This window comes from Aulonocara stuartgranti (genome assembly GCF_965226115.1).
Source record: "Aulonocara stuartgranti genome assembly, chromosome: 7".
NCBI lineage: Eukaryota > Metazoa > Chordata > Actinopteri > Cichliformes > Cichlidae > Aulonocara > Aulonocara stuartgranti.
Genome location: NC_138945.1, coordinates 36,833,713 through 36,905,801, shown reverse-complemented (window position 1 = coordinate 36,905,801; position 72,089 = coordinate 36,833,713). Strand labels below are relative to the sequence as shown.

The 72,089-nt window shown below is 39.2% G+C and overlaps 2 protein-coding genes across 2 annotated transcripts; both read right to left on the bottom strand.

Moving 5' to 3' along the window:
* Window positions 1–45,577: 45,577 nt before the first annotated feature.
* On the bottom strand, window positions 45,578–49,327 carry LOC309709622 (uncharacterized protein). The gene is made up of 4 exons (XM_082538363.1): window positions 48,912–49,327; window positions 48,547–48,692; window positions 48,056–48,195; window positions 45,578–47,711 (listed from the first exon to the last, which is right to left on the bottom strand). The coding sequence occupies exons 1-4, from the start codon at window positions 49,053–49,055 to the stop codon at window positions 47,563–47,565; spliced, it is 579 nt and encodes a 192-aa protein (XP_082394489.1). The 5' UTR covers window positions 49,056–49,327; the 3' UTR covers window positions 45,578–47,562.
* An 11,439-nt stretch (window positions 49,328–60,766) lies between these two features.
* Window positions 60,767–61,697, bottom strand: LOC309709616 (E3 ubiquitin/ISG15 ligase TRIM25-like). The gene has a single exon (XM_082538352.1). The coding sequence runs from the start codon at window positions 61,562–61,564 to the stop codon at window positions 60,782–60,784; it is 783 nt and encodes a 260-aa protein (XP_082394478.1). The 5' UTR covers window positions 61,565–61,697; the 3' UTR covers window positions 60,767–60,781.
* Window positions 61,698–72,089: the final 10,392 nt, after the last annotated feature.

The window sequence follows — 72,089 nt, the reverse complement described above, 5'->3', positions numbered from 1 at the left end:
TTGAGCAAGTAGCAGGAAGTTGTTCGGACATGAAGAGAAGACTGCAAAAGCTTCAGTGACACACTGGAAGCCAAGAGCATAGCAACCATAACAACGCATGTATTTTGTGAAAAATCACAATTTTGCAACTCAAAACTTTAAGAGGCATAAAAGTAAAACAGTAAAAGATTTGAAAAAGCTGAATCATACCTGAATAGCCCAATAATTTGTGAACATTTTAAAGTTTGAATGGTTGTTCTAGGTGAAAGTATGAGGAAGTAGTTAAGTTTCAAAAACAAGCAAAATTTAGCAGAATTTTGGAAGATTTCCATTCATTTCAATGGGACAAATTAAAGGAAAAAAGTGGAATATTTTAAAAAGTATAATAGTTAAAAATAGCAAAAATCATAGCAGAAATTAGCAAAAATAGTTGAATAGTTTAAAATTTGAACGGTGAAAATCGGCTGAAAATTGTGGAAGTAGTTTAACGGCGAAAAGTGTACGGAAACACCCAGAATAATAATAATAATAATAATAATAAAGAATAAAGAGAAACAGGAACTCTATAGTGTGGATGCTTAAAGCATCCACACAATAAAGAGAAACAGGAACTCAATAGTGTGGATGCTTAAAGCATCCACACAATAAAGAATAAAGAGAAACAGGAACTCAATAGTGTGGATGCTTAAAGCATCCACACAATAAAGAATAAAGAGAAACAGGAACTCAATAGTGTGGATGCTTAAAGCATCCACACAACTAGAAAAATTTGCATTTCCTGCGAAAATGCAGTGTGGATGCTTTAAAGCTGAAGCTGTATGCAAAAAGTAGCTGAAAAAGCTGAAAAGTTGCAGAAATTGTAAAAACTTTGCAGAAGCAAAAGAAGTTTGCTAAAATGGAATAACTTAGCAGAACTGCAATATCTTAGAGGAAACATAATACTTGGCAGAGATACAATAGCATAGCAGAATTTAGCAGAAATATTGTAACTTACCAGAAACATGATAACTTCTCAAAAATACAAGAATTTAGGAGAAATAGTATAAGATAACAGAAAGAATATATTTAGCCAAAAATACTTAAACATTACAGAAACACTATGATTTAGAAAAATAGTACAACAGAGCAGAAATATTGTGATTTACCAGAGACACTGTGATGAACTATGAATATTGTAATTTTAAATTAAGACTATGTTTTAGCACAAATATTATAATTTGGCAGAAATACTATAATTTAGCAGAAATACTATATTAAGCACAAATCCTATAAAAAGCAGAAATGGTATGATTAAGCATAAATACTACATTTAGTAGAAATACTTTGTTTTAGCACAAATCCCATAAAAAGCAGAAATACTGTACTATGATTTAGTAGAAAAACTATAATTAATCAGAAATACTAAATTTAGCAGAAATACTATATTAAGCACAAATCCTATGAAAAGCAGAAATAATATGATTAAGCATAAATACTACATTTAGCAGAAATACTATATTAAGCACAAATCCTATAAAAGCAGAAATAGTATATTAAGCACAAATCTTATAAAATAGCAGAAATAGTATGATTTAGCACAATAGTAATAAGTTAAACAGAAAAATTGGAAAAGCAAAATGGACAGCTGAAAAAATGCTGAACATGCTGAGGGTCCCTCAAATATACTTGTTAAATGACAAAAATCTGAAAAAAATTTTATGACAGCCACACAATTACAAATATGTACACATGAGGAAACACACATGCACAGAGAGACACACACACAAGATCCAATTCAGTCAACCAGTCTAACTATATTCAATTTAAATCCTACAATGACATGCTGCCAAATAAGGGCAGGGTCCCCTCTCTCCCACTAGACACACACACACACACACACACACACACACACACACACACACACACACACACACACACAGGGAGAGAGAAGTAAGTTTCTAGGTCAGCCTGGGAGCTGGTGAATTTGAATCCACCAATCAGAGAGGCTGTGCACTTTTCCCCACCAAAACAGGTGCCTCTGTTTACACACGCAGCAGCACAGAGAGACACAGGATTTTTGCAGTCTATTTCTCATAGTGACGACTCCCCTCAAACAAATGACCGTAATTTCCTAACCGTAGGGGCTAGAACGGTCATTCTTACACCGTTTTGTTCAGAAGAGATGGGGGAATCTTCAAGTGTTGACAATTTAATATTAAAATATGAATTTTTAGAGATATATGACATGGATGACTTGTTGACTTAGAAGCCACGAATTCCCCAATATGCAAATTTGAATGCCTGAGACCACATATGTGATTGGCTGGCTGGGAAGCCGTGCAGGCCCTGATTTGTGGATTTGAATTCCTCAGCCCTCAGATATGATTGGCTGGCTTAGAAGCCACGAAGGCCCCAATATGCAAATTTGAATGCCTCAGGACACTTATTTGATTGGCTGGGAAACTGTGCAGGCCCTGATTTGAAAATTTGAATGTCTCAGTCCTCACAGAGGATTGGCTGCCTGGGGACCTGGCAGAAATATATAGAAATACTATTATTAAGCATAAATACTACATTTAGTAGAAATACTATGTTTTAGCACAAATACTATAAAAAGAAGAAAAACTATAATTTAGCAGAAATACTATATTAAGCACAAATCCTATAAAAAGCAGAAATACTATAATTTAGAACAAATAGTATAAAAAGCAGAAATACTATAATTTAGCAGAAATACTATATTAAGCACAAATCCTATAAAAAGCAGAAATACTATAATTTAGCAGAAATACTATGTTAGGCACAAATCCTATAAAAAGCAGAAATACTATAATTTAGCAGAAATACTATATTAGGCATAAATCCTATGAAAAGCAGAAATAGTATGATTTAGCAGAAATACTGTATTTAGCACAAGTACCGAAAAGTACCAGAAATACTATGATTTAGCAGAATAGTAATAACTTATTGAAACACAAATGCACAGAGGGACACACAAACACAGGCTCTAATCCAGTCAACCAGTCTAACTATGTTCAATTTAAATCCTACAATGACATGCTGTCAAATAAGGGCAGGGTCCTCTCTCTCCCACTAAACACACACACACACACACACACACACACACACACACACACAGGGAGAGAGGACTAAGTTTCTAGGTCAGCCTGGGAGCTGCTGAATTTGAATCCACCAATCAGAGAGGCTGTTTACGTTTTCCCGCCAAAACAGGTGCATCTTTTTACACACGCAGCACAGAGACATAGACCTGCTTCTTTCAGTTTATTTCACATAGTGAGGATTCCCCTCAAACAAATGACCATAATTTCCTAACCATAGGGGCTAGAGCGGTCATTCTTACACCGTTTTGTTCAGAAGAGATGGGGGAATCTTCAAGTGTTGACAATTTATCATTAAAATATGAATTTTTAGAGATATATGACATGGATGACTTGTTGACTTAGAAGCCACGAATTCCCCAATATGCAAATTTGAATACCTGGAGCCCACATACATGATTGGCTGGCTGGGAAGCTGTGCAGGCCCTGATTTGTGGATTTGAATTCCTCAGCCCTCAGATATGATTGGCTGGCTTAGAAGCCATGAAGGCCCCAATATGCAAATTTGAATGCCTCAGGACACATATATGATTGGCTGGGAAGCCGTGCAGGCCCTGATTTGAAAATTTGAATTTCTCAGTCCTCACAGAGGATTGGCTGCCTGGGGACCTGGCAGAAATATATAGAAATACTATGATTAAGCATAAATACTACATTTAGTAGAAATACTATGTTTTAGCACAAATACTATAAAAAGCAGAAATACTATAATTTAGCAGAAATACTATATTAAGCACAAATCCTATAAAAAGCAGAAATAGGATGATTAAGCATAAACACTACATTTAGTAGAAATACTATGTTTGAGCAAAAATCCTATAAAAAGCAGAAATACTATATTAGGCAAAAATCCCATAAAAAGCAGAAATAGCATGATTAAGCATAAATACTACATTTAGTAGAAATACTATGTTTTAGCACAAATAGTATAAAAAGCAGAAATACTATAATTTAGCAGAAATACTATATTAAGCACAAATCCTATAAAAAGCAGAAATAGGATGATTAAGCATAAACACTACATTTAGTAGAAATACTATGTTTGAGCAAAAATCCTATAAAAAGCAGAAATACTATATTAGGCACAAATCCTATAAAAAGCAGAAATAGCATGATTAAGCATAAATACTACATTTAGTAGAAATACTATGTTTTAGCACAAATAGTATAAAAAGCAGAAATATTGTAATATAGCAGAAATACTATATTAGGCACAAATCTTATAAAATAGCAGAAATAGTATTATTTAGCACAATAGTAATAAGTTAAACAGAAAAATTGGAAAAGCAAAATGGACAGCTGAAAAAATGCTGAACATGCTGAGGGTCCCTCAAATATACTTGTTAAATGAAAAAATCAGCAAAAAAATGCACAGGGAGAGAGAAGTAAGTTTCTAGGTCAGCCTGGGAGCTGCTGAATTTGAATCCACCAATCAGAGAGCCTGTGTACTTTTTCCCGCCAAAACAGGTGCATCTTTTTACACACGCAGCAGAGAGAGGCACAGGATTATTGCAGCCTATTTCTCATAGTGAGGACTCCCCTCAAACAAATGACCATAATTTCTAAACCGTAGGGGCTAGAGCGGTCATTCTTACACCGTTTTGTTCAGAAGAGATGGGGGAATCTTCCAGTGTTAACAATTTATCATTAAAATGTGAATTTTTAGAGATATACGACATGGATGACTTGTTGACTTAGAAGCCACGAATTCCCCCAATATGCAAATTTGAATGCCTGAGGCCACATATATGATTGGCTGGCTTGGAAGCCGTGCAGGCCCCAATATGCAAATTTGAATGCCTCAGGACACATATATGATTGGCTGGGAAACCGTGCAGGCCCTGATTTGAAAATTTGAATGTCTAAGTCCTCACAGAGGATTGGCTGCCTGGGGACCTGGCAGAAATATATAGAAATACTATGATTAAGCATAAATACTACATTTAGTAGAAATACTATGTTTTAGCACAAATACTATAAAAAGCAGAAATACTATAATTTAGCAGAAATACTATATTAAGCACAAATCCTATAAAAAGCAGAAATACTATATTAAGCACAAATTCTATAAAAAGCAGAAATACTATATTAAGCACAAATTCTATTAAAAGCAGAAATACTATATTAAGCACAAATCTGTTAAAAAACAGAAACAGTATGATTTACCACAATAGTAATAAGTTAAACAGAAAAATTGGAAAAGCAAAATGGACAGCTGAAAAAATGCTGAACATGCTGAGGGTCCCTCAAATATACTTGTTAAATGAAAAAATCAGCAAAAAAATGCACAGGGAGAGAGAAGTAAGTTTCTAGGTCAGCCTGGGAGCTGCTGAATTTGAATCCACCAATCAGAGAGCCTGTGTACTTTTTCCCGCCAAAACAGGTGCATCTTTTTACACACGCAGCAGAGAGAGGCACAGGATTATTGCAGCCTATTTCTCATAGTGAGGACTCGCCTCAAACAAATGACCATAATTTCTAAACCGTAGGGGCTAGAGCGGTCATTCTTACACCGTTTTGTTCAGAAGAGATGGGGGAATCTTCCAGTGTTTACAATTTATCATTAAAATATGAATTATTAAAGATATTTGACTTCTAATGCACCATAACTGAGTAGAGCGAAGCAAAAACTGCCTTGACTTGCCCTCAAACAACGCTTTGTAACTCGAAATCTATTTGGAGTATCGATATCATTCTTTCACCGTAAGAGACAGCAGGCTTTGGTGAACAGTCATGGAAATTTTCAGGTCTCTGTGGAAATCCAAAAAAAAGTTATGACGAGAGAAAAAAGTGGTTCATTTCCAGAGTTTTAAATCTGAAGAAATCTGAGCGAAGGACGAATTTCCTACCCTCAAACAAGTCCAACTCATTTCAGAACGGTAATAGGTGAGAAAGAAATTCTTGAATTGTGAGCGTCAGGGGTGTCTGAAGATATTCGGGGACAAGCCTCATGTCTTAAAGTCGCTTCGTTAAGGAGATATGACGATTCGAATATGCCTCTCATTACAGAAATCCAGCGATGATTTTGAACAAGCTCTCCATTGACTTTATATGGAGAGTTTTGAGACCTTGTGTTGGTCTGAGGAGATTTGCAAAAATTCTATAAATCCCACAACAATGATAGTGACATTTTCTGAAAGCCAGCAAAAATACCTACGTTTTGATGTATAATTTGTGGAAGTTGAGTGAAAATTGAGCAAGTAGCAGGAAGTTGTTCGGACATGAAGTGAAAATTGCAAAACCTTCAGTGGCACACTGGAAGCCAAGAGCATAGCAACCATAACAACACATGTATTTTGTGAAAAATCACAATTTTGCAACTCAAAACTTTAAGAGGCATAAAAGTAAAACAGTAAAAGATTTGAAAAAGCTGAATCATACCTGAATAGCCCAATAATTTGTGAACATTTTAAAGTTTGAATGGTTGTTCTAGGTGAAAATATGAGGAAGTAGTTAAGTTTCAAAAACAAGCAAATTTTAGCAGAATTGCTGAAGTTTCCCATTCATTTCAATGGGACAAATTAAAGGAAAAAAGCTTAATATTTTAAAAAGTATAATAGTTAAAAATAGCAAAAATCGTAGCAGGAATTAGCAAAAATAGCTGAATAGTTTAAAATTTGAACGGTGAAAATCGGCTGAAAATTGTGGAAGTAGTTTAACGGCGAAAAGTGTACGGAAGCAACTAGAATAATAATAATAATAAAGAATAAAGAGAAACAGGAACTCAATAGTGTGGATGCTTAAAGCATCCACACAATAAAGAATAAAGAGAAACAGGAACTCAATAGTGTGGATGCTTAAAGCATCCACACAATAATAAAGAATAAAGAGAAACAGGAACTCAATAGTGTGGATGCTTAAAGCATCCACACAATAATAAAGAATAAAGAGAAACAGGAACTCAATAGTGTGGATGCTTAAAGCATCCACACAATAATAATAACTAGAAAAATTTGCATTTCCTGCGAAAATGCAGTGTGGATGCTTAAAGCTGAAGCTGTATGCAAAAAGTAGCTGAAAAAGCTGAAAAGTTGCAGAAATTGTAAAAACTTTGCAGAAGCAAAAGAAGTTTGCTAAAATGGAATAACTTAGCAGAACTGCAATATCTTAGAAGAAACATAATACTTGGCAGAAATACAATAGCATAGCAGAATTTAGCAGAAATATTGTAACTTACCAGAAACATGATAACTTCTCAAAAATACAAGAATTTAGGAGAAATAGTATAAGATAACAGAAAGAATATATTTAGCCAAAAATACTTAAACATTACAGAAACACTATGATTTAGAAAAATAGTACAACAGAGCAGAAATATTGTGATTTACCAGAGACACTGTGATGAACTATGAATATTGTAATTTTAAATTAAGACTATGTTTTAGCACAAATATTATAATTTGGCAGAAATACTATAATTTAGCACAAATACTATAAAAAGCAGAAATACTATAATTTAGCAGAAATACTATATTAAGCACAAACCCTATAAAAAGCAGAAATACTGTACTATGATTTGGTAGAAAAAACTATAATTAATCAGAAATACTATATTTGGCAGAAATACGGTATTTGGCACAAATCTTACAAAATAGCAGAAATAGTATGATTTAGCACAATAGTAATAACTTAAACAGAAAAATTGGAAAAGCAAAAATGGACAGCTGAAAAAATGATGAACATGCTGAAGGTCCCTCAACTATACTTGTTAAATGAAAAAAATCAGCAAAAAAATCTATAACAGCCACACAATCACAAATATGTACACATAAGAAAACACACACGCACAGAGAGACACACACACAAGATCCAATTCAGTCAACCAGTCTAAATATATTGAATTTGAATCTTAGAATGAGATCATCCCATTAAAAGCCTTTCTCTCTCTCTCTCTCTCTCTCTCTGTCACACACACACACACACACACACACACATTCCTGTCTTGCATAACGACTGAGGACCGGGTAAGTGTACTATCAAAGTGAGGACCACCATTTCTGCTACACTTGCAGACAAACCTTTGCCATTTTTGAACACTGGGTGGCTCTCTAACACCAAAAATCACCTCAAAATCTTAAAACACTCAAGTAAAAAAAAAACTCATTCTACTATCAGAATGAGGACCTTGTCATTGAGTGCTATTCAGGTGATTTTCCACCAGGGGGTGCTTTTGTGTTCGTTTCTGTCTATATGTTTTTTTCTGTTTGCATTTACTCCTTGACATTTTCTATTTTAGTGCAACCAAATAATGTTAAAGTTAAACAGTCTCAACTTTATACATAAATAGAATAACTAAAAAGTTCTGATAATCTATCAAGACAACCCTACATAACAAAAGGTAGTATTACATTTCAAATACCGCTGTAGATTTTATTAATAATTACCAAGGAAATTCCCACAATGCTGCAACAAGAGCAAATTCAGTTTATTTCACAATGTAACATCCTTCCAGAGGAATAATAATTGCTATTATAACAATGAAGACAACTATTAAGTCTAATGACTTACAACTAAAATAGTGATCAATAACTTTGATCAGTTTGTTTTGACTTCTGCCAAAAAGAAAAATCAGTAAAGCTTAGGATGGCTACAACTGTACCAGTATGACCTTCCTGCTTCCTACATAATTCCCAGCCGTCTTTGCACTGCCGTCTTCTCTGCTTCACTCCATGGCCTCTTGACCTTCGCACGGGGGATCTCTACAAATAACACAAAAGACAACATGGACTGTTAACTTTACAACATGTATGTAACCGTAGTTTTTTTGTTTTTGTTTTGATTTTGAAATGGGGTTCTGCTTGTGTATATTTACAGAAAATGCCAAACCAAACTGTAGGTTCAACAATTTACTACATTTTGTACCCAAGATATGTAGTAAGCACTTTTAAATTAAGTATTTTGAGTTCACAGAAACATGAGATCAGTTATTGAGTAATATACCTACGGAGTGAAACAGCAGCCAATTTACTTTTATACATTTTGTTTTCAAAGGTACATGTTGCATCTAGCCTTTTAAAATAAGATGCTAACTAGTTATTAGTCCTGTTAAAATCATTCATCATAACAATATTCTTGTAAAAAAACAAAAAAACTGTCAGACTTTAATAATTTGCTATTGTTTTAAATAAGGCAAATATTTCTGATGTACTAGTAATAAAAAAAACCTGTGCTGTTGGTAGTAGTTCTAATCTAGTTAACTGACATCACATATTTTTTTTTTTATTATGAAATACAATTGTTAATATCCTTGACAATGTAACAAATTACCTAGATCATGATTCAGAACCAAACATAACTGATTGACATGATCTTTTCATTTTATCTGAATTTATGCGTTTTATTTGACAAACTGTCACAGTTTTGCGACTGGCGCACAGATACAATACCAAAGAGCAGAATTAAGTTTTGTCTATCATTAGTCATAAGGCCTGTACTACAAAGCACATTCAACACATCAAGGCTATCTTTCCATAATCTGGATTCACTTAACCTGAAAGTGGCGATCTGGATAAGTGGTCACAAAAAGCTTAACCTGCATGGTCGCATGAAAGGGGTGGCATTGTGAGCATCTGTTCACTAATGATTATTGAAAAGCGTACTGGAAACAGAAGCTGATTTTTCAAAAGATAAAAGTATAGTATTAGGCAAATATGAAGATATTAAAACAGACTGCAGCATAACTAAGGGAGGATTCAGGGTCACCTGGTCCAGCCTGAAATATATGCTTTAGCAAAAAGGAAAGTTTGAAGCCTAATGTAGTCTACTCGATGAGCTTTGTTGCTTGTACTTGCCGTTTCTTGCTGTCTTTTCACAAACCTCTCACTGAAACTGATGGTCCATACTGTCAATCTAGTTCACTTTACAAATTTTGATTTTAAAACACAACATCTGTGTGTGTAATTGGTGGAAACTAAAATACGCATTGTAAAAAAAAATAACATTGAGATAAAGTAGTTGTCTTTAATTGGTAAATCATAGGACCTTAAACAGGTATTTTCTATGATAATATAACAAGACATTTTCAGCCTGCATTTTTTTTTTTAATTCCAGACTTGTGAAATGACCTGCAGAACCCTGCCATGTGTTTTGTAGTGCTGTTCTTGCAAAGTGTGAACTCACGCAACACAGCAGGTTAAACTAGTCACTCACCAGAATAGGTAGCCTAACAAATCATAAATGTAACAATAAAAGTGAAGCAATCATTCTTTCAGCTGAACTCTTTAGGGGTCATCACAGCGGATCATCTCCTCAACCTCCTCCTATACCAGCATCCTCCTCTGTCACACCAACCTTCTGCCTGTCCTCCTTCACATCCATGAACCTCCTCTGAGGTCTTCCTCTTCTCGTCCTGCCTGGCAGCTCCATCATCAACATCCCTTGGCAGCCTCCTCTGCACATGTCCAAACCATCTCAGCCTTGTCTCTCTTTGTCTCCAAACCTCTGACCTGAGCTGTCCCTATGATGTAGTCATTTCTAATCCTGTCCATCCTGGTCATTCCCAATGAAAATCGTCATAGCTTTCCTCACTACCATTTTGTAAACCTTTCTTTTCCCTCTTGCTGCTTTCCTTTTATAACACATCACCCCTGACACCCATCTCCACCCCCTCTGAATTCTCCTCTTCAACTTACTGTAAAGCAATACTTAAACATTTTCAATAATTTTTCTAATTACCAACAAAATAATTCTGGATCAATATTATCAAGAATTTTGTGTTTGTGTAGGCATATATTCTGCCACAGAGGACAAAACTATAAGGAAATAAAGTCATGTCTACAACCTGATTCATATACTGCAAACAGAAAATTTTAAATACATTTAAAGCTTAAAACATCTCACCCTTTGCTTTGGCCACTTTGGTTTTTCCCCTTTTCCTCAAAGCCAGTCTTGCTTCCTTGCTCTCTTCTAAAACAGAAACACACAAACAATGGTAGCTGTTATTGTACAAAGCAGATTGTACTGGAATAGAATTTGAGTAGAATACATACAACAGTGTCACTACATTTCAGACAAAAGCTTAAACTCACCATCTACATCTGAACTCTCTTCACTGGTGGGCTCCGGTCTCTTTTGAGAGGAGAAATGCTCAGAACTTCCACCTGAAAAACAGAAACATTCATGTGCCACATCTTCCTAATTCACTGTGTTTTTGTACTGAATGACTCTGTAAAAAACCTGACCTTCATCCATCTCACTGCCTCCTCCTTTTTCATTTCTCTGGGGGACACGGAGTAGCTGCTATGTCAAATATTAGCCATCTGGAGTCACAAAAAACTTCAAACACAAACAGTATTGTTGACAAATATGACAAAAAACAAAGATGCAACAACAACGTGCAAAGGAGCAATCTTAACTTCTCCAAGTGTCACTATGTCATCCTAGAAATGAAATTACTCTTCTTTTAGTTAAGATAATTAAAACAATGCAGCACAACCATTCAAAGGTGCCATTTGTGTAAACATGCACTGGACAAATGTAACAGTTTTTAATTTAGAATCTGGGTCGTGGTGATAAAACCACAAATCTCTGAGATGTCCTTTTTTCATGTGTTGTGAGTCTAGTTCTTGCTGTAATAAAAGAGCTCACTATAGAGTGAGTGTACATGATCAAGTGTTATCTGTTGTATAGACTACTGAGCACTGAACTAGGCCAACAGTGTGTTTCTTTGGCTGTAACATGCCACCCAGTTCATTTTACCATTAGGAACCCAAGCTAACAGGTTAACGTCACTCTCTAATATTAGTCAATGTCACATACATAACTTGCAGTTGCATAGCAGTTTATCAAAAATGCAGCTTATTCATGAGGCAGTATACCAACAGCTGTACTAGTGAGCAGGTAACACTTACCACCACTATCAGAACAGCCATTATCACTGCATGCGAGCGCCACGTTATCGTCTGCAATGTAAGAAATAAATATTGAAAGGATACAATTATATTTGGACATTTTTTATGAAGAGAGAAGTCTATAACATGACATTACTGTAAAATGTATAACCTAAGCTAATTTCTATTGTCATGAGCTTTAACCTCCTATGACCTGAACTCTTTCATGCCATTTTTAATTTCTCTTTGCTATTTGGGCTGATTGGGACCTGATGTAAAAACAAAGAATTATCTGAATTTTTTTTACTTCTCTTGTTTCTGAGAGGAGTGAGATCCACATACGAGGGCATTTGTTTTAAATTTCGATAGAACAGTGGCAGTATAATGTCCTTGTAGAGCAAAATTTAGTATTTTGGTCGAGACAACCCAAAATGTGATGTCCACATATGTGGACACCAGGTCCAAGGAGGTTAAAGTACACAACACTAACAATGCACCATAAAACAACAAGCAGGAGATCATGAATAGAAGACTAATCTTATTTTAAAACCAGTGCCCATTTAAATTTAAGATTATGCCAGTCAGGATTCAGTTTGAGGTCCTCTAGCAAGGAATTCTACATGTTCTCTCCTGAACAGGAAAAGCTGTTTCTCCAAACAGGGATTTATGTGACATCAGTTTCCAGCTGGAAGCTAACAAAGCCAAAAACTAAATACGACCATAAGATCACTGAGCATGTGGGAAACCTGGTTAATAAGCATTTTTTTTAATTTGTTTCAGAAAAATACATTTATTAAAATCATCAACCAAAAATTTCTTTAAAACATACCACTGCTGTGATGCTGACTTTGTCCTATTGCTTGATTATATACCATGAGACGGTGTTTGTAAACACGTTATACATGAAATTAAATGTAAAATAAATTCTCAGTGGATCAAACTATCTGTTGCATAAATAAATTGAATATATCCAAATAAATTTGTCATTTGAAAATCTGCTCATCATTTCAACCTGCTTAATAACAAAAATTTTCACATGTGAAAAGATATGTTTTTAAAGTTATAAGACTTCACTGAGCTCGTGTATTCCTGGCTGTAAGTAAAATAAGATGTTGTGGTATGACCGTGGTATCAGACTGCAGAGGACTGCACAGGTCTGCAATGAGGACACAGGCTGCAAACAAAAGTTACGTTCAACAACTTTTTGTCTTTGTCTCCTGTTTCTGTTGTCTGTTTGGGATTGTTTCTCATATCTGGCTTACATCATTTATATTATAAAATGCTGAGTTTCAACCATGTGTTGTCCTTGTGCCATTTTCAGGTAAAGAGGCTTCAAATGATTTTCTGATCAATGCCTATTTTATTTACATTTTATGCAGAACGTGGGGCCGATGTGATGCACATGAGTATTGTTCTAGCAGCAGTTGTTCATATTATAAGCAACAAAGAATCACATTTAGAAAACAATCACGTCTGATCTAAGAATCACCTATTCCCACCTTAACTGATAATGATTCTTAATGCATATTATAGTTTGTAGTATCTGTTGTTTGGTCTGTTGTTTGACACTCCTACGTACGATTCAGTAACGATTAAAGACTACATGTTCAAATATTCGATAAGAAGGCACATACCTGTATTTGGCTTGCTGCCGTGGCTTCCTTCACCTAATACCAAAGACAAAAGTCAAAGTTACTTCTCAGTTACAGTTAAATAATCCAGTTACAGTCAATAATGACTTGGAGGTGATACAGTAAAAGTGCACCAACAGTTTTGATGCAGCCCATTACCCATTCATTTACAGTAGCTCACCTCAATAAATATACAGGTGTCTTAGCAGTGAGCGCTCATGCAGGTGAACCTGCTGTAAAAATTGTGACCTACAACTCTATCAAATTTAAAGTAAAACAAAAAAAAAAAAACATGGAGCATCACAACGTTTCACCCGTTTTAGATATAGTAGTATTAGGCATTTAAAAAAACAGAGTGTCATATAGGAAAGCTTATATGCCTTCTGATGGCTACACTGTTAGAGTGACATCATTTCCTTTTTTAACATACTTTTATTAATTACTCTCTGTACATAAAGCAATATTAGGACAGCATGTTATTGTTTCCTCCAAGGTGAGTCTTATTATAACACTAAAACATAGCAGCCAAAGAGACAACACATAAACACACTTTCAATTGTTGGAAGGCACAATTATAACACACTATACAAAAGGCTTATATTTTGTATAAGCATGTACATTATTTGCTTTGAATAGCCAAATTAATACTACATGACAGCCTTGATGTTCCACAGAAAAACACTATCTGAAGCCCACTTCAGCAACAGAACACCAGGCCTTCTGTCCAGTTATGTTTGACGGTGAAAAACAAATGAGAGGAATAAGACAAACGAGGCTAAACGGAGCACGCTGCTCAGCTGGGTCATGCTGATGTGCGGCTACGTCAGTAAATATACTGGACGGACAGACGCTGCTCAGTCACTGAAACATCGACACCAACATAAAACTCCATGTTGGCGTAAACACGTGGGAACGTTTATATTTGATGGATAAAGGAGGACAATGATTTCAAGCATTTTGGATTGTAAACACTTTAAGACAACAAAAGTTAAAGCATTGCTACGCGCATGCGTCACACTTCAGTCGTTTCCTTTACATATTTTGAAATGCTAACTTGATAGATGTTATAGCTGGGCAACTGAGGTTGGGTTTTAACAAAAGATTAAAGCGCTCGGAATAAAAGTGCCTTTCGACTAAATCTAGGCTAAAATTGTGACTTAAAAAGAAGGGGACAAAACCCAGTCAAGCTATAAAATGCCTTAAAGAGATACCCTAAATAAAACGGTACAAACCACAGTTTGGCCGCTTGTTATCTTTAATAAAGTTTGTGAAGAATTAAAAAGCATTCCACTAAGCTGTGTTGTGGCGAATCCACTTAGCCAAAAAAATGGATCGGACATCAATTGGAGAAACGATAGTCTTTATATAAGGCTTCAAAAGGGGGAATGTACAACAAATAAACTGCTCGACATCAGAGCAACATATAATGGCTTCCCAAAACTTTCTTTGCTAGCTAAAAACCCAGAGTAACTTTTGTCTACCACAAAGGATTCTGGGAAACGCAGTTTTCTAATGAAAATACCTGTTAAATAAATTAAATCTATAATTAACAGCTCTCACTAAACATGTGACTAACACTTAAATCACTTACAAAATAATCCAAATGCTGTCATCAAACAAACTGCACTAAAGTTACAACAAGCTGTCTTGTTAAAAGGCTGGAACTCACACAGGTCTGCAACCAAAACACTGCATAGGATTTTTCATTTTAGACTTTTACTCACTGAAACCGTGAAAAATCTCTAACTTCATGTTTTCTTGCAAAAATCATGTTTTTACTGTAATTAAGCGTACATTTTTCCCCTTTAAACTGAAAACCAGATCCGATAATTATTTCTTACGTTAATTTTATATTTCTAAGAGCGAGACTGAAGAGAAATACAGATAGAAATTGCCAGAAATTGAGGGGGAGGGGACGGTAGGTTTGGCATAAAATTTAGTGTTAAATATATCACGAAGGAATCGGTTTTTGTTCCTATGTTCAATTATAAGAAAAATTATGCATAGTTAATTGTAATAAAATATAGATTGAGACGAACTTTATGCATTGTTCAATTAAAAAAAAGTATATTTACTGCCGTGTCATTAAGTTAAAAAAAAATTAAACTTAATGTAAGATACCTTTTTCTTTCGTTTCTTAGAAAGACAACATTTGCACAGTTTTCATATAGCAAAAATGTGAAATCTTACCTGCAGAAAGCGTGATTTGCAGTCTTCAGAGCTCCACTTAAACGGCTACTCCGACTGTGGACTGAATGACGTCACATGCCCTGCAAAAGTTTGAGAGCTGCAGTGCAGGTGCGCGGGGGGAGGGTCACTGATGGAGGAGCAGAGAGAGCCAAAGTTTTCTCCTCAGCTCTGACTCTCAAACCTGATTTACAGGCTACAATATGTGAAATAAAGGAATCCTGACATTTATTTTAACTACAGTTTAGTACACATTATGAAATCACAAAATAAAATTTATCTAAAGTAAGATTTAGTTTTACAGTCTAATTAAACTTTATATATATCAGTAGTGGAAAGAGCCATTACCATATTATTTATTTATTTTACACACACACTAAACAGCTATATTAGGTACACTTTGCTAGTCCTGGTTTGGACTCTCTTTTGCCTTCAGACCTGCCAAAGTGCTGGAAACATTTACCTGCCCCTCCCCCACTGCAGCAGCTATGGGGGAGGTGCAGGGCATCAGTTAAGTTGGGAGCAGAGTGAGCTACAATTCTCTGCTCAGCTCTCACTCAGGCTCAGGCTTAGTGTACTGGCCAGAACACATGAAACAAAGGAACCCTGACATGTTTTACTACAATTTAGTACACATTATAAAAGCACATACCAAGATTTATCTAAAGTAAGATTTAACTTTACAGCCTAATTTTACTTTATATACATCAGTAGTGGAAAAGTACTTAGTATTTATCTAAAAGTATTATTACCATAGGGAAAAGAAATACATATATATACACACAGTGGACTCATTGCGAGCCCTTCAGGAGGCGAAATGATGCAATTTAATGCAAAATACGTATTTCATCTGCTATGATGGGAAAGCCAGATATTTCATAGATGAAACTTTGAAATATCTGGCTTTTGATGATGATCAAACATTATTTTTTCTGCATATAGGGGAGAAGCATGTTAGGAGTCGAAGAGAAGGACAGGCAGGAGCGTGGAAGTACTATGACTGGCAAAGGGAGAGAGCTGGCTGATATGACTGGAGAGAAGGAAGGTAGATTTACTGTGTGTGCAGGAGACCAGGTTGAAGGTTGGATGTCAGTTAGAAGAGAAAGAGGAATTCTGCAGTTAGTTTGATAAAGTGGTAGAGAGTGTTGATTGGAGCAGACTTCAGTAGCCATGTAGGTGAAGGAAAGAGAGATAATGAGGTGTTAGATAGGTATAGTGTTAAGCAGAGAAATGCACAAGGTCAAAATTAGGAAGATGGAAATGGCTGGGGTGAACTCATACTTCAAGAAGAAGGAGGAACAGAAGGTGACGTAGAAGAGTGGAAGAAAGTGTACACAGGTGGCTTACATCCTAAACAGAAGGGTCAGTCTGAAAGAGATAGGAGACTGCAAGGTGGTGTCAGGAGAGAATGTAGCCATGCAGCATTGGACACTAGTCTATAGGATGACTTTGGACGTCAAGAAGAGGAAGAGAATGAAGGCAGAGACAAGAACTAAATGGTGGAAGCTGAAGAAGGAAGAATGTTGTGCAGTTGTTAGTTCAGGGAGGAGTAGACATTCTCTGGGTGGAAGGGAAGTGTTACCAGATGACTGGAAAAATACAACTGAAATGGTGAGAGAAAGGCAAAGAAGGTGTTTGGTGTATCTTTTGGAGAGAGAAAAGAGGACAAGGAGACTTGGTGGTGGATTGGACACTTTCCTGTAGTTCCTCAAAGGAATAGCTAAGAGAAAGTGCGATAGTCAGGGGAGATGGATAAAAGTAGACAGGAATACTGGGAGGCCAGGCCAACTGCAAAGATAGAGGTGGCAAAGGAAAAAGCTTATACTGAGTTGTACGTGAGGCTGGGTACTAAGGAAGGAGAACAGTACTTGCATGAATTAGCTATACAGAGATTGAGCTGAAAAGGATGTGCAGCAGGTTAGAGTGATTAAGGATAAAGATGGTGAAGAGAGTGTGTTGAGAAGATGGAAGATAGAAGTATTCTCTCACTGTCTTCATTAATGAAGACATTAATAAAGACAGAAACTGAGGACAGATGGAGGAAAGTTAGTGAATCAGGAAGCGCAGGGGATAAGTAAGGAGGAAGTGAAGGCAGCTATGAAGAGAGGAAAGGCAGTTGGTCCACATGACATATCTGTGGTGGTATAGAGATGTTGAGGAGAGAGGACTTTTTTTTTTTTTTTTGCCTGTCCCGTTTGGCTCTTTTGCCATCAGAATTATTGTCTAAAGGCAAAGAAAGATGCCCAACGGATTTACTTTACCAAATTGACCATCCCAGCCTTGCCGTAATGGTCCATTTGATTCACCTTTTATTGTTTATTTTATTTTCACTTGTTGAATACGGGACAGACTTGACTGGGGGAAAGAAGGGGAGAAAGAAAGAGAAAGAGCTGAGAAGAGGGATAGGGGAGAAGGGCAAAAAAACAAAAACCAACAGAATGGGCAGAAAAAGAAAAAAAAATGCATCTATCGATCACCTGGATCACCTGTTGAGAAAGAAAAAAGAAAGCAAGCAGAAGAGAACAAGAGTAATAGAATAAACAACATCACAATGATATATGGGAATATGACAGTAAATACGAAATATTAAACATTATTGTGCAGCACATAGGATCAACAGAACACAGTGTGCTTTGAGGTAGGAGCCAAAAAGGGTGTAGTTTGTGGGTGTGATCACCCGTGTGTACACCTGTGAGCATGGACGCGCTTCCATCCATCCATCTTCATCCGCTTTATCCGGAGCCGGGTCGCGGGGGCAGCAGCCTAAGCAAAGAGGCCCAGACCTCCCTCTCCCCAGCCACCTCCTCCAGCTTATCCGGGGGAACACCAAGGCGTTCCCAGGCCAGCCGAGAGATATAATCTCTCCAGCGTGTCCTGGGTCTGCCCCGGGGCCTCCTCCCGGTGGGACATGCCTGGAACACCTCACCCAGGAGGCGCCCAGGGGGCATCCTTGTCAGATGCCCGAACCACCTCAGCTGGCTCCTTTCGATGTGGAGCAGCAGCTGCTCTACTCTGAGCCCCTCCCGGATGGCCGAACTTCTCACCCTATCTCTAAGGGAGAGGCCAGCCACCCTTCGGAGGAAGCTCATTTCTGCCGCTTGTATCCGCGATCTCGTTCTTTCGGTCACTACCCACAGCTCGTGGCCATAGGTGAGGGTAGGGACGTAGATCGACCGGTAAATGGACGCGCTTGTTTTTTTAAAAGGTTCCTTCATGTAATGATCTGCTAGAGGGTGTGGGGGGGCCACAGCCCCGTCCTCCAGGGCATGAAGCAGGTATGGAGGAGATCAAAACTCCAGACATCCAGAGGCCCCCAGAACACAAGAGACCAAGGAAGACCAACAGAGGGGCAGCCGCGCCACTGTCCCAGTAAGAGCTGAGGAGAGTCCCAGATGAGGACTCACTCAGCAGCCGCGGAGCAGAAGCCAGGGGGAGTTGCAGTGACGCGCCCGTGAGCTCCGCCGGCAGCCAGCTGTGCCTAAGTGACCGAGCCCCAGGCTGAGAGGCCGGGGGCACCCCACCTCCGAAGTGGCCCGAGCGAGCCCCAGGATCCAGGCCCCGATAAGCGGCCGCCAAGGAGTGAGCCGGTGTGTACCTGGACGCCCATCCCCTCATCCTCTCATATGCACTTCACACTCAACCAACGTGGAGACAGACATAAAGAGACGCTGTACACACGATCACACTCCCCAAGCGTACTCAACGAACCGGGTCTAGGTACCCTTGCCCCTGGAGGGGGGAACTGCACCCAGACCCAGGTGGTGTTACCCTTTTCCCTGCGGTGGGGAGAGGTAGACCGCCCCGACTCCGCAGCAGCAGGGAGGCCCCACACTCCAGATGGCCAACTCCTCCTCCTAGCCCCCCCGCTCCAGCAGGCCGCAGATAACGGGGGTGAGAGAAGACTCCAAACCTCCTTCCACCCGCTTATTGTAGTGTTGATGAATGTGTGTTCTAAGGTGCATTTAAAACCCAGGAGGGCATGGAGCTACCTGCCAGAGAGCAGCAGGTAAGCGCATAGTCCCTCCTGCTAGCCCTCAATGTCTACGTGTATTTAAAATTGAGAGGTGGGCAACCACGCGAGGGGTGAGGTGTACACCCTGATGGTAATTTGGATTCCGTTTATCGTGCCCACTCCCAGAGAGGACTTTTTAACCAGATTGTTTAACACAAGTTTGGAGAGTGAGGAATGAATAAGTGTACTGATACCAGTTTTCAAGACCAAGGGTGATATGCAGAGCTGTAGTAACTACAGAGCGATAAAGCTGAGACACACCAAGAAAGAGTTGTTGAAGCTAGGTTAAGAAGAGAGGTGATGATCCATGAGCAGCAGCATGGCTTCTCACTGAAAAAGAGCAGTGCAGATGTGATGTTTGCTTTGAGTGTGTTGATGCAGAAGTATAGTGAAGGTCAGAAAGAGTTGCACTGTGTCTTTGTGGATCTGGCAAAAGAATATGATGGGATGCTAAGAGAGGAACTGTGGTACTGCATGAGGTAAGTCTGGATGTGAGGGTGGTGCAGGATGTGTTCAAGGTGAGGGTGGGATTACATCAGGGATCTGGAGTCAGGAGGAGGGACAGGAAACAGAAATGAGTATACAAGAAGGACAGCTCATGCTGAATGGTATGGAGAGAAAGTTAGAGACAAGGCTGAGATGATTCAGACATATGCAGAAGAGGGATAGAGGAAATACTGGACAAAGGAGGGAGAAAACAGCATGACCTCAGAGGTCAACACCAGAGCCTCTGGTGTTGTGACCCCTAAAGAGAGCATTTCTCTCTCATATATATATATATATATATATATATGTATGTGTGTGTGTGTGTGTGTAAATGAATGATGGATCAGGTGATCACATAACATGTAATGTGATCACCTGATCCACCATAGAGATCATAGAGGTCCTCTTTTGGATTGAGATCTGGTGACTGTAGAGGCCATTTGAGTACAGTGAACTGAACTGTTATGTTTAAGAGTGCAATTTGACATCATTTGAGCTTCTTGACACTGGTTATTATCCTCCTGGAAGCAGCCATAATGAGATGGGCACTTCTGATGGATGGGACATATTTAATTTTTATAAAGTATTACAGAACACATGAGTCAATATTATATTGCATTACAGATTATATATTAATGGTAGATTTTCACTAATAGAAGCTTACAGTAGAGGAACCAGGTTTTAATATAAAAGGGAACACAGCAATATATGTATCCTTTGTACGGAAGCCCATGCTTTAATATAATCTATCAAAATTCACCAGTATGATTTATAATAGTTTGAAAAATACTTGAAACAAAACTACAGTTTCTTGCACATTGTCTATATTTATGTTATGTAGACACAATTTGTAGCTCACTACTAAAGCAGGGTCAAGGTGGTTTTTCAGATTCAGTCTCCTATTTGTGGAGATATTTTGGTAAAATATGCTGGTAACACTAAATCGAAAGCAGCCCCTCAAGACGTTAAATGATTTTTTTTTTTAACTGAATGGTCTAAAAAAGTTACTTATATGCCATTTCTATAGCAGAGATAAAAGTATGGTTTAAAAAGAGACGCCTAAAATGAGAACCAGAAGGCAGAAATGATGAGCTGCATTAATAATTTCTAAACCTGTCTCACATTAACTGATCAAACCCATGTTAACTAGCACACTGTTTAGTTTAAATTGAAAATCCAGTATTAATTTTTCAGGAACTGAAGCACTGTCTCATAGCCCAGTTTAGGCCAGTCCATATTCAATATTTCTATTTCAGCATTTAATTTCAAAAACTGTATTGGTGTGCTTTCCAATTTGGGTAGACCAAGACCAGATATTAAAAGTAAGACATAATAATATGTTTAACTTACCTTGTAGGGTCTTTACCCTAAAGTATAAAGTGCCCTCAGGTGACCTTTGTTGTGCTTTGGTGCTATATAAATAAAATTGAATTGAACTTCAAGGCGATAGAGCACTATTTATTTCTCCTTCATTAGATAAACTGTCATTATCTTCATTTGTAGTGAATGGGCAAAGACAGTAGTTGGCAGTAGAGTGCAAAAAAGTTCTTGGGTGCAGTGACTGTCCAAAAGCAGTAGGGGCAGTAGAGAGCAAAAAGTACTTGGGTGCAGTGACTATCCACAACCATAAGGGGCAGAAGGGCAGTAGAGAGCAAAAAGGCTCAGGAGCAGTGATTTTTCATAACCACTAGTAGCCAGTAGAGAGCAAAAGTGTGTGTATGAAAAGAATAGCAGTGTGTATAGAAGTGTGCATTTTTTCTCGTATTTCTATCTTTCTGAGGACCTCGCTCAAACTTTGAGAGAAGCATAAAAATGGCCTCTAGAAGCCATTACAGTGAAAAACAAGTGAGGACCATATTAAATGTCCTCACTTTCCCAAAAGGTCCTCACTCGTAAGGTCTAAAACCCGCGATGGTCCTCGCAAGTATAGCAGAACAAGCACACACACACACACACAGGGAGAGAAAAGTGAGTTTCTAGGTCAGCCTGGGAGCTGCTGAATTTGAATCCACCAATCAGAGAGCCTGTGCACTCTTTCCCTCCAAAACAGGTGCATCCTTTTTACACACGCAGCACAGAGAGACACAGGATCATTGCAGTCTATTTCTCATAATGACGACTCCCCTCAAACAAATGACCATAATTTCCTAACCGTAGGAGCTAGAACGGTCATTCTTACACCGTTTTGTTCAGAAGAGATGGGGGAATCTTCAAGTGTTGACAATTTATCATTAAAATATGAATTTTTAGAGATATATGACATGGATGACTTGTTGACTTAGAAGCCACGAATTCCCCAATATGCAAATTTGAATACCTGGAGCCCACATACATGATTGGCTGGCTGGGAAGCTGTGCAGGCCCTGATTTGTGGATTTGAATTCCTCAGCCCTCAGATATGATTGGCTGGCTTAGAAGCCATGAAGTCCCCAATATGCAAATTTGAATGCCTCAGGACACATATATGATTGGCTGGGAAACCGTGCAGGACCTGATTTGAAAATTTGAATGTATAAGTCCTCACAGAGGATTGGCTGCCTGGGGACCAGGCAGAAATATATAGAAATACTATGATTAAGCATAAATACTACATTTAGTAGAAATACTATGTTTTAGCACAAATCCTATAAAAAGCAGAAATAGTATGATTAAGCATAAATACTACATTTAGTAGAAATACTATGTTTTAGCACAAATCCTATAAAAAGCAGAAATACTATAATTTAGCAGAAATACCATATTAAGCACAAATCATATAAAAAGCAGAAATACTATATTAAGCACAAATTCTATAAAAAGCAGAAATACTATATTAAGCACAAATCCTATTAAAAGCAGAAATACTATATTAAGCACAAATCTTATGAAATAGCAGAAACAGTATGATTTAGCACAATAGTAATAAGTTAAACAGAAAAATTGGAAAAGCAAAATAGATAGCTGAAAAAATGCTGAACATGCTGAGGGTCCCTCAAATATACTTGTTAAATGAAAAAATCAGCAAAAAAATGCACAGGGAGAGAGAAGTAAGTTTCTAGGTCAGCCTGGGAGCTGCTGAATTTGAATCCACCAATCAGAGAGGCTGTTTACGTTTTCCCGCCAAAACAGGTGCATCTTTTTACACACGCAGCACAGAGACATAGACCTGCTTCTTTCAGTTTATTTCACATAGTGAGGATTCCCCTCAAACAAATGACCATAATTTCCTAACCATAGGGGCTAGAGCGGTCATTCTTACACCGTTTTGTTCAGAAGAGATGGGGGAATCTTCAAGTGTTGACAATTTATCATTCAAATATGAATTTTTAGAGATATACGACATGGATGACTTGTTGACTTAGAAGCCACGAATTCCCCAATATGCAAATTTGAATACCTGGAGCCCACATACATGATTGGCTGGCTGGGAAGCTGTGCAGGCCCTGATTTGTGGATTTGAATTCCTCAGCCCTCAGATATGATTGGCTGGCTTAGAAGCCATGAAGGCCCCAATATGCAAATTTGAATGCCTCAGGACACATATATGATTGGCTGGGAAGCCGTGCAGGCCCTGATTTGAAAATTTGAATTTCTCAGTCCTCACAGAGGATTGGCTGCCTGGGGACCTGGCAGAAATATATAGAAATACTATGATTAAGCATAAATACTACATTTAGTAGAAATACTATGTTTGAGCAAAAATCCTATAAAAAGCAGAAATACTATATTAGGCACAAATCCCATAAAAAGCAGAAATAGTATGATTAAGCATAAATACTACATTTAGTAGAAATACTATGTTTTAGCACAAATAGTATAAAAAGCAGAAATATTGTAATTTAGCAGAAATACTATATTAGGCACAAATCTTATAAAATAGCAGAAATAGTATTATTTAGCACAATAGTAATAAGTTAAACAGAAAAATTGGAAAAGCAAAATGGACAGCTGAAAAAATGCTGAACATGCTGAGGGTCCCTCAAATATACTTGTTAAATGAAAAAAATCAGCAAAAAAATGCACAGGGAGAGAGAAGTAAGTTTCTAGGTCAGCCTGGGAGCTGCTGAATTTGAATCCACCAATCAGAGAGCCTGTGTACTTTTTCCCGCCAAAACATGTGCCTCTTTTTACACACGCAGCACAGAGAGGCACAGGATTATTGCAGCCTATTTCTCATAGTGAGGACTCCCCTCAAACAAATGACCATAATTTCCAAACCGTAGGGGCTAGAGCGGTCATTCTCACACCGTTTTGTTCAGAAGAGATGGGGGAATCTTCCAGTGTTTACAATTTATCATTAAAATATGAATTTTTAAAGATATTTGACTTGTAATGCACCATAACTGAGTAGAGCGAAGCAAAAACTGCCTTGACTTGCCCTCAAACAACGCTTTCTAACTCGAAATCTATTTGGAGTATCGATATCATTCTTTCACCGTAAGAGACAGCAGGCTTTGGTGAACAATCATGGAAATTTTCAGGTCTCTGTGGAAATCCAACAAAAAGTTATGACGAGAGAAAAAAGTGGTTCATTTCCAGAGTTTTAAATCTGAAGAAATCTGAGCGAAGGACGAATTTCCTACCCTCAAACAAGTCCAACTCATTTCAGAACGGTAATAGGTGAGAAAGAAATTCTTGAATTGTGAGCGTCAGGGGTGTCTGAAGATATTCGGGGACAAGCCTCATGTCTTAACTTTGCTTCGTTAAGGAGATATGACGATTCGAATATGCCTCTCATTACAGAAATCCAGCGGTGATTTTGAACAAGCTCTCCATTCACTTTATATGGAGAGTTTTCTGACCTTGTGTTAGTCTGAGGAGATTTGCCAAAATTCTATAAATCCCACAACAATGATGGGGACATTTTCTGAAAGCCAGCAAAAATACCTACGTTTTGATGTATAATTTGTGGAAGTTGAGTGAAAATTGAGCAAGTAGCAAGAAGTTGTTCGGACATGAAGTGAAAAATGCAAAACCTTCAGTGACACACTGGAAGCCAAGAGCATAGCAACCATAACAACGCATGTATTTTGTGAAAAATCACAATTGTGCAACTCAAAACTTTAAGAGGCATAAAAGTAAAATGGTAAAAGATTTGAAAAAGCTGAATCATACATGAATAGCCCAATAATTTGTGAACATTTTAAAGTTTGAATGGTTGTTCTAAGTGAAAGTATGAGGAAGTAGTTAAGTTTCAAAAACAAGCAAAATTTAGCAGAATTTTGGAAGTTTCCCATTCATTTCAATGGGACAAATTAAAGGAAAAAAGTGGAATATTTTAAAAAGTATAATAGCAAAAAATAGCAAAAGTCATAGCGATCATTAGCAGAAATAGCAGAATAGTTTAAAATTTGAACGGTGAAAATCGGCTGAAAATTGTGGAAGTAGTTAAGTGCCAAAAAGTGTACGGAAGCAACTGGAATAATAAAGTAGAACTAGAAAAATTTGCATTTCCTGCGAAAATGCAGTGTGGATGCTTAAAGCTGAAGCTGTATGCAAAAACTAGCTGAAAAAGCTGAAAAGTTGCAGAAATTGTAAAAACTTTGCAGAAGCAAAAGAAGTTTGCTAAAATGGAATAACTTAGCAGAACTGCAATATCTTAGAGGAAACATAATACTTGGCAGAAATACAATAGCATAGCAGAACTTCGCAGAAATATTGTAACTTACCAGAAACATGATAACTTCTCAAAAATACAAGAATTTAGGAGAAATAGTATAAGATAACAGAAAGAATATATTTAGCCAAAAATACTTAAACATTACAGAAACACTATGATTTAGAAAAATAGTACAACATAGCAGAAATACTGTGATTTACCAGAGACACTGTGATGAACTATGAATATTGTAATTTTAAATTAATACTATGTTTTAGCACAAATACTATAATTTGACAGAAATACTATCATTTGGCAGAAATACTATATTAAGCACAAATCCTATAAAAAGCAGAAATGGTATGAATAAGCACAAATACTACATTTAGTAGAAATACTTTGTTTTAGCACAAATCCCATAAAAAGCAGAAATACTGTACTATGATTTAGTAGAAAAACTATAATTAATCAGAAATACTACATTTAGCAGAAATACTATATTAAGCACAAATCCTATAAAAGCAGAAATAGTATATTAAGCACAAATCTTATAAAATAGCAGAAATAGTATGATTTAGCACAATAGTAATAAGTTAAACAGAAAAATTGGAAAAGCAAAATGGACAGCTGAAAAAATGCTGAACATGCTGAGGGTCCCTCAAATATACTTGTTAAATGACAAAAATCTGCAAAAAAATTTATTACAGCCACACAATCACAAATATGTACACATGAGGAAACACACATGCACAGAGAGACACACACACAAGATCCAATTCAGTCAACCAGTCTAAATATATTGAATTTAAATCTTAGAATGAGATCATCCCATTAAAAGCCTTTCTCTCTCTCTCTCTCTCTCTCTCTCTCTCTCTGTCACACACACACACACACACACACACACAGGGAGAGAGAAGTAAGTTTCTAGGTCAGCCTGGGAGCTGGTGAATTTGAATCCACCAATCAGAGAGGCTGTGCACTTTTCCCCACCAAAACAGGTGCATCTGTTTACACACGCAGCAGCACAGAGAGACACAGGATTTTTGCAGTCTATTTCTCATAGTGACGACTCCCCTCAAACAAATGACCATAATTTCCTAACCGTAGGGGCTAGAACGGTCATTCTTACACCGTTTTGTTCAGAAGAGATGGGGGAATCTTCAAGTGTTGGCAATTTAATATTAAAATATGAATTTTTAGAGATATATGACATGGATGACTTGTTGACTTAGAAGCCACGAATTCCCCAATATGCAAATTTGAATGCCTGAGACCACATATGTGATTGGCTGGCTGGGAAGCTGTGCAGGCCCTGATTTGTGGATTTGAATTCCTCAGCCCTCAGATATGATTGGCTGGCTTAGAAGCCACGAAGGCCCCAATATGCAAATTTGAATGCCTCAGGACACTTATTTGATTGGCTGGGAAACTGTGCAGGCCCTGATTTGAAAATTTGAATGTCTCAGTCCTCACAGAGGATTGGCTGCCTGGGGACCTGGCAGAAATATATAGAAATACTATTATTAAGCATAAATACTACATTTAGTAGAAATACTATGTTTTAGCACAAATATTATAAAAAGAAGAAAAACTATAATTTAGCAGAAATACTATATTAAGCACAAATCCTATAAAAAGCAGAAATACTATAATTTAGAACAAATAGTATAAAAAGCAGAAATACTATAATTTAGCAGAAATACTATGTTAGGCACAAATCCTATAAAAAGCAGAAATACTATAATTTAGCAGAAATACTATGTTAGGCACAAATCCTATAAAAAGCAGAAATACTATAATTTAGCAGAAATACTGTGTTTAGCACAAGTACCGAAAAGTACCAGAAATACTATGATTTAGCAGAATAGTAATAACTTATTGAAACACAAATGCACAGAGGGACACACAAACACAGGCTCTAATCCAGTCAACCAGTCTAACTATGTTCAATTTAAATCCTACAATGACATGCTGTCAAATAAGGGCAGGGTCCTCTCTCTCCCACTAAACACACACACACACACACACACACACACACACACACACACACACACACACACAGGGAGAGAGGACTAAGTTTCTAGGTCAGCCTGGGAGCTGCTGAATTTGAATCCACCAATCAGAGAGGCTGTTTACGTTTTCCCGCCAAATAGGTGCATCTTTTTACACACGCAGCACAGAGACATAGACCTGCTTCTTTCAGTTTATTTCACATAGTGAGGATTCCCCTCAAACAAATGACCATAATTTCCTAACCATAGGGGCTAGAGTGGTCATTCTTACACCGTTTTGTTCAGAAGAGATGGGGGAATCTTCAAGTGTTGACAATTTATCATTAAAATATGAATTTTTAGAGATATATGACATGGATGACTTGTTGACTTAGAAGCCACGAATTCCCCAATATGCAAATTTGAATACCTGGAGCCCACATACATGATTGGCTGGCTGGGAAGCTGTGCAGTTCCTGATTTGTGGATTTGAATTCCTCAGCCCTCAGATATGATTGGCTGGCTTAGAAGCCATGAAGGCCCCAATATGCAAATTTGAATGCCTCAGGACACATATATGATTGGCTGGGAAGCCGTGCAGGCCCTGATTTGAAAATTTGAATTTCTCAGTCCTCACAGAGGATTGGCTGCCTGGGGACCTGGCAGAAATATATAGAAATACTATGATTAAGCATAAATACTACATTTAGTAGAAATACTATGTTTTAGCACAAATACTATAAAAAGCAGAAATACTATAATTTAGCAGAAATACTATATTAAGCACAAATCCTATAAAAAGCAAAAATACTATATTAGGTACAAATCCTATAAAAAGCAGAAATACTATATTAGGCACAAATCCTATAAAAAGCAGAAATACTATATTAGGCACAAATAGTATAAAAAGCAGAAATACTATAATTTAGCAGAAATACTATGTTTGGCACAAATCCTATAAAAATAATAAATACTATAATTTAGCAGAAATACTATATTAAGCACAAATCCTATAAAAAGAAGAAATAGGATGATTAAGCATAAACACTACATTTAGTAGAAATACTATGTTTGAGCAAAAATCCTATAAAAAGCAGAAATACTATATTAGGCACAAATCCCATAAAAAGCAGAAATAGTATGATTAAGCATAAATACTACATTTAGTAGAAATACTATGTTTTAGCACAAATAGTATAAAAAGCAGAAATATTGTAATTTAGCAGAAATACTATATTAGGCACAAATCTTATAAAATAGCAGAAATAGTATTATTTAGCACAATAGTAATAAGTTAAACAGAAAAATTGGAAAAGCAAAATGGACAGCTGAAAAAATGCTGAACATGCTGAGGGTCCCTCAAATATACTTGTTAAATGAAAAAATCAGCAAAAAAATGCACAGGGAGAGAGAAGTAAGTTTCTAGGTCAGCCTGGGAGCTGCTGAATTTGAATCCACCAATCAGAGAGCCTGTGTACTTTTTCCCGCCAAAACATGTGCCTCTTTTTACACACGCAGCACAGAGAGGCACAGGATTATTGCAGCCTATTTCTCATAGTGAGGACTCCCCTCAAACAAATGACCATAATTTCCAAACTGTAGGGGCTAGAGCGGTCATTCTTACACCGTTTTGTTCAGAAGAGATGGGGGAATCTTCCAGTGTTTACAATTTATCATTAAAATATGAATTATTAAAGATATTTGACTTGTAATGCACCATAACTGAGTAGAGCGAAGCAAAAACTGCCTTGACTTGCCCTCAAACAACGCTTTGTAACTCGAAATCTATTTGGAGTATCGATATCATTCTTTCACCGTAAGAGACAGCAGGCTTTGGTGAACAATCATGGAAATTTTCAGGTCTCTGTGGAAATCCAACAAAAAGTTATGACGAGAGAAAAAAGTGGTTCATTTCCAGAGTTTTAAATCTGAAGAAATCTGAGCGAAGGACGAACTTCCTACCCTCAAACAAGTCCAACTCATTTCAGAACGGTAATAGGTGAGAAAGAAATTCTTGAATTGTGAGCGTCAGGGGTGTCTGAAGATATTCGGGGACAAGCCTCATGTCTTAAAGTCGCTTCGTTAAGGAGATATGACGATTCGAATATGCCTCTCATTACAGAAATCCAGCGGTGATTTTGAACAAGCTCTCCATTCACTTTATATGGAGAGTTTTCTGACATTGTGTTGGTCTGAGGAGATTTGCGAAAATTCTATAAATCCCACAACAATGATAGTGACATTTTCTGAAAGCCAGCAAAAATACCTACGTTTTGATGTATAATTTGTGGAAGTTGAGTGAAAATTGAGCAAGTAGCAAGAAGTTGTTCGGACATGAAGTGAAAATTGCAAAACCTTCAGTGGCACACTGGAAGCCAAGAGCATAGCAACCATAACAACGCATGTATTTTGTGAAAAATCACAATTTTGCAACTCAAAACTTTAAGAGGCATAAAAGTAAAACAGTAAAACATTTGAAAAAGCTGAATCATACCTGAATAGCCCAATAATTTGTGAACATTTTAAAGTTTGAATGGTTGTTCTAGGCGAAAGTATGAGGAAGTAGTTAAGTTTCAAAAACAAGCAAAATTTAGCAGAATTTTGGAAGTTTTCCATTCATTTCAATGGGACAAATTAAAGGAAAAAAGTGGAATATTTTAAAAAGTATAATAGCAAAAAATAGCAAAAATCATAGCGATGTTTAGCAGAAATAGCAGAATAGTATAAAATTTGAACGGTGAAAATAGCATAAAAATTGTGGAAGTAGTTAAGTGCCAAAGAAAGCAGAAAAAGTGGCAACTAGAATAATAATAATAAAAATAATAATAAAGAATAAAGAGAAACAGGAACTCAATAGTGTGGATGCTTAAAGCATCCACACAATAAAGAATAAAGAGAAACAGGAACTCAATAGTGTGGATGCTTAAAGCATCCACACAACTAGAAAGTGCATTTTCTGAAGAAACTGCAGTGTGAATGCTTGAATCTGAATGTATGCACTGAAATGAATTAATTACTGAATTTAAGTTAAAAATCTTGAATGAGATAAAAAAAAAAAAAACGAATTTAACCTGAAAACAAAAGTGCTGAACTGCTAAAAGCTGAAGGTTACACAGAAGAAGAAGTTGGAAAAAAGCTGAAAATGTTTTAATTGTAAATTAGAAAAACCTAAGAAATGAGAAAATAACATTTAGAGTCAGAAAACATCTGAAAGAATATTAAAAGGTCATATTCTTTGAATCACTGAATGACTAAAATGTGATCCCTCCACTTGGACCCACACAGTTTAAAAAGTTTACATCTCTGAGCTTTGAAAGACAAGATGTTGGAAAAAGAACAACGATGGCGACGTTTTGAGGGTAAAATGATGGCTGTGACACTGTGGACACAGCAGCAGTTGAAAGAGAAGTGTTTAAGATAAATCTTGGCAGAGAGAGAGAGAGAGAGAGAGCTCGTTAAGCAGGCAGGTGTGAGCCTGGTTGCTATAGTGACCGCACCCAATGGCTCCATACACACGACACAGACATGCACCTCACTTTTGCTGCTTAAAATGAACAGAAAAGTCAGGCCGAAACAAATCGCTCCCAAATGAAAAGTAAAAGTCGTATTGACAAAATTCTTTCACCGTGAGCGACAGCAATGTCTAGTCTACTGAATTCTCAGTTTTCATGCCTGTGGAGTTTATTATATGGACGTGGTGACAGTGTAAAGACACCATGCTCTTCTGATTTTCAAACGAACCTTCTGAGCCATTTTAACATTAGAGTCTATGGAAGAGTTGGAGGGAGGAGGCTGTGCATTGGTGACATTTATGAAAGAACCATAACACCTAGGACAATAGTAAACACATTGGATGAAAGAGGACAGCCATGGCTACGTTTTGAGGGTAAAATCATACCTGTAGAGCAAACGCTGTGGACACAGCAGCAGTTTTAAAAAAGATTTTAAGATAAATTTTTTTGCTCCTCTCACTCTAGCAGTTGAGCTGCCTCACTCTAGCCCCAACATTCCGTCCCATACACACCCATTATAAACTCTGAAACGGGTGAAAAAACATCATGAAACTTAAACTGGAACTGAAGAAAAAGTATAATAGATATTGAAAAGATAAATACAAGTTGAATAGTTGAATGTCTTGTCTTCGTTTTAAAGTTTGAATGGTGGCTCTATGTCAACGTATGTGGAAGTAGTAGGAGTTTAAAAATGAGTAAGTTGAATGAGAATTTGAAGGGTCTCCCCATTGAAATACATGGGAAATTTTTGTTGAATAAAGTTGAATAAAATTAAAAATATAAATGTTAAAAATGAGAAAAGTAGAAGCAGTCATGTCCAAAAGAATAGGAATCTAATGGTGTTTGAATGGTTTTTCTAAGTTGAACGGTTTTGAAGGAGATAGATTACAAAAAACGTACGGAATAGATAATAATAAAATAGAACTAGAAAGTGCATTTTCTGAAGAAACTGCAGTGTGAATGCTTGAATCTGAATGTATGCATTGAAATGAAATAATTACTGAATTTAAGTTAAAAATTTTGAATGAGATAAAAAAAAACCCCCGAATTTAACCTGAAAACAAAAGTGCTGAACTGCTAAAAGCTGAAGGTTACACAGAAGAAGAAGTTGGAAAAAAGCTGAAAATGTTTTAATTGTAAATTAGAAAAACCTAAGAAATGAGAAAAGAACATTTAGAGTCAGAAAACATCTGAAAGAATATTAAAAGGTCATATTCTTTGAATCACTGAATGACTCAAATGTGATCCCTCCACTTTGATCCACACAGTTTAAAAAGTTTAAATGCCTGAGCTTTGAAAGACAAGATCTTGGAAAGAGAACAATAATGGCGACAATTTGAGGGTAAAATGATGGCTGTAACACTGTGGACACAGCAGCAGTTGAAAGAGAAGTGCTTAAGATGAATCTTGGCACAGTGGCAGGCAGAGCTCGTTAAGCAGGCAGGTGTGAGCCTGGTTGCTATAGTGACTGCACCCAATGGCTCCATACACACGTACACAGACATGCGCCTCACTTTTGCTGCTTAAAATGAACAGAAAAGTCAGGCCGAAACAAATCGTTCCCATATGAAAAGTACAAGTCGTATTGACGAAATTCTTTCACCGTGAGCGACAGCAGCTTCTAGTCTACTGAATTCTCAGTTTTCATGCCTGTGGAGTTTATTATATGGACGTGGTGACAGTGTAAAGACACCATGCTCTTCTGATTTTCAAACGAACCTTCTGAGCCATTTTAACATTAGAGTCTATGGAAGAGTTGGAGGGAGGAGGCTGTGCATTGGTGACATTTATGAAAGAACCATAACACCTAGGCCAATAGTAAACACATTGGATGAAAGAGGACAGCGATGGCTACGTTTTGAGGGTAAAATCATACCTGTAGAGCAAACGCTGCAGACACAGCAGCAGTTTTAAAAAAGATTTTAAGATTAATTTTTTTGCTCCTCTCACTCTAGCAGTTGAGCTGCCTCACTCTAGCCCCAACATTCCGTCCCATACACACCCATTATAAACTCTGAAACGGGTGAAAAAACATCATGAAACTTAAACTGGAACTGAAGAAAAAGTATAATAGATATTGAAAAGATAAATACAAGTTGAATAGTTGAATGTCTTGTCTTCGTTTTAAAGTTTGAATGGTGGCTCTATGTCAATGTATGTGGAAGTAGATACAGTTTAAAGAGGAGGAAGTTGAATGAGAATTTGAAGGGTCTCCCCATTGAAATACATTATAAATTTTTGTTGAAAAAAGTTGAATAAAATTAAAAATATAAATGTTAGAAATGAGAAAAATAGAAGCAGTCATGTCCAAAAGAATAGGAATCTAACGGTGTTTGAATGGTTTTTCTAAGTTGAACGGTTTTGAAGGAGATAGATTACAAAAAACGTACGGAATACAGAATAATAAATAAAATAGAATAAAGATTAGAAGAACAATACTGTGAATGCTTTTCAAGCATTCACACTAATAATAAAGATTACAACAACAATACTGTGAATGCTTTTCAAGCATTCACACTAATAATAATAATAATAAAGATTCGAAGAACAATACTGTGAATGCTTTTCAAGCATTCACACTAATAAAGATTAGAAGAACAATACTGTGAATGCTTTTCAAGCATTCACACTAATAAAATGGAATAATAAAGATTAGAAGAACAATACTGTGAATGCTTTTCAAGCATTCACACTAATAATTTAAAAAACACGAGATAAAATAAACAATCAGTTCACAGTGAATATGCAGCATTGAACAGATGGGTTTTGAGTTGAGATTTAAACTGGGGGAGAGAACCAGTGTTTCTTATATCTGGCGGTAGAGAGTTCCCCAGCCTGGGAGCAGAGCAACTGAAAGCTCTGCTTCCCATGGTGCTGAGGCCAAAACAAGGCACAACAAGTTGGATAGAAGAAGAGGCTCGAAGTGAGCCGGCAGAAGAGGCAGTGCTTAACAGGTCAGGAGGAGCAAGCTTATAAAGGGCCTTGAAGAGGTGAACAGACAGACCTCAGGTGGTTAGAATGGGCAGCATCACCTCATTCACACTCACACTCAGTACAGCTGAACAGAAGAAGCTTGTATACTGTTTGGAATTTCACAGGGAGCCAGTGAAGTCCCTGAAGAAGAGGGGTGCAAAAAAGAAAATGTCTTTTTGTGTTTTTGCAAAGCGCCCAGAGCTGCAATGAAAGTTAAATGCCAAATGAAATCCAGTCAAGGTCAGGGAAATACACCTTTTACACAGTCCAGATGTGATCCACTGCACCGACAGGCCACCACTTTCTTCATGGTTACAACCTTAACACAACAGTTTCTCCTCTGTGGGAGCGAGCACGTTTCAACGTTTCGTCATACCGGTTGTTGGTGCTTTATAGTCCGTTATTGTCCTTAGTCCCCGCCACAGGCTCCTAGAGTCACTCTGTTGGAGTTATGACTCTAGTTTCCTCCCGTAGCGCTGCTTCGCCTCTTTCACCGCCCTCCGCACGTTATATGACGCGGCTTTGTACGGGTCCATGTCCCCCGTCGTGAGTCCCGTGTTGTAGGCAGCGGTGCGGGATCTCAGAGCGTCGCGGATGGTTTTATCCACCCACGGCTTCTGGTTGGGAAACGTTGTGATAGTCTTTGTCTCCACGGTATCATCCGCTAGTTTCCCGATGAATCCCACAACCGCTTCCGTAAACACGTTGACGTCATCGTCGGAGCTGTTTCTGAACATGCCCCAGTCTGCGTCATCGAGTGCGTCCTGTAACGCGGCCACCGATTGATCCGTCCAGCGCGCGACCTTCCTCTGAACCGGAACTTCCTGTTTCAGCCTTTGTTTGTATTTTGGGATGAGGAAGATGGCGGCGTGATCAGATTTGCCAAGCGGAGGGCGGGATTGTGCCTTGTAGCCGTCCTTGACCGTAGTGTAGCAGTGGTCCAGTGTCCTTTCACCCCTGGTGGGGCAGGTGATGTGTTGATAAAAGTTCAGCGCTGCGCGTTTGAGGTTGGCGCTATTAAAGTCCCCCGTCACAATAAGCGCAGCGTCCCGGTGTTGTGTCTGGTGCTGTGTGAGTGCCTCATGCAGCTCGCATAAGGCGGTGACCGTGTCCGCTTGTGGTGGAATATAAACGGCACTTACAATGACCGATGTAAATTCCCGAGGTAGATAAAAAGGACGACACATGATGGACAGTAGTTCCAGATTTGGTGTGCAGGAGCGTGTGAGAGGAACAACGTTCGCACTGTTGCACCAGTTGTTGTTCACCATTAAACACACGCCGCCTCCCCTTGACTTCCCCCGAGTCCCGTGTCCTGTCCATGCGGTGGACCGAGAAGAACTCGGCCGGCTGGATGGCGTGGTCCGGCACCGCTGGGTTCAGCCATGTCTCGGTGAAGCAGAGGAGATTGCAGTCCCGAATGTCTCTCTGGAACTTTATCCTGGCCCTGAGGTTGTCAAGCTTGTTCTCCAGTGACTGGACGTTGGCGAGCAGGATGCTAGGCAGAGGTGTGAGGTGTGCACGAGCTCTCAGCCTGTTCCTGACGCCGGAAACATTGGAAATCAGTTTTTGGCAGACAATCACTTTTTGGCACAACACCGGCTCGCTTCCCTCTAGGCCGCCGCCGCTTCCCTTTGTTCTCCCTCAAGATCTCACTCGGCCAGCTCGGATCCGGAGTTAAAAACTTCGAATTGTGAGTACATTGTAAACCAATAGAAACAAGAGTGTCACTGTCATACCTAATGTACCCGATGGTGATGATTTTGCCGATTTAGAAACGCTGAAAACTAACTTAAAAAACAAAGACAAAGAAAAAGTGGTCGGAGCAGTCGTGACGGCAGCCGACCTCACCGGCGCCATCTTAGTGTGAAATATAAGAATATTCTACAGAATGGTAATATTTATCACTTATATTGCTTTTAGTCTCTTGAAAAGAGACCCTGAAATAATCTGTTTGTTTGTTTGTTTGTTTGTTTGTTTGTTTGTTTGTTTGTTTATAACAGCAACCAAGAAAAGGGCAGAGCAAAAAAAACCAGGTGGTGGTCCTGCACCCCCTCGTCAACAAGTTGGTTAAGTAAATAATACCCTCTCGGGAAAATCGATATCTCTCTATGAGCACACTGTCGCGCTGAGCTAAAGGATCCTGTCTGTCCCGCAATATACGCTGAATTCTGAGGACTCTCCTTATCAATCTTGCACCTTCCGCAGTGGGTGGCTCACGTAAACGGACAGGATATGACTGCGACAGACTTCCCAAATCCACCTTCGCTTTTATAGCCGTGGGCTCTCATCTTGATTACACGAAGTAATTTACAATTACTACATTTCCCTTTTTTTAGGAAATGACCTGTATGTATCTGTATGGAATCAATAAAAGGATCAAGTGCTGCATTATCTTTAGTTACATTGATAATATTTATTTATGGTAAAACAGTGGTAAAATATCGCTGTTGCTTTCGTATACATGAAGCGGACATACCTGCGTGGCCGCGATCTAATCCTGTTTACATAAAGTAAACCTGCTCCCGAGCAGGTTTACGCTTACGGCTCTGTTGCTATGACAGCAAGTCCCGGATGAGCTTCGGAGAACCGAACGATCCAGGATCACGCGAAATCGTCAAGAATCAAATCCAGCTAACCTACTTAGCGAGGTACGAAGAACGGGCCCCAGAGCAGGAGAAATGAAGTGCAGAAAACAAAGCTTGAAGAAAAAATGAAAAATATTTAACAGTGCCAAAGAGAAAGGAGGAGAGAGACGGAGTTAATGAGACAAACAAAAGTCTCCCGAAAGCTAAAAAGGGGAAATATGACCAGTGTATGTAGCGCTTGGCTTCACTGTGACTACATGCACTTTAAATCTTTTCAGTTACAGACTAAAAATACAATATCAATAAAGTTATTCTTTTTTTGTGTAATCTACATTTCTTTTTTCTTTTCTTTCCATCCATTCGCTTATCCTTTTTCAGGGTCGCGGGGGGCGCTGGAGCCTATCCCAGCTGTCATAGGGCGAAAGGCGGGGTACACCCTGGACAGGTCGCCAGTCTGTCGCAGGGCTAACACATAGGGACAGACAACCATTCACACTCACATTCACATCTAGTGGCAATTTGGATTATCCAATTAACCTATCCCCACAAGCTGCATGTCTTTGGACGGTGGGAGGAAGCCGGAGTACCCGGAGAGAACCCACGCAAACACGGGGAGAACATGCAAACTCCACACAGAAAGACCCTGATGGTGGAATTGAACTCAGGAGCTTCTTGCTGTGAGGCAACAGTGATAACCACCGTGCCACCGTGCTGCCCCTTTTTTTCTTTTCTTTTCTTTAATGTTCATAAAGCTACAATGTTTTGCAGAGATGTACTTATAATAACAATTTGATATTTGTTCTGAATGTTTTCTTTTTCCTGTTCATTTAAAGTTACTTTTATGATCATTTTCCGGTAGAAATTAACTTATCTTTCACCACAAGAGGGCAGAATTTCACCAGTGAGCATGTTGTGATGTCTGGTTTAAAATGAGGTTGCACCATCTTGTAGTACAAAGTGCTATTAGAAAAAAGCACTGCTCAGCAATACTACAATATTTCTGTTGATATCTTCAACATGATCCACAGACGTTTAGGACAGGAAATGAGAGCATTGATGTGTATGTCAGTTTAATGTTGCAGCCAGAGATGACTGAAGTAAGTTGTGCTGTGTAGTTTTATCCACAGTAACACAACCAGGGGACACAATAATGGATATTAAGGCCGAAACTTGTTCACTGTGTTTACAGATTAAAGCAGTGTGGCTCATGGATTCAGGCTGATGCAGAAATTCATCTCTGTTTAATCAAAATGAAGATCAATCAAGATACCGACATTTCGTAATTAGTTCCTTTAAAAGGAAGTAATTACCAAGTTACTCTAAATATGTTACGAATTATCTCCACTACATAAAAACATACTTGAGAATATCTACAATTTTTTGTTATTCATTAAATCTTTGTTGTTTAAAACTATTTTGGAGCCGTGGGAGCGGCCATGTTTTTCCCACACAATGAATTCTGGGACAATGACATGTATTGGTTGTCATAGGGGCTTTCATTCAGCTAGCCTGTTTTTTATAGTGTAGCAACGGTATTAATTAACTTGCCTAGTGACCTGGTTATGACTTGGTAGACCAGCACTATACCAGAGAACATCTGGATTAAGACATACGACTTCAAGGTTTTGGTGCACTGTGTTGCATGGAGAATCTGTAAAAATAACAATATCATAATTTCACTGTATAATAAAAATTCGAATTCTATTAATGTACTTATTGTGCGGTTATGCGATACCATGGATAGATGCTGCCATAAAATTGAGCTCTTTACAACAAACGCTCTCAGTAGCCGCATAGACACTAGTAGTTTTCCCTCACTCTCGCGTCCTCGTGTGACGGACTGTTTTCATCTTCATCTAAAATAAGTACTGGTTGATTATTTTCATCCTCGCTCTCGGTTTGCTCTGGTTCAAACTGGAAAGGTTGAACAGAAGCCATTTCCAGGGCGCTGCTAACTGTGAACTCGATGCGGTGCAACCGTATGACGTCACTACCCAGAGTGCATTGAGACGTAAATAACAATGGTGACCTACTGGTAATTGGTTTTATATAAAATGTGCTTGAAAGGAAAACATTTTGCCGTATTTTAATACCACATATATATTATTAAAAGTACAGTGCATATTTTAGCGCAAACATGTCTTAACAGCCGGGGTACCTTTTAACATATTTTGATCTCCTTCTTCACGCTCACAAAAAGAGGAGGAGGAACTTTCTAACCTTTTTGCGCCTCCTCGGTACCTTTGTGTTAATTGTGTGCTGTTGCTTTAAGAGACAGACTGGTCTGGATTACTTAAGCTAACTTTTCAGATTTCCAGAGAGACAAACTTTTCCAGTTTGACCTGCTTATTATCCTCGCAGAATTAATGAATAAAGCTTTCCTGTGTTCTTCCAACCAACGTTGAGTGTTTGAAACGAGTTGGACAGGTGAGGGGACAACGAGCTGAGTTACATTTATCATCCCGAAAATGGCGCAGCGAGAAAACCAGGTGAACCGAGACAAACTCTGCTGCTCGATCTGTTTGGATCTCCTGAAGGATCCGGTGACTATTCCCTGTGGACACAGCTACTGTATGAACTGTGTTAAAATCTACTGGGATGAAGAGGATCAGAAGGAAACCCACAGCTGTCCTCAGTGCAGACAGACCTTCACACCGAGGCCTGCTCTGGTGAGAAACACCGTGATAGCAGATTTAGTGGAGGAAACAAAGAAGACTGGACTCCAAGCTGCTAAAGCTGATCTCTGTCATGCTGAACATGAAGATGTGAGCTGTGATTTCTGCACTGAGACAAAGCTGAAAGCTGTCAAGTCCTGTCTGCAGTGTCTTACTGTGAGCAGCACCTCCAGCCTCACTATGAATCCTCCGCCTTTAAGAAACACAAGCTGGTGGACCCCTCCCAGAAGCTCCAGGAGATCATGTGCCCTCGCCACAATGAGGTGATGAAGATCTTCTGCCGCACTGATCAGCAGTGTATCTGCATTCTTTGCACAATGGATGAACATAAAGGCCACGACACAGTTTCAGCTGCAGCAGAGATGAACGAGAAGCAGAGAGTGCTCAAAGAGAGAGAGATGGACATCGAGAAGAAAATTAAAGAGAAAGAGAAAAGCTTGAAGGCCCTGCAGCAGGAGATCTCTGAGCTGAGGAGGAGAAAAGCTGAGTTGGAGCAGCTCTCTCACACAGAGGACCCCACCCAGTTTCTACACAACTACACCTTGCTGTCACGTCTCAGTGAAGCTCCAGACTCAGCCAGCATCAATATTCATCCTGAGAGCTACACCGAGGATGTGGCAGCAGCTGTGTCAGAGACCAGAGAGAAACTGCAGGACAATGTTGAATGGACCATAACTGCTGTTGAAGAAACTCAGGGGGATGTTTCACTGTCAGAGACAGAGCCCAAGACCAGAGCTGAATTCTTAAAATATAAATGTGAAATCACATTTAACCCAAACACAGCACACCAGCATGTTGTGCTTGGGCCTGGCTTAAAAGCAAAATATAGTCATACTCAGACAATCAGGCGCTATGATCACGCCGACAGATTCACTGACTGGCCTCAGGTGTTGAGCAGAGAGATTTTCACAGGACCTTGTTACTGGGAGGTGGAGTGGAGCGGGGACGATGTCTTTATAGCATTAGCTGACAGCAGTGTAAGCAGATCAGGAAGAGAGAGTGCTTTTGGAAACAATAACAGTTCATGGGCATTGGAGTGTTTCAGTGGCGGTTATACATTCAGAAATTCAGGCAGCAACACTTTCATTAAAGGTCCACAGTCCTCGAGAATTGGAGTGTTCCTGAATCATTTTAATAGTTACACTTATCTGTCCTTCTACAGCGTCTCTGAAAGCACTCGAACCATGACTCTCCTCCACAGAGTCCAGACTAGGTGCCCACTCCTGGTTGGGCTCGGTGTATACGGCGGTAGCGCTGAAATCTGTGAGATTTCAAGTTAAAAATGATAAAAGTCATAAAATCATTATCTTATGCAACAAAAAGTAAAGAAGCTCCATAAACCAAGATACTCACTTGAAGGTAAAATGTCTTTGTTTTATACTTTTTATTATAAGAAGTGGCCTAGGAAAAACAGACAAGTGATTGTTCATCAGTTCATTGTTAGAAGATAGCACAGACATTTTATACAATAAAAACTCAGTTTTTATTGAAATCTTCATTTCTCTAAAGATAATAAATATTATTTTTAAATCTTTTCTTGATTTGTGACAGACTTCTGATATTGTTTGCAATAACTGACTAAATAGAAACTGAAAATTTATCTTTCTGATTGTGTCAAGTTTTTGGGTTTATTTTCACAATTTATTTATCAGAATGTTTATTAAACAAAATAATGATATTTCATGGAAATATTCAATTCATTTCTATATTGTATATGTAACAGATTTGATTGTAAAACATCTCAAAATTAAAACTTAATGTCATGTGACGCCATAACAGCTTCTTATCTGCTGATGTTTTTATTGGGAATATTTCATCCATGGAGAGTAAGGTAAAGTGCTTCAAAACAGTGTTTTAGTTTAAATAACTTTTATTTGATTGTCTCGTATGGCCAGTGTTTTATTGTCTAGCAAATCGTTAACAAAGGCAGTGTTTCTAAAACATCTAGAAATTTATGAGACGTATTTATCATAAAATCCAGTAAATGAGAGAAAATGACCAGGACCTTTGGAGCGTGTTTTTCTTTCCTACCTGATACAGTGTTTGCTGATTTTACTCAAAATTATTTAGTTTCCAGTTTCAATCAAGTTTTCTCCATTTGTCCAGCGCTGTGCTGGAAACATGCTTCAGAGATTTTGGTCCAGATTGGCATGATGGTGTCACAGAGTTGTTTCAGATTTGTCAGCTGCACAACTCTGATGTGAATCTCCCTTTTACCACATCATAAAGGTCAGAGATCTGGTGCTTGTGGAGTCCATGTGAGTGCAGTCAGTTCATTGCCATGTTTGAGAAACTAGTTTGAGTTTTTTTGACATGGCGCGTTATCTTGGTGGAAGCAATCATCAAACGGTGGGTGCAGTGTGGCCATACTGGGATGGAGATGGGCAGCAACAATACTCAGGTAGGCTGTGATATTTAAATGATGCTCAGTTCATAAAAAAATGTGCCAAGAAAATATTTCCCACACCATCACCTGCAGCCAGAGCTGTGGATACAAGGCAGGATGGATAATAATGGATTGGATTTATATAGCGCTTTTCAAGGCACCCAAAGCGCTTTACAATACCACTATTCATTCACTCTCACATTCACACACTGGTGGAGGCAGCTACAGTTGTAGCCACAGCTGCCCTGGGGCAGACTGACAGAAGCCAGGCTGCCATATCGCGCCATCCAGAGGGGCCGATAGGGTAAAGGGTAGGGTAAAGTGCCTTGCCCAAGGTAACAACGACCAGGACAAAGAGCCCGGGGATCGAACCGGCGACAGATGCGCTTCCCAACCACCTGAGCCACGGTCGCCCCGTGAGCCACGGTTGCCCCGTAGATCACACAGACAAACACTGTGTTGTCCAGAGGGATCCATGCCTTCATCTTGTTTATATCATATTGCTACCCCCAGAAATCTGGACTTGTCAGACCAGGCAACATTCAGCTGTTCAGTTTCAGTGAGCCTGTGTGAACGGTAGTTTCCTGTTCTTAGCTGACAGCATCATTCTCTGCAAATCCTGGAAAACCCTATGAGATCAAATCAGCTCGTCTGGAACCAACAGACATGTTCAAAGTCACTTCAAACACCTTTCATCCCCATTCTGATGCTCGGTTTGAGTTTCAGGAGGCTTCCTTGACTATGTCTAGATGCCTAAATACATTGAGTTGCTGCCATGTGGTAGATATTTGCATTAATGAGCAGCTGATCAGGTGTGCCTAAAAAAGTTGTAGGTGAGTGTACATACACTAGGAAATCATTAACTTATTTACAGATTAAGTTGCATTATTAGCAGGGCTTTAAAAATAAACTGGATAATGCTGAAGTCTGCCAGATTAAATGATATACACAATACACTAAAAATAAATAATAATGTTAAGCAACCAAAACCTTTCATGTATCAAAACATGGAAAGTCAGTCAGTCAGTGTGTTTCTATCCAGTCTCATTGGGCAGTAATATTGTAATCTGTAATGTCTGATTCTGAGCTTTTCCTTTGGAGTTAAAAATCCAAATCAGTGTTTGTCTGTGTGATCTGGATTTATTTATCACTAAAACTGTCCCACACTTAACCAAGAGCTGACACTGGAGGGTGACTGGCCTGAGTTTGGGTGTCACACAGGGGCAAGCAAGTATAGATATTACAAAACAAACAGAACTTTTAGAAAGCAATTGACTCGCAGTCCGTTAGACATTAACGTCTCACCAAATTAACAAATACCAGAACTAAGGATCTTTTCTCTATTTTTATTTTATTTTATTTTTTCACATCCACTTTTGAATTGAATTGAAATTTTTATTTCAGTCAACAACAACAACAACAGATTATAATTTTACATAAAAGTACTCAAACAGTAACCGAAAAAGGAATAGGCTGAAGCCTTATGGCTTATACTTATCCTATCCCTTACCCCCATAGAAATAATCAAATCCTTAACCAAGAAAATAAATAGCATTGATAAATAAGTTGTATAACAGTTTGAAAAGAAATCAATGATAAATCAAGAAATTAAATCAACACAAAAAAATTTTAACAAACCAAATTTCTATAACCTTGTATAATACTAATCTTTAAAATCTTTTAGTTAACTGTTATTTCCTTGTCTCTTACTGCCATGTTGTACCAGAGCAAACACACATCATTCCAGCTTTAGATCAGCATCAGGAACAACAGCGAGCTCCTGCAGTCAGAGGTCGTGGGACGAACACATTTATGTAACTTCATGCTATAAACTCTCATCTTCTTCAGCTTGGCTGCCACAAGCCCAAACAGATTTAGCCTCATTAAAGTAACGACGAAACAACTGTATTGTCTGCAAGCATGAATCACAGGTCCTCACAGACTGATGAGTCACTGTATCAAACAAGCACACTCATGTCCTACAACTCCTTGTCTCACAGTGAACCCACTTTTCGTGCCCTGCTCCTGTCACTCGATAAACAGACCTTTTTAAAATTATTTACAATAATTTATAGTAAAATAATATAAATGTCAGACACTGTCCACGACCTAAAGGTTGAAGTCAGGTGTGTTAGTCTGTATTTCACAGAATGATGTAAAATAAGCAATCAGTGAAGTTTGACTTCTTCAACTTTGTCAAACCTCTTATTTTGTCTTTATTTGAAGCAGCTGTATAAAGCCATGATGTCAATGAAGCAGTCATATGCAAGCTGGTATGTTGTATAATGGTGACAGTTTTAGTTCCCACACTGGGTTCACATCTCCAGACTGCAGCAGATTGACGAGATACCAAAAGAGCAGGAAAGCTGAAGAAGAGGTGAGCATCGAACATACCACAGAGAGGTGACACAGTTTAAAAACTGAGTTTACACGATCAACATTTAAATGTATAATGTCAACATCAATGTTTTGTTTTTTGTTTTTTCATGTGTGTGAAAGCTTACAGTCAGGGTTGGTGTGGTTAAGGCTCCTGTTTTCTCTTTTCTTTTCCCTTCAAACCTGAACCACTTCCAGCAGGTGGCAGCACCTCCCTGATCCTGATGCCAAGGAGGCCTCTTCCTGTTAAAAAGGAATTCTTCCTTTTCCTGTTAACATTATAGTCTGAGCATTGGAGGTCTCTCTCTAATAGTTTTGGGGTCTTTGCCATTGAGATGGCAGTTGTTGTTAACTGGTTTGAAAGAATTATTCTTCAGCTCTGTATTCCCTTCATACACATGGGTTTAGGTTGAGGCAATCACAATATTCTGCTTGATATTTGAAAGCAGACTAACGAATATAGGAGCTGCATTCAAAGAACTCCACAGCTGCTCAGAGTGCAGACAGACAGTTATACTGAGGCCTGTGTGGGGCAGAAGTGTGTGCTGTGAAAGTGGCTTTGTTCTGAAGAAGGGGGGACGGACGGACTTCAAAATCAGGTTTTGGAAGGCAACTTCAGGAAAGGCTGGTGGAGAGGCATTTTATCTCCAACCTTTTTAATAATTGGAGGATGTGACAATCGCTGTGGCTACTGCCAAAGTACAAAACACAGGAAATCCCTTATGAGAGATTGGCAGAGATGCCACCCACAGGGACTGAACCAGACATGTTGCACACATGCAGAGTCAGTTGAGCTGGTTCAAGTATTTGTAAAAACTTTACGCTGGAATTAAAAAACAACATGGTTTTCTTTCCTGATGAGAAACAGAAGGTTACACCAACTAAACCAGCAATACACTTACCTGGTAAGTGTTGTCTGGCTGATATTGTATGGTAAGTCTTACCATACAATATCAGCCAGACAACATAATAACACAGGAGTTACCAGGAGACGGAGCGTTGTTGGAAAGATTCACTCAGTATCTTAAATCTTAACCTCCGCCCACTAAATCAGGGCCTCATTGGGATCACAGCGCAGCCAATCAGAAACAGACTGTACTCACAGACCCGAGTGTATGAATCAAATGTGGATGTGTTAATAGTGAAAAACATTCTAAGCACCAAGGAAAACGCATGTGGATCAAGCTGAGTGGATCAGACAGGAGCAGCCGAACACAAAGAACATAAAGCCCTGCTGAGCCTGATTCTACATGCACTGAAAGAGTCAGGAGACAAGAGAGGCTGCATTCATTTATTTATTTCAACGTTCAAGGTCAACAAAACTGTAAGTGCTTCAGGAAGAGTTAGTCAAGTTCCACTGTCAAACGTCATCATACTGTACAGTGAGGTTTAGTGCCACAGCATGGATATACATGTACAAAAGCAAATACAAGTGCAATAACAAACAGTCTTAGAATATAAAACATGAATCTAATGCAGTGAAGTTTTTCCCACACATTTAGTATTTTTGGCTGGGTGTTTTGGCACTCTGGTATGACTACAATCTTATTTATTTATTTTAAATTTAAAAAAAAAAAAAAGGTTCATGATACCCAGCTAACATCAACTATCTGCAGTCCAAGAAGCTGGAGTTGGAGTTTCTCGTCCTGATTTCAGGACCAGAATCTGTCAGGACAAACAGCCGAACGACACTGAGCATCACCACAACAGTAAACTGTGCAGCGAGCCAGCTGATTAGCAGTAGGGATGGGTATCGTCTAGGTTTAATCCGATACCGGCGCCAAACCGGTACTTTTGAAACGGTGCCAGTGCTTAAACGGTGCTCAAACCGGTGCTTAAAGAATGGAGAACACACACTTTGTCCAAAAACCTCTTATGTTTTTATTTTTAGCAGTCTCTTTTTTTCTGCAAAATGATAGCCAAGTTAGCCTTTGCTGTTGATACAACATACCTCCTTTGGTTGGAACCGGTGCTTAAACAATGGAAAACACAAACTTTGTCCAAAGACCTCTCATGTTTAGCTGTTTTTTTTTTGTAAAAAGATAACAATGTTAGCCTTTTCTGCAGCTATAGGGCATATATGGTATCACTCTATCAAACAAGAAGACAGCCGCATGTAACTACAACGGTGTTTGCTAGTTCACCTTACGTGCATTAATTTAACAACGTGGTTAGCCTACTCAACGTAAATTACACACGAACAACATTAAGCTACTCACGCAGAGAAGAACGGCTGCTGCTGCCATCATCATCCTCATCATTTCTGCTACACTGGCAGGGCTAGGGGCCAGGACTCTATTCTTCGGGTTCTTGAGGAATGTTGCTAACTCCGGGTCTGATAACAGGAACCACACCCGCAGTAGATGTGCTCGTGTGAGGTCTTGCAGCAAGCTATCAAATACGGCGCATTTCTCGGCTTTTAAAAAAATGCTATGCGTTGCCAGGAGTTTCATCAGATTCAAGGTGTTACCTCCTTTGCACAGTATCAGCTTAAAGCACTTGTTGCAGGCTGCTGAGTTTGCATCTTTTGCTGTGAAGTACAGCCAGACTTTTGACCGCTTCGCCTTGGGCATTTTTAATCTGTATCTCTGCTCTAAAAGAACGTACGTACCTGGGCCCGCCTACTATCCTTGCAAAGGTCAAATGATTGGATAGAATCTAAAGTGTATGACATCTCAGGAAAAAAAAAAAAGCACCAAAATGTGCGCTGCTTTTCGGTCTGGTTACTACCGTTTATGTCAGAACCGGTGCAATACCATACCCATCCCTATTTAGCAGTGATCGAACTTTCAAAATAAGAGCACAGAGATCATGAAATCATGGCGTGTGAACTTGTCTCAGTGTCTCAGATGGATAAAAAACAAAAACAAAAGAGAAATCAAAAATGAGCTGCCAAATATACTGCGGGAGCCACTAATAAACCTGCAAACTAAAGTGTGTGAGTGGGGAACACTGAAATACATGAATAAAGTACATTAAGATAAAATTAAGCAGTGTATTAAATAGTTGTAGTAGTTTTTAAAAGAATTTAAAGTATTTTAAAGACGGTATTTCTATTTTCTTCAGTACAGCTGAAGAACAGATAGAAAAGATTTGTGGGTTTCCTGCCTTCCTGTGCAGACTCTTTCTTCTACTGAAGAAATACATTTGTTCCCCATGCTGACAGATAAACTCTGTTTAACATTTAGATCTACCTTCAAACATGACTGTGGAGGTGGTGTGAACATGTAACTCAGTGGGTCTGGGGAGGCACGAGTTTCGTTTAAGAAAGGACCCTGAACGTCCTGCCGTCGAGGGGTGACACCATTAGCCGTGCTGAGCCCGGGGAGTGGAGGGGGCGCCACTTGTTCCTCCAGAGCACCGTGAAGAATCTGGACACGAAAAGGATGCACGCCACGACCAACAGCACAACTGCAGAGAGAAAACAAGCAGGGCAGCTAGTGGTTAGGTCGGCCAAGGCTGGACATTAAATTAACTGAACTCCTCTCTGCCTCTGTTCACTGAATAAACTGATGATTCTTGTGACACAAGTTTATTATATTTGTGTTTCAGGGGTGACAAAAACAGATTCACTATTTTATAAAGTTTACACATTTCTAGTAGTTCATAAGCAGCATTTCAGTGGAGAAAGCAGCTTTTCCATGCATGAAACACCCGTATAATATTCAAATGGAACAGAAACCCCAAACCAAACCAAACAAAAAATACTAGCTCATTAATAATCATTATTGATAAATAAGTATTGCTGAACTCACCCATAAAGATGGCGTTTGGAGTGGGATCAGCTGGGTTGAAGTGCTTGTAGACGTTTCCGACCAGAGCCACGATCACCACCGGGTAGATTGTGAGGATGTTGCGCACCCAGCGGTCCAGCACCCAGTTCTCCAGAATGAACCTGCCATCATCAAACAGTGTTTCTGTTTACTGTTGAAACAAACTGTTTGGAGATTCTCTCACAGACTTTTATTCAGTTATGCGTGTCGTTCTTACACCATCAGTGTTTTGGGGTTTTTAGAGTCACAAAAGATGGAGGGAGATCACATAATTTAAGTGGCTTCTTAAGGGTGAATTTTAGGGCAAAGCAAACCTTTGCTTTCGTTTATATAAAAAAAAAAAAAAATCAGATTTAACTGGTGAATCTATATTTGACTTTCTTCTGTCTCCCTGATCATAGAAATGATCTTCAAGGTAATTTCTTGTTAGCTCCCACATCCCTGTGCCTGAATCTCATCCAATCAGAGCTTACCATGCCACCACCTCTGCAAACAGGATGCACAGTGACGCAGTTGCTGCCGTGCTCTTATCCACACCCCACAGGTGGAGAACTACAGAGAAATTGATCAGAGAGGCGATAGAAGTCCATGTAGCATAGACAGCCAAACCATTTTGGACCTGAAAAAAAGAAAATGAGACAAACAGTTTCTTACTATTGCCTTTTGGGGACAGAGCTGACACTCATCTAACAAGTATTTGCCCCCTTCCTAATTTCTTTTTTTTAAAAACATATTTGCCATGGGTATTTTAATATAAACATTTGTCTGATGATCTGAAACACTAAAGTGTGACGAATATGCAAAAATCAAAGAAATTTTCACACTGACTGTGTCCTACCAGTACTCTGAGAAAGGTCAGGTCTTTGCGATGGTATGTCTGTAACCAGAGTCCATAGTAATCTGTGGCAAAGCAACAGAAGAACAGAGCGCTGTAGCCGGAAACCGCTATCAGGATTAAAACGACCAAAGACGCCAGCATCATCCTGGAAGACAGAGAAACAGAAAGAAACAATGAATGCAATAAATAGGGGGCAGAAACAGCTCTGTAGGTAGAGCGGTGACCCCATGATCAGAAGGTTGGGAGTTCAAGTCCACTGAACGGCTACCCTGAGCAAGGTGCTGTCCCTACACACTGCTCCCCAGGCACTGGATTGGTGGCTGCCCACTGCTTAACTGAGTGAATGTGATTAATAAAGTACAGATTATTAAGTTACAAGGTCAGACATCAGAGAGACAGAGCTGACAAAGGGGCAACAATTCCTTTTGTTATTAACTGAATGGTGTGTCCGCATTGTAGTAACTGAACATAATTTACCACAGTGACTTTCAGGCAAACTGAGCTTTCAGTACATAATTGCATGTTCATTATTTGCATATTCATATTATTTATACTACATTTTGGTCATTCTTATTTCATGCACTACTCATTATTCACAAACTAACATAAATGCTTCCATTCACAAAGATCTCAAAGGATATTTATTTGCCTTTCTGCAGATATGCATAGTCATAGGGCTGCTCGATTATGGCAAAAATGATAATCACGATTATTTTCACTGAAATTGAGATCTCGATTATTTGACGATATTTATTTAACCCTTTAAGACCTACTATAGAACCAAATCCGCCAGAGCTCATATTATTTTTTTACATGTTGTAGTGCCATTTGTGGGAGCATTTCAATTTGCTATGCAACTGTTATAGCCCATATTTTAATAATATGTATGCATTAAGTCCATAGTAAATACATTAATTGCAAAAAAGTGCAATAAACTACAAAAAAATTGAAAATCTTTTTTTTTTTTTTTTTTTTTTACATATTTGTAAAATATCTACTTGGAGAAATTTAAGAGGTTTATCCCTCAAAACTTTAAATACAAAAAAGTTGCAAAAAATAGTTTACAACAACAGGAAATTTATTTTGAGTGTCTTCATAGTTTTATTTTGGAGATACACCAGTTTTTATATACTGCAGGAAAAACGAAAAAACAATCCTATGATGCAAATTTGCAAAGAAAACAGCAGGTGCATCAAAATAAACTATTTCCAGCAGTGCAATTCGAGTTCTAAGCATCCCAGAAACTATTCAGAAAAGTCAAACATGACCAGTATAGGTTTTTAAGGCCTACGAGTAAAAAACTACAACTTCCGCGAAAATGACGTCACTTCCAGTTTCGAGCAGGAAATGGCGGACATGCGACAGTTCGCGCTGACATCTGTTTCAATATGGGAAGTGTTACGAACAGCTGATCGGATCGGCAAAGCGTGTTTCTGGAATATTATGTTTTTATTGCTGCAAGAGCTTTTTATGCAATTTTTGCAAAGCTTTATGTGGAAGGAAACCGTGACCGAGGACAAGCTGATGGCATCAGATGTAAGTACAACTCCTCCGGTTTCATATGCAAAACAAATTATTGCGCTAGCTTACACGGTTCCGGTTCTACAGGGATTTAAAAATAGTTGCACAAAACGGAGCGTGCTGCTCTGACCGGCTTTAAAGGGTTAACAATGACTTTAAAAAAATAATATAAAATAGTGTGCAACACCACTGAAGTTGTTTTTTACCTCTCTTTTCAACCAACGGCAGTCACTCTCCTCTCCAAATAACTTCTGCTTAGCTTTCCGAGCTTCCCTCGGGTCCTCTTAATCAGCGGTCTCCAACCTTTTTTGCGCCACGGACCGGTTTATGCCCGACAATATTTTCACGGACCGGCCTTTAAGGTGTCGCGGATAAATGAGGGAGGGGCTAATAATCGGCTCCGTCATTTTTAATGATCGTTGAAAGCCCAGATCGTAATCGTGATTAAAATTCGATTAATTGAGCAGCCCTACATAGTCACCTTGATATTTACAGTGGGGCAAAAAAGTATTTAGTCAGCCACCGATTGTGCAAGTTCCCCCACTTAAAATGATGACAGAGGTCAGTAATTTGCACCAGAGGTACACTTCAACTGTGAGAGACAGAATGTGAAAAAAAAAAAATCCATGAATCCACATGGTAGGATTTGTAAAGAATTTATTCGTAAATTAGGGTGTTCCACATCTTTCGTTATCTCCGTCGCCATTTCGGCTCTGTTACTGCAGCAGCAGCCCGCTAAAACGCGCTAGTTTTATATTTAAAGAATATGGAATTTAACCTCCAATGCTGACGACAGGTATTCACTGCTAACCGGGTACAGGCAACTTTACATCAGCCCTGCTACAGCCTGCTCTCACACACACTGAAGGGAAGGGGGAGGAGACTCAAGTGTGTTTTCATTTCCCAGGAGCTGATTGGCGAAAGTGGAGACGTCTTTTCCATAAAGCAAATCTAATTGGTGGAATGCGGCGTCAGTCAACTCATGTCCCATAACAGTGCGACCAATCAGCAACGGGGACTGAAAATCAAAGAAGACTCTTGCAATGAGGGGCAACGACACTTCAGCATTTTATGCTATATATATATTTTTAAATTATTTTATTACTAATGTAATGCTACCCATGTGCCCATGGTTCCACATTCGCAAATGTAATTTTATCAACAAAAGGCCAGATTTTCTTGTTTTTAATGAGAGAAACTGGATAAATATATGTCCATGATTTCTTCCTGTTGCATTTTTCCTTTTCAGTTTCACAAAATGTGCTGTAACAAGACATATATGTTTTAAATGAGCATGTCATGGCCCTGTGCTGTTTTTGGTTTTTGTTTTGTTTTTTTACTGTGCTTCACTTCTCACTGCTCTCCAGGTAAAGGTGGACTGGTTTTGCGCTAGGCCTCGCCTGCTGGCGGAGTCTCCTGGTGACTGTTGTCAGTCGTTGTTTAGTAATCAGATACTTATCGTTTTTAAAAGTTACGATACTGACTGACTGATTATAAATGACATTACATGTTAAGTTGTTTTTCTTTTGTCATTCGATGCTTAAAAAACCAGTGATTTTAAAATCATGCATCACTTAACTTTAAACCTCTCACTGTCTGTAAATACACATTCAAACACAGAAGGAGGAATATATGTTACTCATAATTATATTACCTTTGTGTAAAACGAGAAAAAAAAATATGGAGACACCTGCAGACATGCTGTAGAAAAGTCAATTTTTAATTTACTTTGATTTACTTTGATTGTATAACTTAAGGGTGTTTTTGCATGTATCCTATAGTCCACTGTGGTATGAAACTGATTTCACATAAAAACCTACAAATTATACATAAATTTGACAAAATAATTTTTTTTTACACTGTTTGTGCAGTTTTGTTACTTTGTTCATTACTTTGTAGGTGAAGTTAATGTGAGCCTGTCTGTTTAGTCCAGGGCCCTGTTTCAGAAAGCCGGTTTAGTGCAAACTCTGAGTAAGTATACCCTGAGTTAACGAAAACTCTGGGTTTTCGGTTTCACAAAGCGAGTTTAGATTAATTCTGAGTGAGTTACTATGACGACACACTCCGTGAAGCTAACCTGCCCCCTAGCAGGTTTACTTCAACTAACCCTGACCTTCTCCGCCTCTTTGTCAGAAACCTGACAGTAGGAAGTGTCAGACATGGCGTGCCCCTCCCTTGAAGAGCCAGTAGATGTTGAAGCCCAAATTCTCCGCAGAGCTCTCCGCCGGGAGAGAGTGATTAGAGCGCGTTCGGACATTTTATCATTTCCTGATGATTTTCTGTGTGAACGTTACCGTTTTTCAGCACAATCTATAATTTATTTGAATAACATCCTCAGGCCTAATATTGCTTACATTTATTCTCACGGTTCCCAGGCGTGATTGGCTGTATAGATGGCACTCACATTCCAATCATTGCTCCTTCAGTAAATTAAGGAGACTATGTGAACAGGAAGTCTTTCCACAGCCACAGCATTAATGTACAGCAGGGGTGCTCAATACGTCGATCGCGATCGACCAGTCGATCGCAAAGGTACGGAGCCCCCCAGGGGACATGGGAGAAAAAAAAAATTAGGGAGGAAAAAAAAAAAATTAGGGAGGAAAAAAAAAAAATTAGGGAGGAAAAAAAAAATTAAGACGGACTTTTTGCGAGCGCTCGCAAAAGTATTGCGAGATCTCGCAATAAGTATTGCGAGCGCTTGCAAAAGTATTGTGAGATCTCGCAAAAGTTTTAGCCGCATTCTTCGGAGGCCGCCAGCTCGAAGCCGACTGGGAGGTCGAGGCACGATGTGCCGGGAAAGCGGTGTTCCTCCCGGCTGTAGTAGGTCTCGACTTCCCGTTAGCTTCGAGCTAGTGGCCGCCAGCTCGAAGCCGACCGGGAGGTCGAGGCACGATGTGCCGGGAAAGCGGTGTTCCTCCCGGCTGTAGTAGGTCTCGACCGCCCGTTAGCTTCGAGCTAGTGGGTGTCAGATCTCCAAAAACGTCGGAGCTCTTTTGCAAATATGTGATGTCTTGTAAACCGAGCAGGTATCTGACGTTTACACAACTACATTCACGCCTCAAAATATCTTAAAAGTGTATTTTGTGACCCAGAAAGAGTAATATTACAACTAAGTAGCTGCCGCCATTGTTGGAGTTTTGCGAGATCTCGCAATACTTTTGCGAGCGCTCGCAATACTTTTGCGAGATCTCGCAATACTTTTCCAGCCTATCATCCATCCCGTCACTTGATTGATACAGGGAAGCCAGTCAGATGACAGCAGATTTTTTCTGACGCTTAGGTCGCTGCGCATGCGCAAACAGCGGCGCGAAGTGTAGTAAAACTGACAAGCTAGTCAGCGAGTTAACTCCAATTTTTAGCTCTCGGTTTTTTCTCTTAAACCTGGCCGTCAGCAGCTACTGTCCGGACTATGCATCCCTGGCTGATTCAATTCAGTGCAAGTCATCAGAGTAAACTCAGGTAATGACAAAAAATTTACATAGTTAATTGTGTTGTGAAATATTGGATATTGCGGTTATGCATGTATATACATTGTAGATATAAAGAATCCTCAATATATTTATAAATAAGTATATGTTTTGGATTTTTGTAGTGGGTAGATCATTTTGACTTGGTCATTTTATAAGTAGCTCACATGCGGAAAAAGTGTGAGCACCCCTGATGTACAGGTACATAGATTAAGGAACTCACCTCCCAGCTCATTGTTCCTTCAGTGGGCTGGTTTCAGTCATTATGCAAATGTACTGTTTATAAGATTGGGCAAAACTGCAGTCAGCTGAGACTGAAGAAGTCACTTGGATGAGTGACGAAACGTTTCTCCCACAAAACACTACGTCCAGATGAACAGAATCAACTTGGAGAATGTGTAGTTGTGTAGAAACTGGGTGGGGTCCTCTGTGTGTGAAAGCTGCTCCAGCTCGGTGTTTCTCCTCCTCAGCTCAGAGATCTACTGCTGCAGCTTCTCCTGAAGCTCATTAACATGACTCACTTCAGGCTTCTGGCGAGCTCTGATCTGCTGTTTCACCTCAGTGAAGATCTCCTCACTGTCTCTCACAGCTTTATCACCAAACTGATTGAAGGTCTCCACCTCCTGCTCAAGCACCTTCAGGTGTTTCTCGCAGTCCTGGACTCTCTGCTGGATTATATCTCGACTCTCTTTGAGCACTCTCTGCTTCTCAGTCATTGCTGCACCAGTCAGTACTGTGTCGTGTCCTTTATGTTCATCCATTGTGCAAAGAACGCAGACACATATTCAATCAGTACTGCAGAAGAGTTTCCTCACTTTATTGTGGTGAGGGTAAAAGAACTGCTGAAGCTTCTGAGAGGGGTTCACCAGCTTGTGTTTTTCAAAGCGGGGGATTAATAGTGAGGCTCACAGTAAGAGACCAGACACTGCAGACAGGACTTGAAAGCGTTTAGTTTTATCCCAGTGCAGAAATCACAGCTCACATGTCCAGGTCCAGCATAGCAGAGATCAGCTTAGCACGTCAGAGTCCAGTCTTCTTTGTTTCTTTAACCAAATTTGTTATCACAGTGTTTCTTACCAGAGCAGGCCTGATCGTTAAGGTCTGTCTGCACTGAGGACAGCTGTGGGTTTCCTTCTGATCCTCTTCTAGCTTTTAACCCTCTCAAGGCAGACGTTGCCGATTTGCAACAGTTAATAACTAACAACCTGTTTACCCCACATACGTATTTTATGAGTTTTTTTTTACTCAGAAGTACCACTGCAGGACCTGGTTGTGCATTAGCAACAAAAAACTTAATTTGAGCCTGAGAGCGTTAATACTAGAGGTGGCACGATACCACTTTTTTATGTCCGATATCATAAATTTGGATATCTGCCGATACCGATATGAATCTGATATAGTGTGTTTTTTAATCAATAAAACAGTTTTTTAAATATCTTGCTGCTTTTTGTATAAGTTCATACTCAAGTAAAAAAACAAACAAACACTAAAGCTATTCTGTTATATCTGCATGCAAAAAATACACTGCACCCAAAATATTTCATAGTTCAGCAATACTGATCAATATAATAAACTTAAACCTACTCAATCCTCCCTATTCTGGTATTTTACTTAGCAGAAATATTAAGCAACCTAACTAATAGGGTTCTAAAGCTCCCAGCAAAAAAAAAAAAAAAAAAAAAAAAAAAAAAATAGGGAACCACCCTCATGATGCTTAATTGACATAATCAACTATAATTTGATGCAGTGTGGAAAAAAAATACACAGAAATCAGTTATTTTTCAAGAATAATTAAATAGATTCAACATCTTTCTTCAACAGAATTGCAGACTGCACAGATGGTACCTTCCCAAAGGAAAAAGTACTATAGCTTACTAGGGTATTTTAGACTTAATAGTTATGATATACAGTAATGGACTTCTATACATTTTACATGAGATTCAAACTTTGGGTGTAAGATTCAGATAATTATTTATTAAAAGCTAGACATTTTAAATGAGAATAAGAAAGAAAAGTATGTCTTTGTGCCCCCTTTTCCCTGTTAATGCCCTATCGGCCCCCCTGGCTAAACTTTGCTAGATCCGCCCCTGCACAGTTACCAGCCGTCAGCTACATAGAAAAAGATCCTGGAGTAGAAAGTAATATTAAATAAATTCTAACAACAGCTTATCAAGGTTAAACGTGCTGCTGTTGTTCAGCCGCTGGTTTCCTCTTTCTGGCGCGAAGTGAGCAATAAACAAACAAGAGAGACGGACTCGCGACATATCCGATCCAGTAATTTACGTCAGTATCGGACCGATACCTATACGTAATATCGGATCGGTCCATCTCTAGTTAATACAGTTCATGCAGTAGCTGTGTCCACAGGGAATAGTCACCGGATCCTTCAGGAGATCCAAACAGATCGAGCAGCAGAGTTTGTGTCGGTTCACCTGGTTTTCTCGCTGCGCCATTTCCAGGACAGTAAAGCTACTTAGCCCATTGTCGCCTAACTTACATAGACTGTGTTCTCCGTGTCTCTATGTTAGTGTGCCTGCAGCTTCTCTCTCTCTCTCTCTCTCTCTCTCTCTCTCTCTCTCTCTCTCTCTCTCTCTCTCTCAGGTCCACATGTTTGGACTTTTGTGCCCTGAACAATCTTATATGAGTATGCAAATCTTATAATTGTACACTTGTGTGCAATCAAGGAAATTATATTTTGCTGGAAAGCTTTATCTGCAGGATGGTTGTCCCACAACAGGTTCACAGATGTTCCAAAAGCCTTAAAGTAACCTTAAAATTCAGACGGCCAGGCAATGAGTTTGCAATTTATTTGCATTTGTAGACGGTAAACTTTTAGCTACTAGGCTCACTAGATTTGAAAATCGCTGTAACATTTGAAAACTTATAATTTTTATATCATTTTATTTACCCACATAACTGTCATTTTCATACAGCTTTTGCCCAGACTCTTTCTTCCTTTACTTGCTCATTAACACAAATCAGACCAATAGCTCTATTCTTCTTTTTTTAAACTAAGGTAGGTTAACCTCTAGTAAAGCACTTTAAATTAATTTCAGTTTGATTTTCTGGTAAAAGTGTAACAAAGGCATTATTGCACTACCACTCGTCTTAAATAGTGAGCAGCTAATCACAGGATTACAAACAGGTGAAGTCATCAATCCAGGTGTGCAGAGATGAAGGGTGGGAAGCAGAGGAATGACGCTCACTCACATCTGAAACACCAGGTGTGGTTATCTCACACACACCACGGACGGTGACACATTAATCGTTACTCTGCTAAGAAGACGCTACTGTATGTGAGGAAGATGGCAAAGATGCAACTGGTGACCTGTCCAGGGTGCACCCTGCCTCCAGCTGGGATAGGCTCCAGCCCCACAACTCTGATTGGATAAGTGGAAGAGAAAGGATGGATGGATCAATCCAGTTTTTTGCTGCTCTATTTTGCCCTTTTTTGTCACACAGGTGTAGCAGAAAGCAGCGGTAGGCTATTTACACAATGTCTGAACACTGCTATACACTGAACATATGTGCACACAGCACTGAATTGGATAAGCAGAGGGAAATGGATGGATAGACTGACAGACAAGTTCATGTGTGCAGTATTTAGGATTATTTCATGCAACATTTCATGCAACAGAGCCACCTGCTGTTCAAACTAATGAAGTGGCAGAAGAAAGTAAATATTATTCCATCATTTCTAATGATTCTCCAGTTATCTTGGTGTTTAATCCTGATCTAACTAGAAGTATAGATTCACTATGGAAATAACTCCAGGATGTGAATATATCCCTACGTTCTGGGCTCTACATCTGGCAAACTGCAGGTGCAGATAAACTAATATGTATAAAATAGTCATCTTGTGTTCACCGATTTATTCCAGTAACCTTCAAGACTGTTGTTTCATCTGGTAATCATTCAGGCTTCAGCTGGTGCACCTTATTGAGGTACACACTTCTTGTGAGACACAGCCTTTGTCACAGCCCAAGAAGAGGTTGCAACAAAAACAACATTTATTTGCAAAGATATAATTACATTAAAACAACATGTGTTTAAAAGCAAGTCAGCAGTGTTATGTATGTATGGATCAGTGTCAGTGTATGAGCATGCAGTAGCTAAACAGTAGTCTGGGAGCCCAAGTAAGGACTACAGGAAAGAGGGAGCCCAAAGAACACCCAACTTGTGCAGCTAATTTGCATCCAATTAGCTCCTGTGAGACAAAATATAACACAGACTGACATATAGTGCCCATATGGCCTTGAGAGTCTCCAGTCCTTTTACTTATCTCTGTTTCCATCATATTCCACAAAAGCCTGCAGAGCTTTTACATTTGTAGAAACTCACTGATTAGCATTGAAAAGACATTTAAACTTAAGGAGTGAAAAAAATGACACTGAAGTTGGATGCACTGGCTCCCAGAACATCTGATGTGGTGTGCACATTTAAACATGGAATGCAGAAGGCCAATACAAAAGGTTTAATATGACAATGCTTTACTAGATTAAACAGACGTATTAATGGATGCTTGGATGGATGAATGATGGATATTTTTTTTGTTATATTCAAATAAGAACAAAAATTTTTAAGTAAAGACCAAATGAAATCACAGTGCAATCGTGCTACTGAAAGGATTCAATAAATTAGCCCAGTATCAACTTACATCACTTTGCATCTACCTTCTTAGCATTTCCATTTCTTTAACTTTAACAATAAAGGGTTCTGGTGTAACACAACCAACAAATTGAAAGGATATTGTGTATAGTTGTGTAGTAAAGTTGCAAAAGAGTTTAGAGGTCTTCAGTGTCTTCTTGTAAATCTTTATGGATTTTAACAGTTGTATAATCAGAGTATAAACCAAATCCAGGACAGAGTGGTCGAGTGAATCTGGTCTTGACTTTGTGGAGGAGAGTCATGTTTTGAGATGTTTCAGAGATGCTGTAGAAGGACAGAATACCTGCATCAAAATCCAGGTAAATTCCAATTTTGGATGAACAAGGACCCGAGACTGGAGTTCTGATGTTGTTATGTCTGAATTCATAACCACCACAGAAACACTGTAACACCCATGACTTGTCATCATTTCCAAAAGCACTCTCTCTTCCTGATCTGCTGATGTCTTTGTGAGCTACTGCTATAAAAATTTCTTCTCCGCTCCACTCCACCTCCCAGTAACAACATCCTGTGAGACTTTCTCTACACAACACTTGAGGCCAGTCAATGAATCTGTCTGGGTGAATGACAAGAGCATAATTAACGTAATAATATTGTGCTTTGAAATTGTCCACCCTGACATATTTGTGTTTTGTGTGTCTATCAAAAGTGATTTGACATTTATATTTTAAGACTTCATCTCTGCTCGTGGGCTCTGTCTGTAACAGTAAAACATCCCCTCCAGTTCCTCTCAGAGCGGTTTCAGTCCATCCTTCACTGAAAATGCCCTGTAGTTTATCTTTGGCTGCTGTCTCATTCTCAGGATGAATATTGATGCTGGCTGAGTCTGGAGCTTCACTGAGACGTGACAGTAGAGCTGGGCGATATGAGATTTTTTCATATCACGATATGTTTTTTTCATTTCAGGCGATAACGATATCTATCACGATATAAGCCAAATAACTATATTTGTAAGATTTAAATGTGCCGTTGCTCACAAGTAAAATGTGAAATAATCAGCAGCTTGTTTTTATTTAAATATTTATTTCCCATAATAAGTTCAACAGGGTAGATGTACTTAAGGAACATGAGACTTTTTCAGATAAATAAAGGCAAATATTGCAAACTACACAAAAGGCAGCCACTAAAGCGTTTAAGTTTCAAAATAGAACAAACGAAACAGACGACTAAATTGTCAATTCCACTTAGAAACAAAATATTAATTCTAAAAATAAATCTTAGTTTGTTTTACAGAAGAACAGACAAAACTGACTAACTTTTGTCAATATCAAATAAACTGAGAACTAAAAGGAAATTCTCAATCTCTCCTTGTTGTATAGCTGAGCTTTTCAAACAGTTTTAACAGTTACTTTAGTCTGACAAAAGCCGAATGACGAATTAGCGCTTCCAGTCAGAGACTGAGGCTACGTCCACACGTACACGGGTATTTTTGAAAACGGAGATTTTCCGTTTTCGTTTTAAAAAATAATCCCGTCCACACATAAAGGCAGAAATGAAGGAAAACGCTGCTATGAACATGCCAAAGCAGCAGGTGGCGCTACATTCCTAACCGTGCAGAAATATTGGCCAATCAGAAGTCTAGAAGCCTCGGTGGGAAAAAGTAAACAAAGCTGGGGCATAGAAGCAGAACCGAGTCGTATGTGTGGACGGACAGTAACTGTGTGTATATGTAAGCATTTAAACACTGCAGAGAGTAGAATTAACAGTATTGTAGAAATTCATTTCACCGAAACAATAACGTGGCGCACAGTGTGACGCATGTACCGCTTTATTGTATTTCCAGACTTGCTTTCAGCACAATTTACAGTGCACGCTACTCTGTTTTTTGTCAGACTTGAAATAGCCGAAATACCTTCACACTACGGAACTTCTATGGCTCTTCCGTTCGACAATCTCTCCGGCATTGGAACCATCATCTGTTTTCTCTTCGGTCACGCTCGGTTGATTTTTCTAGTCGGCACACTCATTTCCTCCATTACGCGCTGGCTGCTTCCCAAACAAACACACGTGCTGCTTGGCACTTGTGCTGTACGTAACAAGTCACGCGACGTGACGCTGCGGCTGTGATTGGTTCGGCTCTGCGCTACTTAGTTTGGATTGGCTGACCTTTTTTTTTTTTTTCTTTTTTTTGAGGACAAGAGCGGCGAGGTCTATGGCGATAGCTTAATTTCTCTATCGAGTAAAAGTTATATCGCGATACATATCGTTATCGTTCTATCGCCCAGCTCTACGTGACAGCAAGGTGTAGTTGTGTAGAAACTGGGTGGGGTCCTCTGTGTGAGAGAGCTGCTCCAGCTCAGCTTTTCTCCTCCTCAGCTCAGAGATCTCCTGCTGCAGGACCTTCAAGCTTTTCTCTTTCTCTTTAATTTTCCTCTCGATGTTCTGCTGTCTCTCTTTGAGCTCTCTCTGCTTCTCGTTCATCTCTGCTGCAGCTGAAACTGTGTCGTGGCCTTTATGTTCATCCATTGTGCAAAGAATGCAGATACATTGTTGATTAGTGCGGCAGAAGATCTTCATCACCTCATTGTGGCGAGGGCACATGATCTCCTGGAGCTTCTGGGAGGGGTCCACCAGCTTGTGTTTCTTAAAGGCGGAGGATTCATAGTGAGGCTGGAGGTGCTGCTCACAGTAAGAGACCAGACACTGCAGACAGGACTTGACAGCTTTCAGCTTTGTCTCAGTGCAGAAATCACAGCTCACATCTTCATGTTCAGCATGACAGAGATCAGCTTTAGCAGCTTGGAGTCCAGTCTTCTTTGTTTCCTCCACTAAATCTGCTATCACGGTGTTTCTCACCAGAGCAGGCCTCGGTGTGAAGGTCTGTCTGCACTGAGGACAGCTGTGGGTTTCCTTCTGATCCTCTTCATCCCAGTAGCTTTTAACACAGTTCATACAGTAGCTGTGTCCACAGGGAATAGTCACCGGATCCTTCAGGAGATCCAAACAGATCGAGCAGCAGAGTTTGTCTCGGTTCACCTGGTTTTCTCGCTGCGCCATTTTCGGGATGATAAATGTAATTTAGATCGTTGTCGCCTCAATAATCCAACTCGTTTCAAACACTCAACGTCGGTTGGAAGAACACAGGAAAGCTTTATTCCTTTATTCTGCGAGGATAATAAGCAGGTCAAACTCACAAATGTGGTTGCTGGATGATAGTGATGTGACGTTCTTTACTGATGTATCTAATCTCATTAAAAAATCTAAGCCATCCACCTGTCAACTTGACCCTCTCCCTACTGTGTTAGTTAAAGCCTGTCTTCCCTCTTTAGCACCTCTCATAACCAATATTATTCATTCCTCCCTGAACACTGGGATTGTTCCTGAAGCACTGAAAAAGGCTTCTGTTATTCCAACTCTCAAAAAGCCTGGTGCAGACCCCAATAACTTTGATAATCTTCGCCCTATATCAAATCTCCCCTTTATTTCAAAAATTCTTGAAAAAGTTGTCGCCGCCCAGCTTCATTCACATCTCAATGACCATAATCTCTATGAACAATTTCAATCTGGTTTCCGCCCCAATCATAGCACAGAAACTGCTCTGTTAAGGATTACCAATGACCTTCTGATGGCAGCTGATTCTGGTCTCCTATCCATTCTCATCCTTCTTGATCTTAGTGCGGCGTTTGATACCATTTCTCACAATATTCTCCTGAACCGGTTAGCTTCCATTGGTATTAGTCATACCCCACTTACCTGGTTTACCTCCTATCTCTCAGACCGCACTCAGTTTATCCAACTTAAATCCCATTCTTCAGCTCTCTATCCTGTTTCTGCTGGTGTGCCCCAGGGTTCAGTATTGGGGCCTCTTTTATTCATTATTTATATGCTTCCTCTTGGTTATATATTCCGAAAATATAATATAAATTTTCACTGTTATGCCGATGACACCCAGCTCTACCTTTCTTCTAAACCCAATTCATCCCTCCCACCTACCTCCCTCTCAGACTGTCTTATTGAGATTAGATCCTGGTTCTCCTCCAATTTTCTCAAACTTAACAGTAATAAAACTGAAGTTTTACTTGTTGGTACACCATCTATCTTAACCAAATCCCACAGCTTTTCCATTAACGTTGAAAATTCTCCCACCCTTCCCTCCTCTCAGGTTAAGAGTTTGGGTGTCATACTTGATAATACTCTTTCATTCCAGTCTCACATTAATTACATAACACGGTCTGCTTACTTCCATTTACGTAATATTCACCGACTCCGTCCCTTCCTTACTCCCCATGCTGCTGCCATCCTTGTCCATAGTCTTATTACATCCCGTATTGATTACTGTAATTCCCTCCTATTTGGTCTCCCTAAAAGGTCCCTTCATAAACTCCAACTTCTTCAAAATTCTGCAGCTCGGGTCATAACTTGCACTCCGTTAAGTGCTCATATTACCCCAGTTCTTCAGCAGCTTCACTGGTTGCCCATAGAAGCCAGGATAAATTTTAAAATCTTACTTCTTACATACAAGTGTATCCATAAATCTGCTCCTTCATATTTGTGTGACCTGCTCCATATCACCACTGTTTCCCGCCCTCTCAGATCATCATCTGCTATTCATCTTACTGTTCCGTCCTCACACCTTATCACTATGGGGGAACAGAGCTTTCAGTCACTCTGCTCCTCGGCTCTGGAGCTCTCTTCCTCCTGCACTAAGAAATATTGACTCCCTCTCCGTATTTAAGACACAGCTCAAAACACATCTGTTTAAACTGGCTTATTCGCTTTAATGCTGATTTTATCTGTTGTCACGCTCTGTTTTGTAATTTTAACTTATTTTATGTATTTTATGACTATTGTTCCTTTTATTAATTGTGTTTTTTGTAAGGTGACCTTGGGTTTCTGAAAGGCGCCCTCAAATAAAATGTATTATTATTATTATTATTATTTATCGAGGCTTCAAAGCTTGTGTCGAGTAATGGAGGGGGCATTTCCGCGATGCGCGTAACGAGGCTTGCTTCATTTATGGGAGGAGCTGAAAATGATGACGTCCGAAGCCTCACTGCCCGGCTGTACCATGTGACTGGTCCATGAAGTGGTTCGAACTTTGCCGCGAGATATGACAGATATAAACCCCTCAGACTTCATTCAAAATGTGGGTGTTTGATGGAGAGTTGCGGTTAGTGAGAGTTTGGAGACAGTTTGGAGATTTATGAGAGTGAGGAGAGAAAGTCAGGAGAGAATGGAGCCGACTAAGAAGAGGAGGATGTCCTCCCCTGTGTGGGAACATTTTGATCTTATTCCTCCCAACAAGGTATGTAAATTTCTACAGATGTATTTTCATAATACTGATGGTGCAATACAATTTATGTTAAGCTGTTTTTACTTTTGTACAAGGTGAAGTGTTTGCTATGTGCCAGGGAGCTGGGATATAACAACAACACCTCATCCATGCTTAGGCACTACAGAGCTTTGCATGAGAATAAGGGGAACACCGATTATCAGTGTTGGGAAGGTTACTTTTAAAATGTATTCCATTACAGAATACAGAATACATGCCCCAAAATGTATTCTGTAACGTATTCCGTTACGTTACTCAATGACAGTAACGTATTCTGAATACTTTGGATTAATATATTATCATGCTTTTTGCAACAATGTGAATGTACTATTGCTGTGTGATTTATTACTATTACTGAAGGTCCGCGACTCCAAACTGTAGTAAAGGGACCTCTGACTAATACGGCGGGGTCCCTGTCGGCTCATAGCCGAAAACTAGCTTTACTTTGTTGTATGGGTCAACTTTTCTTGCAAGAGACGGAGAGAGGCGTTGAAAGGCTGCTCCAACGGAACTTATTGTTTTTGGAGGAAAACACGAACACGGTGTACAGTCGAGTCTTAATAGCTTACTTACAACTGGGCTCGTCAGGCACTCTTCTTGGCTGCAGTGGTTATTATTATATTTACATGCTTCCAGCTCCCGTTTTTCCTCGATGACAACTCGTACCTTTCCACTCCCCTTTTTCTCCCTCCCTCGCTCACAGACCCATAACGTGTATGGCAGTCCATTCTCCCTGCAGCACGGACTACACTGCCCATGATGCTACATTCTTTAGAGCTATGCTTGTAGCATTCTGCCTGTTAGCTTAGCACAACAACAACAACAACAATGAAAAGGCGCTCTCTCACCCAGGAAACACACAGTCGCAGAGAGAGAGAGAGCGTCGCCCTGTAACCATGGCAACCGTAACGCTGCCGCCTGAAACTACAGAACATAGCTGTCAAACAAAACCCAAACAGTCCTGACAAAATGAAACAGGAAAGTACCGCAGTGTAATCCATTTATTTCAACAAAGTAACTGTATTCTGAATACCACCTTTTTAAATGGTAACTGTAACAGAATACAGTTACTCATATTTTGTATTTTAAATACGTAACGGCGGTACATGTATTCCGTTACTCCCCAACACTGCCGATTATGGAGCAAGACCAGGTGAGCCATCAAATGCCATGATAATATAGCATGCAGTAATGTTACTAAATGATATAACAATATTATACAACTGTAATAAGTGACGTGTGTGATATTTATATTTGTGCTTTGTTTTTATTGTCTTTCCTCAGGAGAACAATCTCAAATAGATGAAGACCTGGTTAGCATGGTGATTGAGGACTCCCAGCCATTTAGCATTGTGGAGGACAAAGGATTTAAAAGATTTGTTAAATCATTAAATCCTAGCTATGTTCTCCCCACTGAAAAGGTCATAAAAGCAGTGAAAATTTAGTTTTTACAGAATAAAATGTGAACAGGCAGGACTGAGGCTCAAAGCCTCAGTGTGTAGCTGTCCATACCTCAGCGTTACAAAAGCACAACCACTGTCCACACCCCAACCACACCTCACAGTAAATGATCATTTCCATTTTAAGCATTTCCAAATGATCATTTTCCATCCTGCCAGTATAAATATACACAGTATACTGCCATCACTACAGTATAGATGTTTTACACACTCCTTTTGTTGTTGACATTTACAGGCTGTGTGCAAAAGGCCACACTCTTCAAATTCATGCCAACTAATATTTTTACATCCAGTAGATGTCCTACTAGAGCAAATGAAACTTCAAGACGCTTTGCACTGGGGCGAACCAATTGGATGAAAAGCTTCAGTGCTTCATGAAGCTTCATCTGCCCATCACTACTGAGCAGCTTTCCTGGAGAGATCTGCAGTGCTTAGCTGCCTAACGCTCTCAGCTACCTTGGACAAGACTGCCAAATGCCTCCTTCTGAAGCGCAGCTGTTTCTTATAAGCCCGCTAATTGTTAACTGGGAAGGTGTGGATGTTAGTGGTGCATTCGTGGACATCATGTAAGAGCCTACCCCAGAATCTACTTCACTACATTAAGATAACAAAATGAACTTAAACACTCACAGCGCTGGGTCAAATGACCCAGGATCATGACATACTATATCCAGCTCAGGTACTTCAAACACCATCCTCCTAAATTAAAGTCTCGTTTGTAACTGAAACTTTTAAGTTGTTTTTTGGCCTTATTAGATAGGTACATTGAAGCCTGACAGGAAAGAAGAGGAAGACACACAGCAAAGGCCCACGGGTCAGACATGAACCCCAGCCAGCCACTGCCAGCAATGTGGCATATGGTCACTTGCTCATTCCACTGAGCTAAACAGGCACCGATTGTTGCACCAGTTCTTAGAGAGGGTCAGGCAGTGTGATGGAACTATCTCTGTAGTTACGTTATTTTAAACTGACCTCAGTCTCCAGCCATGTAGAAGGCATCAGTTCATTTTCTTACTGAGTAGATACTGTGTTCACTGTGAGATTATGAGAAAATTTGTGGTCAAAAGTAGATAAGTGTTTTGTTTTACCATCAGTACGTCTATCCAAAGCGTAATGTTATAACTGGCTAGTTTGTCTGTCATGTGGGCAAAGCAGCTGACTACACTGTTGGACAATCAGTTCTTAGCTTCTAAATTCTTTAATTACAGGATGGATTTATGTAATCAAATTTATTATTTTCTCATGATGACATAAAATGAATGCCATATCATCCTTTTATTAAATTATCTCCTTTATGCAGATATATAGAAAACTGAAAATGGTGCAAACAAAAAAGAAAAAAAATGTTTTTCCTTGATAACATTTTTTAGATAAACAGCAGGCTTATGTCAAAACATCAATCCTACCTGTGGGTCTTTTACTGAATTTCCCAGAGGAACCCACCAGAGGGATAAATAAAGTTTCATCTAATCTAATCTTTATTGTTTGTTTAAGCTCAGCTTGACCTTAAAGCACCTGATGGGAAAATAATGTGGTAAAAGTGGATTTGTTTTCCTTTAGTGTCAAAGACTGTTAAATAAAGCTTCATGTTTTAGGAAAATCTGTAATCAAACATCTGTTGGGGTTTGAAGTAGTCTGTTATTGTTCTTCTATTACATTAGTTTCTACTTTTTGTCATGGTGCTGGGTCATGTGACCCAGTATGTGGGTTGTTAATGTGTCATTTTGTATTCATTTGTGTTCTAGTTTCAGTTTAGCTCAATTTCTAGGTTGCTATTAGTCCTTTGTTTCTCAATTTCTTTGTGTCATCTTCCCTTGTGTTAAAGTTCCTCTTGTTGTTTATTGTGTGTTATTGGTCATGTTTCTTGCCTGCCTGGTTAATATTGTCAAGTTCGTGTCATGCCTGCGTCTTGTCATTTTTTTCCCGTTTATTTTGAAAGTCCAGTTTCAATGTCTTTGTGTTTTGGTTTACATTTCCTGTGCATCATTATGTTCATCCTAGTCAGCTGTTTCCTCATCTTCCTGGCACTCCACTTTTCTCCAGTCAGGTGAGGCCACACCTGGGTTAGTAACCTGCCTCTCCCATTCCTGTATAACTACAGTGGGGCAAAAAAGTATTTAGTCAGCCACCGATTGTGCAAGCTCCCCCACCTAAAATGATAACAGAGGTCAGTAATTTGCACCAGAGGTACACTTCAACTGTGAGAGACAGAATGTGAAAAAAAAATCCATGAATCCACATGGTAGGATTTGTAAAGAATTTATTCGTAAATCAGGGTGGAAAATAAGTATTTGGTCAATAACAAAAATACAACTCAATACTTTGTAACATAACCTTTGTTGGCAATAACAGAGGTCAAACGTTTACTATAGGTCTTTACCAGGTTTGCACACACAGTAGCTGGTATTTTGGCCCATTCCTCCATGCAGATCTTCTCGAGAGCAGTGATGTTTTGGGGCTGTCGCCGAGCAACACGGACTTTCAACTCCCGCCACAGATTTTCTAAGGGGTTGAGGTCTGGAGACTGGCTAGGCCACTCCAGGACTTTCAAATGCTTCTTACGGAGCCACTCCTTTGTTGCCCAGGCGGTGTGTTTTGGATCATTGTCATGTTGGAAGACCCAGCCTCGTTTCATCTTCAAAGTTCTCACTGATGGAAGGAGGTTTTGGCTCAAACTCTCACGATACATGGCCCCATTCATTCTGTCCTTAACACGGATCAGTCGTCCTGTCCCCTTGGCAGAAAAACAGCCCCATAGCATGATGTTTCCACCCCCATGCTTCACAGTAGGTATGGTGTTCTTGGGATGCAACTCAGTATTCTTCTTCCTCCAAACACGACGAGTTGAGTTTATACCAAAAAGTTCTACTTTGGTTTCATCTGACCACATGACATTCTCCCAATCCTCTGCTGTATCATCCATGTGCTCTCTGGCAAACTTCAGACGGGCCTGGACATGCACTGGCTTCAGCAGCGGAACACGTCTGGCACTGCGGGATTTGATTCCCTGCCGTTGTAGTGTGTTACTGATGGTGACCTTTGTTACTTTGGTCCCAGCTCTCTGCAGGTCATTCACCAGGTCCCCCCGTGTGGTTCTGGGATCTTTGCTCACCGTTCTCATGATCATTTTGACCCCACGGGATGAGATCTTGCGTGGAGCCCCAGATCGAGGGAGATTATCGGTGGTCTTGTATGTCTTCCATTTTCTGATGATTGCTCCCACAGTTGATTTTTTCACACCAAGCTGCTTGCCTATTGTAGATTCACTCTTCCCAGTCTGGTGCAGGTCTACAATACTTTTCCTGGTGTCCTTCGAAAGCTCTTTGGTCTTGGCCATGGCGGAGTTTGGAGTCTGACTGTTTGAGGCTGTGGACAGGTGTCTTTTATACAGATGATGAGTTCAAACAGGTGCCATTCATACAGGTAACGAGTGGGGGACAGAAAAGCTTCTTACAGAAGACGTTACAGGTCTGTGAGAGCCAGAGATTTTCCTTGTTTGAGGTGACCAAATACTTATTTTCCACCCTAATTTATGAATAAATTCTTTACAAATCCTACCATGTGAATTCATGGATTTTTTTTTCACATTCTGTCTCTCACAGTTGAAGTGTACCTCTGGTGCAAATTACTGACCTCTGTCATCATTTTAAGTGGGGGAACTTGCACAATCAGTGGCTGACTAAATACTTTTTTGCCCCACTGTACTTTTACCATAGTTACACGTCCCCATCTCTGCACTCAATCTCACATTCACCCTAGTTTTACTTCCTCATTTTAGTACCAGCCTAAGTTATAAAACCCCCACAGATATCTGTGTGAAATCTAACTATGAGCAACGGTCACGGTGGCATTCGCACCAGTATATGTTTGACATTTCTGCATCAGAACTTAACTTGTGCACAATTTCCAGCTGTACATGAGCAGCATGCATTTTATCTGGTATGGTGCATTTGTATTCACTACAAGATTGTATAGAAAGAGTCGTAGCCTGGCTGGTAAACCCATAGCAGATTATTTTTAGATTCTACAACTGAAACAAGTTTTTGTTCTTTGTTAGATGATAGAAAGTCAAATATACTGAGCAATAAAATAAAACTGAAATAAAAATAATGTCAAGCTTTCACTTGTTTTGTCTTTTCCTTTTTTTAACAAACACGAAAACCCCTCATCACAAGTCTAAGATCTAGCTTCCTCAAACAAAGCCATGGCTGCACAGCTGATAAAGACTTGATGATTTTAATTGTATCTCGATACTTAAAACCTTAGTATTGAAAGAGGGATCACTTTCTTTTTTATATGACCATTTTAAATGAGCTTAATTGGCTTTGAAATGTGTTTTTTTTTTTAATCTCTCACATGCTGTTACATAATTTATACATTGACTACTTCTACTCCTCACAAAGGATTTACTAATGAAACTGAGCATGGCCTTGAGAATCTCTATAGTTTTTCTAACTTTCCTCTGAATTGTAGTCAGTCAGTTGGAGTCAGTTAGCTAGCTTAGGTCAGGGGATGGGTGGCCCAGCATTTTGAGTTCATTTTGTATTTTTGATTTCTTATATTGAAAATATGTTAAGTCTTGTGTTGGTATTATCAGTTAGAGTTTAGTTGAGTGTTATTCTAGTTTAGGTTCAGTGTTGGGCAAGTTACTTTGAAAAAGTAATCAATTATAGTTACTAGTTACTTCTTCAAAAAAGTAACTGAGTTAGTAACTGAGTTACAAGATTCTAAAAGTAATTAATTACTTGAAAAGTAATTATTGCGTTACTTTAAAAAAAACGTTTAACCCTCTGGGGTCCAGGGTATAATTGGCCATTTTTAACTACTTTTGATGTTTCCTCCACATTTTACCTTTAAAAACTATTTCCTTTGCCTTGTTTGGTATCATCCTTTTCAGCACAACCTCACGTGTCTGAATTTACAGTTATGTTTTCATCTTGACAGACTGTATTAACACAATTGATCTAAAATCCGACAAAAAACGTAAAATCCGAGTAGAAAAAGTTATATTTTGTACTGTAACAACCACAAACATGTTTATTGAATCATATTTCATAACTTTAAATGCAAATATAAATTGTCAGTTTTAAAATCCTATGCACAAGTTTTGTAAACAACAAAGTTATTTGCATCCATTTACCTTTTACCTTGATTTTTTAAATAACCATTCAAACTATTTACAGAACAATCAGCTGTTCTGCATTCAATAAGATGCCACACAAATTATTTGTGCCACTCCAAAAAAAAAATTTCTGTCCACTATAAAGGAGAACATCACAGCCTGATACCTGCAGGTCTGACAGCAGGCGTATCACTCCTGTTTCTACCCGGAGACAGCAGTCGCCTCATTGTTCTGACACACAACACAAAACTATCCACAACACTACACACTAACTATACAAGACAACACATTAACTACACACTCCAAACACACTAAACCTAAATGGTAAATGGTAAATGGCCTGTATTTATATAGCGCTTTACTAGTCCCTAAGAACCCCAAAGCGCTTTACATATCCAGTCATCCACCCATTCACACACCCATTCACACACACACATTCACACACTGGTGATGGCAAGCTACATTGTAGCCACAGCCACCCTGGGGCGCACTGACAGAGGCTAACAAATATCTCACATCTCAAAACTTGCTCTCTCTCTTTTTCTGCTGTCTTTCTCTCTCTCTCTCTCTCTCTCTCTCTCTCTCTCTCTCTCTCTCTCTCGCCGTCACTCCTAAAACTTCCCCTGTTTTGTTTTTTTTGCTCATAAGCAGAGTGCTTGCTGCGCTGTCCTTAGACAGTAAACATGACGAACCTATTGAGGAAAAAACGCCGCGTATATATTGTTTATCATGACTCTGGCTTTACGTGGCCTATCAACACAATTTAAAAACTGGTATATATCACCTTGTTGCTTTGTCTTTAAGTGGTCATGTGATTGGCTTACCACGACTACTTTATTCTTCCTCAGTCAAACAGCAGCACTCATGCGATTGTTTTGCCCCCTTAGCTCCAGATGTTGTGCTAGACAGTGATCGTGATTACCGTCCGCGGGAACGCGCGCAGCTGCTTAAAGCCGTAGCGTCCAGATTACTTACGTAGTCAGCTACTTCCGTGCAACTGATATAAGATGCAGTAAGCTGAAGACAGCTTCAACTGTCTGTTTGTTGAAAAATAGTAACGGACCGCATTTTCTTGTTAGTAACGGTAAGGGCATTGTAACGATAGGAATAGTAATTAGTTAGATTACTCGTTACTGGAAAAAAGTAAAGGAGTTAGTAACGCCGTTACTTGTAACGCCGTTATTCCCATCACTGTTTAGGTTTTCATCTATGTCCCCTTGTGTGAGTCTGTTCCTGTCCTCTGTGTTAGTATGACTTGTATTTCTTTTCTGTGTTTCATGCTATCAAGTCGGTGTTGTCATGTCTACGTCTCTCCATGTTTCCTGGTTTATTTTGAAAGTCTTGTTTCTACGTTTATTGTGCTTTGTGTTACTTTTGCCTGTGGTGTCATGATGTTCATTTGTGTCAGCTGTTTCCTCATGTGTCTCCACTTCCCCTGATCACCTCATGTTTATATTTAAGTCCTTTGTCTCTTACTGTTCTTTGTCAGGTCGTCTGGTGTCCTCGCCACAGATGTCATAGTTTTCCCTCATTGTTTCACTCTGTTCATAGTTTTTTATAGTTCTTTCACAGAGTGTCATAGTCTTTTAGTTTACACAGTGTTCTTAGTCTCCTTAGTTTGTCCAGTGTTGTGCCATCAGCCACAATAAAGGCTTGCTTTATTTTTGG

Excerpts from the sequence above, each read along its gene's own strand:
- LOC309709622 (XM_082538363.1), bottom strand. The coding sequence starts at position 49,055 with ATGATGCTGGCGTCTTTGGTCGTTTTAATCCTGATAGCGGTTTCCGGC. Across the intron at positions 48,693-48,911 it reads TGACCTTTCTCAGAGTACTG|GTCCAAAATGGTTTGGCTGT; the intron begins GTAGGACACAGT and ends TCTTTTTTTCAG. Across the intron at positions 47,712-48,055 it reads TCCAAACGCCATCTTTATGG|TTGTGCTGTTGGTCGTGGCG; the intron begins GTGAGTTCAGCA and ends TTCTCTCTGCAG.
- LOC309709616 (XM_082538352.1), bottom strand. The coding sequence starts at position 61,564 with ATGGCGCAGCGAGAAAACCAGGTGAACCGAGACAAACTCTGCTGCTCG.